Source organism: Amborella trichopoda, chromosome 9, assembly GCF_054954075.1.
Source record: "Amborella trichopoda isolate Santa Cruz 75 chromosome 9, AtrichopodaSantaCruz75HAP2 v2.0, whole genome shotgun sequence".
Taxonomy (NCBI): domain Eukaryota; kingdom Viridiplantae; phylum Streptophyta; class Magnoliopsida; order Amborellales; family Amborellaceae; genus Amborella; species Amborella trichopoda.
Genome location: NC_142344.1, coordinates 21,311,556 through 21,372,760, shown reverse-complemented (window position 1 = coordinate 21,372,760; position 61,205 = coordinate 21,311,556). Strand labels below are relative to the sequence as shown.

General features: G+C 34.7%; 1 protein-coding gene across 43 annotated transcripts; it reads left to right on the top strand.

Moving 5' to 3' along the window:
- The first annotated feature begins 30,969 nt into the window (after window positions 1-30,969).
- On the top strand, window positions 30,970-60,413 carry EMB1687 (ribonuclease P family protein / Rpp14 family protein). 43 transcript variants are annotated; one of them, XR_016040696.1, is made up of 9 exons: window positions 30,970-31,289; window positions 34,988-35,209; window positions 35,488-35,625; window positions 36,360-36,466; window positions 36,946-37,025; window positions 37,209-37,256; window positions 38,014-38,122; window positions 45,864-45,929; window positions 58,722-59,024. XR_016040696.1 is itself a non-coding variant. In XM_088846663.1 (9 exons), the coding sequence occupies exons 2-8, from the start codon at window positions 35,032-35,034 to the stop codon at window positions 46,120-46,122; spliced, it is 681 nt and encodes a 226-aa protein (XP_088702789.1). In that variant the 5' UTR covers window positions 30,970-31,289; window positions 34,988-35,031; the 3' UTR covers window positions 46,123-46,142; window positions 58,722-59,024. The 43 variants fall into 43 exon arrangements, 20 of the variants coding, with proteins under 20 accessions (XP_088702789.1, XP_088702781.1, XP_088702783.1 ...); XR_016040693.1 differs by having other exon boundaries at window positions 45,778-45,929; XR_016040685.1 differs by lacking the exon at window positions 38,014-38,122 and adding an exon at window positions 46,029-46,142 and having other exon boundaries at window positions 37,171-37,256.
- Window positions 60,414-61,205: the final 792 nt, after the last annotated feature.

Sequence of the window (61,205 nt, the reverse complement as noted above, 5' to 3'; positions counted from 1 at the left end):
ATCACCATGGAGGTTTATTTGTTGAATGTGATCTTATAGAATTTCTTCCTCTTCCTTAGTCAAGTATACCTCCATCTTCTTTTTTGGGCATTCAAACAAACGATGTCTTGGTTCGTTGCATCGATAACACATAAACTTTACATTATTTATTTTTTCTTCATTAAATTTTGGTTGACCACTTTCTGAGGGCAAACGTGTTTATAGGTGCTCCCTTGGTATTTCATTTCTACTCGTAAAGCAAGTTGAAAAGCTTCACTTAAAGTCTATGGGCGATGTAGAAAAACCTCATTCCTAATGAAGGCCATTTACATATCGAGCAATCTTTTGTCATTCCGTCTCTTGGAGGTTATTTCGAGCAACTAATCGATAAAACTCCCCGGTATAGTCTTCTACTTTTTTTCATTCTGTTGAAGCTTTTGAAGTTCTTGAAAGAAAATTTGCTCATGATCCGTAGGAAGAAAATTTTCTTTCAATTTCCCTTTCATCTTTTGCCAATTGGAAATTTTTTCTTTCCCACAACGAAGTCGGGATTGTTGAACTTGCTCTCACCAGGCTGCAGCATACCCATAGAGCTTGATAGCAACAAGTTTAACCTTATGTTCCTTTGGCAATTCACTCCGTTCAAAATAATTCTCAATTGCACTTAACCAATCAATAAAATCTTCGATGTGGAGCTTACCATGAAATTCTGGTAGATCGACTTTAATACCAAAGTCTCGTGGTCGCTCTATATGATGCCGATTTGGCCTGCAATCGTCGTTACACTCGAAATCAACACCCTCGATTTGTTGTGGAATTCCTGATGCAAGATTAATGTGATTGCGAGTACCTTCTTCACGAGGAAGGTTATTCTCCAACCGCTGCAACCTCTGATACACCCGTTGCATCCTTTGATTCATCTCACGTACTTCAGTTCAAAAATCTTCTAGGCGTTGCATCTTCTGATTCATCTCTCGATTCATCTAACGTACTTCTGTTTCAAAATCCTCCAAGGCTTTAGTCAAAATTTCTCCCCAACGATCATCCATAGCAAAGCAAGGTTAGCTTGATTCGCTTTTGGTGGCATTGTAAATTCTGGACCTAACTTGCTCTTTGTAGATCTAACTGCTCTGGATCTAACTTGCTCTTATACCAATTGATGCTGCTATGATATCAATTGATGTAGAAAGAAAATAAAAACCAGAAAAATACTAAAAGAAAGGTTGATAGAATATATCATCTCTCAAGGTCTACAAGAGAATCCACCCCAAAAATAATCTCTTCATGAGGCCAAATTTTATTCGCTCATTTACAATGAAGGGAAACGTCCCACTAAAAAAAGAAGACAAGAAGATAAACAGCTGACTTTCCTATTTTACATCGCTCAACCTATTTTCTCTCATCCCTATCTTCTCTTTCTTAAATTCACGTGCCACCCACATTTTACCCATTAGTGAAAAGATAAACCCCATAGATCTAACATTATATTATTTATACTCTTAAACTAACAAACCCAATTGATCAACATCAACTCAAGACAAACTAAACTCACCTAATTATCCCTACGCACCTCCTATTATTAAGTTACATATAAACTAAAAAATTCTTAATAATAATAAAAAAATTATTATTTTTTTCTCTGCATTAGTTTTAGAGAGAGAGACCCATATAAAGTTTATAGTTAGTGTCCACATTCATCTTATAATCATATTTTATCTAATATTGGTTTGCGTTTTGGCTGGAAGTAGACGAAATTGTTTGGCTCTCTCTCTATATCCATATCAAATTGTTAGGCTCTATCTATAACCGGTACTCTCATGCTTAAAGTAATTCATTGTAACATGAGATTCTCTTTTTGAGTTTTCTACAGGCTTGTCCGATGGTAAAATTGGTTGTGCCTTGCTTCCAAGTGCAGTCCACATATTGTCCAACAAAATAATATTATCTTCTATATTTTGAAGAGATTTGTCTTTATGTATTTTTGTATTTCATGCAACACATGTAATCCATAATTTTATTTAGGAGTTTAATGCACTTATTAAAAATTTTACATTTTAAGTTAATAAATTTTAATTGAAAATATTTTTTTTAAAATTTTGATTTCATCATTTCAAAATTTTAAATATAATTTTATGAATTAATATGCATACATTATTATTCATAACCAATTTTTACTATTATTATAAACTTTAGAATGTTAGAAAAATTCAATTTTGCATCTTTTAAATTTTTTAAATAAATCTACATTTCATAGTGTGATGCTTAAAATCTTTCAAGATTCAAGATTAATTTTTATATTTTAACTAGGGACTTTTTAAGTATCAAATTTTTATTTTATGGGTTTTCATGTTGAGCAATGATTTCATGCAACGGTTGTACAACAATATGATGCATCAACCTTCAAAAACCATGTTATAACCCTTTGTTTGGTCCAAAATTTGATATATACACTATTTTCATTCTAATGAACAATCACAAAAAAGCAAAATTTGAAAACACAATTTAAGAAGTAATTTTTTAGCCCAATTAACATAGGCCGTTCATTTTGGTGAGATGCTTAGATCTAGGCCTTAGAAGTTTTTTTCATTTCCAATTTTTTTGAATGACTTTATTATCATTAGATGAGTAATATTAAAAAAGAAAAAAATGATTTTGAGTTTATAAAAGCTAAGATCTTGAAATTCACCAAATGAATGGTCTAGATTCGTTTTTGGAGGGGGACTCATTTAGACCATGTCTAGGGTTCAAATTGAGCGTTTTTTTTTTAGGGGATTGATTATTGAGATGAAGAGTGTGTGTACAAAATTTTGAGTTGTACAAATACCACAAACATGGTTTTCTATAAGTATCGTTGTATTATACTATGACATAACCGTTGTTTGAAATCACTGCCCTTACATGTTTCATTCTTACATGCAACGCACGTGATCCAACTAGTTACTATCAACCTACACGTCATTAAATTGATAAGCTACCTACCTTATGGATAAATAATTATCAAGATAGATATCTAAATCTTTTATAAACAAAAAAGTTATGAAAAAAACCATATACTCACAAATAATGGTTTTAAAAAATGTTATTTAAAAACAAATAGAAATTTTCATTCAATTTTGAGAGCTATTTTTTATTTCAGATGAATTTAATAAAAATATTTTAAAAATAATTACACGAAAATGAAATAGAAACTTTAGGAATACCAATTTATAAACATGAACGTGTCGTGTTTGAGTAAGAATTTGATTTTCAAAACTGCAATGTAAGTAATATCCATTTAATTTTAATGAGTAAGATTTATAAGTTTTCATGGGATTTTGATAGCAATAATGCCCAATTTGTTTAAATAAACACCCATTGTGAACTTTATTAAATTCAAAATTAAAATATCATAATACTATAAATCATAAAAATATTAAAACTAAAAAAATCATTATTTTATGATTGGACTAGTAATTTGATAATATATGTACATAGGATTAACTAAGATTCAAAGTTCACATTTTATTGCTGAGATAATTTTTAACCACTTACCAAAAAATAGAATATTTGTAATCACTTACTCTTTTAATGATAACTTTAAATCTCGGTATGCTCCCATGAAAGTCCTGGGTAAATAATTAAACTTGCAATTCATCCCATTTACGCCTTTTGTAATTAGAGATACTTGTAATTTAAGTTTAATTTATTTATTATATAATATATAATATAATTTATTTATATAGTTCATATTTAATAGTTAATAAATATTTAATGTATAATATTTAAATAAAAGGTGAGGTTTCTATAAGGTTGCAACCTTAAACAATTCTATTATGGCGCAACTCTAAATTTTATTATAACATATAATTTTAGTGTAAACTATTATTAGGATTACCTGAAAATCTAGCTTCATATCTAATTATAAAATTTTAAACTAAAAATTGGTTAAAATAAAGTAGATCTATAAACATATGAAAATCTAGATATTGTGTCGCAGAATGCTTTATTTTTGGGACTCAATTTTTTTTTTTTTTTGTATTTATACATTTCGATGTTGAGATGATCAATTAGAGGGTTTTTCAACATTAAAACAACATTTTTCGATTCGTTAAAGAAATATATCTATATATTCCTAATTATAATATTTAAATAATACATGAATAAATTTATAATATAAATTTATTTCAATACCAAAACAAGTTACAAATTTATTATACAATATTTTATAAACGTGTTAACAAACATGGAAAAAAAAATTTATAATTCTTTTCCTAAAAAGTATATATATATGGATGCTGTCAGCCCACAGGATGACTGCTAACCCACAGGATGACTGTTGCAGGGTCAGCCAAAGGCCCAGATTGAATATGAGCCGATTTGACAGTCACAACCTTATTTCGTATTTGAATTTTTTTTTTCTTTTTAAAAATCCAATTCACTTGATAATATAGGTATATTCTACTTATCAATGCGCATTTAATAAAAATATAAATAAATAATAAAAAAATATAACTTGACCAAAATACCTCTGAAAATTTTTAGGGGTATTTTGGTCAATTTATATTTATCAAATTAATGTTTTAATGTTTTTATTAGATTCTACTACTTTTAAAGAATAGACGCTCAAAATTTTAAGTGATTTAGATTTATATAAAAAAAAAATTCAAATACGAAATGATGTCGTGACCATTGGATTGGGCCCCCATTAAATCTGGGCAGTTGGCTGACACTATAACTGTCAGCCCGTGGGCTGACACGATATTTTCCCTATATATATATATATATATATATATATAACATCGGAAGTAGTATGACAGGATTTTTTAGCAGGTATTAATGGTTTTTTATTCTTTTTCCTATTAATATCAATATCATCTTTAACTATAGACTGTTGGAATTTTATTTCAATATTTCCATCTTGATGTTCTATTATTTGGTTTGGAATATTATTTTTAGGTACTTCCATGGGTTGGTTTGCATGTTGTAATGCCCATGATTGAGGTAGAATAATATCGAACCAAGTAATTGTTTTGGGTACAATTGTATTTGATTTTTCTATATTTGTTTGAAATAATATAGTTTGATCATTTTTATCAGCCTGCATAATATTAGGACAAAGAGTATTCATCACCTTATAATAAATTCTGTATACTATTGCTAAATTTTGAGAACCATGTATCATATTAAATCCATGACTTTTCAAATTTATAGATAATATATCTAATATGTTTGGATCTGTTAAAGAAACAAAAAAATTTAGAAAGCAATTAAAATATATCGGTCCACTACATAGGCTAGATTCTACCATGCCTAGGAGTGAATATAAGAAGTTATTGTGTCTTGTATCTCTTAGGCATACAAGCACTGTGGTGTTTAACCCTAGTCGGGTTAAAGGTTTAATGGCTATTTGGATTAGCCCAATATGCAAATATTTATAATTATTTTCTTTATGTTTTTCAATAATTTTTCTTGATAATAATCGAAAGTCTTCTTGGTTTTGAGTTACAGATAGACTTTCTTCTACTGTTTTTTTAGCATAACCTAATTTGAATTTAAATGATCCTTTGTGATAAATATCTTTTATTGGTACCTTAAGAATATTTCAGTTTTGAATATGATTTTCAATATCATTTATAATAATCTCTTCTTTATTTTTCACTCTTAAAGTTTGAGATTGAGTTGCAGTATTACCTTTAAGATTCCTAATTAAATTTGCCATCTGTAGGTTACAGATAATGACAATCTGAACAATCAAGGGTCCAGCGTGTTCCCCTAAGCGGCTCTTGCTGGCCTTGGCGGGTACTTTGCATAGACTTGTCCTTTCGTCTCTTGTCTTAACCCTCAGACCAACTTTCTTAGATGTAAACTTAATTAGATTTCTACAGTAATATTGTAACTTTTACTCTTAACAGTTTACTGTTGGCTTTGATACCAAAACGCGCCAAGATCTACAGTGATTTTAACCAACTTTTTGAACCAACTTTTTTATAACAAGTAGGCAAAGAGCATACTATTATATTTAATTAATTCTTGTAATATTCGAATATAATTAAGGCAAAATAAGATTATTATAATAAAAGGAATAATAGAAATGTTAATAACAAACCATGATGTGTGTGTGTGATCACCTATTTTAATACTGAAGGCAAGTTTAAACTGCATTAAAATTTCAAACATATATATTACAGATTACAAATCATATAATCTGTTACAAACTATAATCAAACCGACCGAAACAGAATCAAATTGACTGTTAACCAAATAAACAAACACTTATAGCTTACAGATACAATAACTGGAAAATATCTTCAAGTAGTGAGGACAGTATTATGGGAGTTACAGTCACACATTTAAACAAAGAAAACTAAGATAGGAAACTAAGATAAAAGGATAAGAGAGAACTTGGTTGTGATGTATTAAAAATATAGGGAAAACCTGGATAGCATGAGACAGGTTTTGGCTGTGAGGTCAGGACAGTAGTCGTGGTCGAGCAGAGAGAAAGCAGAGAGATGAATGAAGAGAGCGGAGAGAGCAGAGAAGAAAGAACTCCAGACCTGGCTTGAATGAGGAAGGGACCTTCCTTTTATAGGCTAAGGTTGGGATAGCTTAGCGAGGAAGTAAAGGAAATGAGATGACTTGATGTAACCAAAAGGGGGAAGAAGAGACTTAAGACAAAAAGGAAAAGACAAAAGAGACATAAAGTAAAAAGGAAAAGACAAAAGAAAAAGAAAGATGCTTAAAGCGGCATCTTCAACAGTGGTATTTTTGTCGTCTTATGTCGGTGGCTTTGTTGTATGTGTCGGCAGCTATAGTGACGAGCATCTTACGGTGACATGGGAAGCATCCTGGTACAGTATATGTGGTAATATGTATGAGGTGACATGGTACTGTGGAGCATCTTTATGGCCTTTGGCTGAATTCATTGGGGTCTTCTTCTTCTGGGTCTGTTTCTTCTTCTTTTGGGTCTGCTTCTCTAGTGGGAAACATTTATTGCCCAAAGATCTATAGTGATTTTAATCAACTTTTTGAACCAACTTTTTTATAACAAGTAGGCAAAGAGCATACTATTATATTTAATTAATTCTTGTAATATTCGAATAAAATTAAGGAAAAATAAGATTATTATAATAAAAGAAATAATAGAAATGTCAATAACAAACCATGATGTGTGTGTGTGATCACCTATTTTAATACTGAAGACAAGTTTAAACTGCATTAAAATTTCAAACCATATATATTACAGATTACAAATCATATTATCTGTTACAAACTATAATCAAACCGACTGAAACAGAATCAAACTGACTGAAACATAATCAAACTGACTGTTAAGCAAATAAACAAACACTTACAGCTTACAGATACAATAACTGGAAAATAACTTCCAGTTGTGAGGACAGTATGATGGGAGTGTATGGAAGTTACAGTCACACATTTAAACTAAGAAAACTAAGATAGGAAACTGAGATAAAAGGATAAGAGAGAACCTGGTTGTGATGTATTAAAAAGATAAGGAAAACCTGGATAGCATGAGAAAGGTTTTAGCTGTGAGGTCAAGACAATAGTCGGGGTCGAGCGGAGAGAAAGCAGAGAGGTGAATGAAGAGAATGGAGAGAGCAGAGGGAGCAGAGAGAGAGCAGAGAAGGAAGCACTCCGGACCTGGCTTGAATGAGGAAGGGACCTTCCTTGTATAGGCTAAGGTTGGGATAGCTTAGCGAGGAAGCAAAGGAAATGAGATGACTTGATGTGACCAAAAGGGCGAAGAAGAGACTTAAAGCAAAAAGGAAAAGACAAAAGAGACATAAAGTAAAAAGGAAAAGACAAAAGAAAAAGAAAGATGCTTAAAGCGGCATCTTCAACAGTGGTATTTTTGTCGTCTTATGTCGGTGGCTTTGTCGTATGTGTCGGCAGCTACAGTGACGGGCATCTAACAGTGACATGGAAAGCATCCTGGTACAGTATATGTGGTAATATCTATGAGGTGATATGGTACTGTGGAGCATCTTTATGGCCTTTGGCTGAATTCATTGGGGTCTTCTTCTTCTGGGTCTAATTCTTCTTCTTCTGGGTCTGCTTCTTCTAGTGGAAAATATTTATTGTTGTGCAATGGTGAGGATTGTACGGTTTCATCTGATGAAACCGGTTTTCTTCCTGCTTCTGCAAAGATTTCCTTCATTTTTTGTTCTAAGGTTTCTTTAGAAGCTTGTGGGTTTGATTGAAGCATATTTCGTAAATATGTGGGAAAGTCAAGTGAAGTATTGGTTGTATTATGTTCACTTGGACTTGGGTGATATATGGGTTTTTGTGGAGGTATTCTTTTAGAAATGATGGTTGTGGGGTCCATATTAAAGATGTCCCACCATTTAACTGAGATGGTTTTACCTAGTTTGGGAATATAGGTATGGTTGGCTGTATTATTAACAGAGATTGAGTATTCTCATTTCATAATCCATGGGAGTTGGTATAGTGCAACAAAGTATATGTGATTGTCTGTATTATTATCACTATTATTGAATATCACAAATTGTTCCTGCACTTTTTGGAAAGCAGGAGGTAAAATTGTAGTAGTTGATCTCCAAACTAAAAACCAATTTTTAAACCCGTTAGGAAATCGTTCGAAAATAGGTAACCGAAACTGAATATACCAACGATGGGTATTATTTGGATTTGATAATAAAACATTTTATGCCATGCTTCTATGTATTCGGCATATTTATAATACTTGTATGAAAAATCAATATTATGTAATTTCTTCCCTTGAGCAGGATTGCAACCCCACTCATCATAAGAGAGTAATTTCTTAATCTGGATTTTGGAGTATGCAATTACTCTAGTATTTTGTTGGTAGTAATGGACAACAAATATGGATCCTGTTTCCATGAGAATTGCTTCATAATATTCTCTAGTTTTGACTCCATTGGTTGGATTCAAATGGTTTATCAAGTATAATGGAACAAGTTTGATAGGGTCCATATTCGTATGGTGATCATCAATGGTAATGTCCATAAGGTAGGCTCCTTCAATGTATGAAGACCTAGGAAAATTAGGCTTCTGATTTGATTAGGACTGTGCTTGAGAATAAGCGGGAGTAGATGTATTAGCTTCTGGGTAAGTAATTTGGTGAATAGGAGAATTGGAAGGTGAAAGAGTTGCCAAAGGCGGATATTCACCTTCAAATGGTATTATATTCAGTGGGCGTTTCTCATTGCGAGAATTGCTATGAGAACCCATGAGAGTAGGTGGATTGGATAGAGTAGTATTATTTTTATTAGCTGCAAAGAGCTGTAGTGCAAGTGAGAGTGGTGATTCTTCGTCGTTGGCGTCAGTGTTACCCCCTTGCAAAAATTCACGGGTAAGAAAATCAGAAAGATAATTAGAAAACCCGGGAAGATGTTCAATAGTGAAATCAAAGGCGGACAGGATAGCCTGCCAACGGGCAAAGATTTGTTTAGCAACAAGATTTTGAACATCTTTTTGCAGAATATCTTTAGCGGCTTTGCAATCCGTTCGAATAAGAAATTGTTGATTGAGAATATCACTTTGAAATTTCGTAACACAATGGACGATAGCAAGTAATTCTTTTTTAAGCATAGAATAGTTTTGCTGGGTTGGGTTCCAGGCTTTAGAGGTATACCTGAGGAGTTGTTCCTGATTATCAATACGTTGTTTGAGAATACCACCCAAGCCCAATTCGGAGGCATCACATTCTATTATTTTGAAAGCAGTAGGATGGGAAAGAGAACGGCAAACAAGGATTTTTACCTTTTGTTTGATTAGTTGAACTGCTTTAGTATGAATATTTGTCCATGGTAAAGGATGCTTTTTTAATCTATCATGTAAAGGCTTAACGTCTATATCAAGATTAGGATAGAAATCACTAACATAATTTAAACATCCTAAGAACCTTTGAAGTTCTTTCTTATCGAGTATTTGATCAGGGAATTTATCAGCAAATTGTATGGATCGATCTATTGGGATAATGGTACCATGATGAATATTATGTCCGAGAAACCTAATATTGGTTTTAAATAAAGTTATCTTTTTTGTCGATACAACTAATCCAGCATTCTGGACTGCATGAATAAAAGTATTAATATGTTTAATATGCTGATCTATAGATTCAAAAAAGATCAATACATCATCATTATAAACTATCATAAATTGATAATAAGCGTTAAAGACATCATTCATTATTTTCTGAAATTCTGATGGAGCATTTTTTAAGCCAAATGGCATTACATTCCATTCATATTGTCCAAATGGTACATTAAATGTTGTTTTATATTTACCTTGTTCTTGAATTTGTATTTGCCAATATCCAGATTTCATATCAAATTTGGAAAAGATACACGTGTTGGCTACTCTATCTAATAAATCTTTTTTATTAGGGATGGGATATCTAATCCATCTTAATACTTTATTGAGAGGTTTATAATTAATAACTAATCGAGGGACTCCTCTTTCTTTTTCAGCATTTTTTTTTACATAAAAAGCTGCACAACTCCATGGTGATGAGCTTGGTCTTATTAACTTTTTTGTTTAGAGGTCATCAATCTCTTTTCTACACATATCTAATAAAGTAGTATTCATTTGTATTGGTCTCGCTTTTGTAGGTATTTGTGTTTCATCAAATCCTTATTCATATGGTAGACTAATACTGTGCTTTTTCCTTTCCCAAAAAGCATTGGGATGCTCACTACATATAGAGTTTTTTTATTTGTTGTTGAATTAATTGAACCTTTTGTTGGATCAAAGGATCCAATATTTGTTCTTCTATATACTTATATTTAATTTCTTGTTTTAAAGTACAAATAAATTTTTCTTTATTGTGTAATTGACTTTTGACATTATTGATTTCTTTTAATTTTGGTTTATGAATAAAATCAAAGTGTATCGGTACAGTTTGATAATTCGAAGATATTCCTGTTTGATCAATTGATAGGGGATATAGAAGTGTAAGAAATGGAACTCCAAGTATAACTGCTTGGCTTAGTCCTTTGACCATAATAAATGGTGTATTAATACATTGCTTATTATTACAGACAGAAGCATTAGATAATTTATAATTGATAAAGAGTCTACTACCATCTGCAGTATTTAAGATTTGAGTTGTTTTGTCAAAATATTTTGATGGTACTAATCCTTCATTGATGCAATTAAGGTCAGCACCTGAGTCTATTAAGGCTGAGGTTTGAAACTGATAATCTTTTGCGACGATTATAGTGACTTGAACAAACCATTTTTAAATCATAATTTTATCTATCAAATTGACAGAGGGAATTGTTACCAGATGAGGTTTGGCTTCTGAAGTTTCTGGTATATCCTTTGGTAGATCAGGACTATATGTTGTAATAAGCTGATCGAATTCTAGTTCATCTGTATCTTACTCTTGTTGAGATAGATTTTGTAATTCTAAAGTCTTAATTCTATTTTTTAATTGATGTACTTCTTTTTTTACTTCTTTGATTTCTTGTTTAAGTCTGAAATAGAAGGTTCTTTATGGTGAGAAGTATGTTGTTCACTTACTCTTTTCATAATAGAAGCAAAATTGTATTCATCAGGTGTTTTACTAATTGGAGGTGATTTTGCTTTTGTTTTAGTTAGTGTAATAAATTTAGTGATTACAGATCTTTTTTCTTCTGGATCTGTAATAATATCTAATATTAGATTATCTTCTTGAGTAAGCATATGAAGATTATGTGTAGGTATAGGGCAAGTACAATTTGATTCTTTTATTGGAATGGATGATTCTGTGTCTGTAGAAGAATCTGAGTAATTAGATGATTCTGTCCATAATAGGTCATCATCCTGGATATGTTCTATATGTGATTCAATAGAATTTGAAGATATGGAATCATAATTGATTATGCTATATAATTTTGTTTTGATTGAGTCATCTAAATGTAATGATTCTATTTTCTTTTTTAATTTGCATTGGTGTTTATAGTGACCAACTTTTCCACATTTATAACATATTGGAAGTTTCTTTTTATTTTTTGTATTTGGAGAGAATTTGTTTATAAATTTTTGTTTAGACTTTTTATATTATTTATGTATTTTATTAGATTTGGATTTATATTTATCTTTTTTATATTTTTTCTTTTTCTTATATAACTTTTCAGGGTTATTTTTTCTATCTATATGGTATCCAAATTGTTCACAGAAATCACCAAGTTCTTTACGCTTGGTAATTTGCTGTTTATCTAACTGTCTTTTGAGTTTTAGATCAGTACATAAAGCTAATCCTTCAGCATATATTTCTGCTGAAAGTTCTCCAAGTGTATATGTTGAGTATACTATAATTCCATTATGTTTCTTTCTAAGTCTGTCTTTGACTTTTTTTGCAAATAAATATGGTAGACCAGCAATAAATTTTTCTTTTCAGTGGTCTAATTGACAATCTTCTCTTATTAATAGTCTTGAGAAAAATACATCCTTATACCATTTATAATGAGATAATGTAGAACAACGAAGATTAGATAGGAGATCCTCTGATCTTGCTGCCAATAAGGCCGTACTTCCTACAAAATGGAGTGTAATGGTATATATTAAGGTGTTTACTGCATCACTTTCAGTATAAATTATTTCTTGATTTTGCTCATTTATGGCGGTCCATTGTCTTGTATTGGTAAGGATTCTATTTTTGGTCTCATCATCTATATAGAAATCTCACCATCCTCTTAACCAGCCAGTGAATCCATTGACTATTGCTTTAGCAACCTCTTGATCTGGGTTGCCTGCCATTTTGTTTGCAGAAGCAAACATTGTCATATGTCTCTTGACATCTAGTATTTTTAATTCAGATAAACCGTCTATTGTCCAATTAACTATTGATCTTTTTGATTTGTATGGCATCTTCTTCAAGCTGGACATCAACAAGTGTAGGTCTTTTATAATATGGTAAAGCTGTAATTAGTTTCCATGTTTTACCATAGGCTATTCTGTTTATATCAATAGGTGTAGTATCCATAAAAACATTTTCTTGGTTTTGTATGGTGTCTTCTATAATTGGTTCTTCTTCTTGGAGCATCATTGTTTCATGCTCTGGTATTTTGGATTTTCCTTTATCTGAAGATTCTGGTAATGGAACAGGTATATTTGGTATTGGAATACTGAGTTTGGGAAAAGGAAGTCCTTTAATATCTAATTGAGCTAATTTGGCTATTAACTGATCCATTAAGGTTTTATTATTTTCACCAATATGAAATTTATTTTTATTAAATTCTGGAGGTGGTTTGAACAGAACTGCTTTAGGAAGAAAAGGAGTTACTTCTTTAGAAACTAATCTTTCTATACGTTCTGCTTGTTTTCCTAAAGACTGCATATATAAATTAGTATAATTGTTTTGTTCCACAATATGGGGAATAAGTTCTTGTTTTTTACTTATTTCTTTTGGTATGACTTTATATGGTGTAGCAATTATATTATATAGAAATTGTGGTGGTTCTCCTTTACTTGATGGAGTTACTCTTTTAAGTATTACACTTTTTTTCAGGAGGGTGTGTACTAACAGTAGTAGTACCATTCGTGCTAATGTATGTTTTTTCTTCTGAAGTTTGAAGATTATCAAATGGAGGAATGTTTATTTTATATTGAATGCATATTTCTTGTAACCATATAAAAAATCCTTTTGTTTCTCTTTCTTTTTTGAAAAATGTATTGTATTTTTCATGAAATAATTCGATTATCCTAGGTTGGAAGGTTTGAAGATACCATTCCCTAATATTTTGATTTTCTAAAGAAAGATAATCTTTTTTAAGATAATCAATATTAATTTTCTTCTTTTTTCGTTCTAATTTAGCAGCTAAATATGTTGCTATATATGCATCATCATATGTATTATTAGTATTTATTTTTTCTTATATATCATCTTCTATTTGTAATGTAAGTATTTGAAATTCCTCAATGTCTGGTTCAGATGTATATGTAGGAATGACTACAAGATCAGCTGTTCTTTTGACTCCTTGTATTTGGAAGTCTGAAGATGGTATAGATTTTGAAGAAGAAAGAAGTATGATAACATCAGGAGTAGTATGACAGGATTTTCTAGCAGGTATTAATGATTTTTTATTTCTTTTCCTATTAATATCTATATCATCTTTAACTATAGACTATTGGAATTTTATTTCAATATTTCCATCTGGATGTTCTATTATTTGGTTTGGAATATTATTTCTAGGTACTTCAATGGGTTGGTTTGCATGTTGTAATGCCCATGATTGAGGTAGAATAATATCGGACCAAGTAATTGTTTTGGGTACAATTGTATTTGATTTTTCTATGTTTGTTTTAAATAATATAGTTTGATATTTTTTATCAGCCTGCATAATATTAGGACAAAGACTATTCATCACCTTATAATAAATTCTGTATACTATTGCTAAATTCAGAAAACTATGTATCATATTAAATCCATGAGTTTTCAAATTTATAGATAATATATCTAATATGTTTGGGTCTGTTAAAAAAACAGTAGAAGAAAGTCTATCTGTAACTCAAAACCAAGAAGACTTTCAATTATTATCAAGAAAAATTATTGAAAAACATAAAGAAAATAATTATAAATATTTGCATATTGGGCTAATCCAAATAGCCATTAAACCTTTAACCCAACTAGGGTTAAACACCTCAGTGCTTGTATGCCTAAGAGATACAAGACACAATAATTTCTCAGATTCACTCCTAAGCATGGTAAAATCTAGCCTATGTAGTGGACCGATATATTTTAATTATTTTCCAAAATTAGGCTTTTGATTTGATTTGGACTGTGCTTGAGAATAAGCGGGAGTAGATGTATTAGCTTTTGGGTAAGTAATTTGGTGAATAGAAGAATTGGAAGGTGAAAGGGTTGCCAAAAGCGGATATTCACCTTCAAATGGTATTATATTCAGTGGGCGTTTCTCATTACGAGAATTGCTACGAGAACCCGTGAGAGTAGGTGGATTGGATAGAGTAGTATTATTTTTATTAGCTGCAAAGAGCTGTAGTGCAAGTGAGAGTGGTGATTCTTCGTTGTTGGCGTCAGTGTTGCCCCCTGCAAAAATTCACAGGTAAGAAAATCAGGAAGAGAATTAGAAGACCCGGGAAGATGTTCAATAGTGAAAGAGCATACTATTATATTTAATTAGTTCTTGTAATATTCGAATATAATTAAGGCAAAATAAGATTATTATAATAAAAGGAATAATAGAAATGTCAATAACAAACCATGATGTGTGTGTGTGATCACCTATTTTAATACTGAAGACAAGTTTAAACTGCATTAAAATTTCAAACCATATATATTACAGATTACAAATCATATTATCTGTTACAAACTATAACCAAACCGATTGAAACAGAATCAAACTGACTGAAACATAATCAAACTGACTGTTAAGCAAATAAACAAACACTTACAGCTTACGGATACAATAACTGGAAAATAACTTCCAGTTGTGATGATAGTATGATGGGAGTGTATGGAAGTTACAATCACACATTTAAACAAAGAAAACTAAGATAGGAAACTGAGATAAAAGGATAAGAGAGAACCTGGTTGTGATGTATTAAAAAGATAGGGAAAACCTGGATAGCATGAGACATGTTTTGGCTGTGAGGTCAGGACAGTAGTCGTGGTCGAGCAGAGAGATGAATGAAGAGAGCAGAGAGAGCAGAGGGAGCCGAGAGAGAGCAGAGAAGGAAGAACTCCAGACCTGGCTTGAATGAGGAAGGGACCTTCCTTTTATAGGCTAAGGTTGGGATAGCTTAGCGAGGAAGCAAACGAAATGAGATGACTTGATGTGACCAAAAGGGAGAAGAAGAGATTTAAAGCAAAAAGGAAAAGACAAAAGAGACATAAAGTAAAAAGGAAAAGACAAAAGAAAAAGAAAGATGCTTAAAGCGGCAACTTCAACAGTGGTATTTTTGTCGTCTTATATCGGTGGCTTTGTCGTATGTGTCGGCAGCTACAGTGACGGGCATCTTACAATGACATGAAAAGCATCCTGGTACAGTATATGTGGTAATATCTATGAGGTGACATGGTACTGTGGAGCATCTTTATGGCCTTTGGCTGAATTCATTGGTGGGGTCTTCTTCTTCTGGGTCTGTTTCTTCTTCTTCTGGGTCTGTTTTTTTTTCTTCTAGTGGGAAATATTTATTGTTGTGAAATAGTGAGGATTGTACGGTTTCATTTGATGAAACCGGTTTTCTTCCTGCTTCTGCAAAGATTTCCTTCATTTGTTGTTCTAAGATTTCTTTGGAAGCATGTGGGTTTGATTGAAGCATATTTCACTTGGACTTGAGTGATATATGGGTTTTTGTGGAGGTATTCTTTTGAGAATGATAGTTGTGGGGTCCATATTAAAGATGTCCCACCATCTAACTGAGATGGTTTTGCCCAATTTGGGAATATAGGTATGGTCGGCTGTATTATTAACAGAAATTGAGTATTCCCATTTCATAATCCATAGAAGTTGGTATAGTGCAACAAAGTATAGGTGATTGTCTGTATTATTATCACTATTATTGAATCTCACAAATTGTTCACATAAATCACCAAGTTCTTTACGCTTGGTAATTTGCTATTTATCTAACTGTCTTTTGAGTTTAAGATCAATACATAAAGCTAATCCTTCAGCACATATTTCTGCTGAAAGTTCTCCAAGTGTATATGCTGAGTATACTATAATTCCATTATGTTTCTTTCTAAGTCTGTCTTTGACTTTTTCTGCAAATAAATAGAGTAGACCAGCAATAAATTTTTCTTTCCAGTGGTCTAATTAACAATCTTCTCTTATTAATAGTCTTGAGAAAAAGACATCCTTATACCATTTATAATGGGATAATGTAGGACAATGAAGATTAAATAGCAAATCCTCTGATCTTGCTGCCAATAAGGCTGTACTTCCTACAAAAACACTGACGCCAAAGACGAAGAATCACCACTCTCACTTGCACTACAGCTCTTTGCAGCTAAAAAAAATAATACTACTCTATCCAATCCACCTACTCTCATGGGTTCTCGTAGCAATTCTCGCAATGAGAAACGCCCACTGAATATAATACCATTTGAAGGTGAATATCCGCCTTTGGCAACCCTTTCACCTTCCAATTCTTCTATTCACCAAATTACTTACCTAGAAGCTAATACATCTATTCCCGCTTATTCTCAAGCACAGTCCAAATCAAATCAGAAGCCTAATTTTCCTAGGTCTTCATACATTGAAAGAGCCTACCTTATGGACATTACCATTGATGATCACCATACGAATATGGACCCTATCAAACTTGCTCCATTATACTTGATAAACCATTTGAATCCAACCAATGGAGTCAAAACTAGAGAATATTATGAAGCAATTCTCATGGAAACAGGATCCATATCTGTTGTCCATTACTACCAACAAAATACTAGAGTTATTGCATACTCCAAAGTCAAGATTAAGAAATTACTCTCTTATGATGAGTGGGGTTGCAATCCTGCTCAAGGGAAGAAATTACATAATCCTGATTTTTCATACAAGTATTATAAATATGCCGAATACATAGAAGCATGGCATAAAATGTTTTATTATCAAAATCCAAACAATACCCATAGTTGGTATATTCAGTTTCGGTTACCTATTTTCGAACGATTCCCTAACTGGTTTAAAAATTGGTTTTTAGTTTGGGGATCAACTACTGCAATTTTACCTCCTGCTTTCCAAAAAGTGCAGGAACAATTTGTGAGATTCAATAATAGTGATAATAATACAGACAATCACCTATACTTTGTTGCACTATACCAACTCCCATGGATTATGAAATGGGAATACTCAATCTCTGTTAATAATACAGCCGACCATACCTATATTCTCAGACTAGGCAAAACCATCTCAGTTAAATGGTGGGACATCTTTAATATGGACCCCACAACCATCATTCCCAAAAGAATACCTCCACAAAAACCCATATATCACCCAAGTCCAAGTGAACACAATATAGCCAATATTTCATTTGACTTTCCCACATATTTACGAAATATGCTTCAATCAAACCCACAAGCTTCCAAAGAAACCTTAGAACAACAAATGAAGAAAATCTTTGCAGAAGCAGGAAGAAAACCGGTTTCATCAGATGAAACCGTACAATCCTCACCATTGCACAACAATAAATATTTCCCACTAGAAGAAGCAGACCCTAAAGAAGAAGAAACAGACCCAGTAGAAGAAGACCTCAATGAATTCAGCCAAAGGCCATAAAGATGCTCCACAGTACCATGTCACCTCATATATATTACCACATATACTGTACCAGGATGCTTTCCATGTCACTGTAAGATGCCCGTCATTGTAGCTGCCGACACATACGACAAAGCCACCGACATAAGACGACAAAAATACCACTGTTGAAGATGCCGCTTTAAGCATCTTTCTTTTTCTTTTGTCTTTTCCTTTTTACTTTATGTCTCTTTTGTCTTTTCCTTTTTGCTTTAAGTCTCTTCTTCCCCCTTTTGGTCACATCAAGTCATCTCATTTCCTTTGCTTCCTCGCTTAGCTATCCCAACCTTAGCCTATAAAAGGAAGGTCCCTTCCTCATTCAAGCCAGGTCTGGAGTTCTTCCTTCTTTGCTCTCTCTCTGCTCCCTCTACTCTCTCCGCTTTCTTCATTCATCTCTCTGCTTTCTCTCTGCTCGACCACGACTACTGTCCTGACCTCACAGCCAAAACCTGTCTCATGCTATCCAGGTTTTCCCTATCTTTTTAATACATCACAACCAGGTTCTCTTATTCTTTTATCTCAGTTTCCTATCTTAGTTTTCTTTGTTTAAATGTGTGACTGTAACTTCCATACACTCCCATCATACTGTCCTCACAACTGGAAGTTATTTTCTAGTTATTGTATCTGTAAGCTGTAAGTGTTTGTTTATTTGCTTAACAATCAGTTTTATTATGTTTCAGTCAGTTTGATTATGTTTCAGTCAGTTTGATTCTGTTTCAGTCGGTTTGATTATAGTTTGTAACAGATAATATGATTTGTAGTCTGTAATATATATGGTTTGAAATTTTAATGCAGTTTAAACTTGTCTTCAGTATTAAAATAGGTGATCACAGACACACATCATGGGTTGTTATTGACATTTCTATTATTCCTTTTGTTATAATAACCTTATTTTGCCTTAATTATATTCGAATATTACATGAATTAATTAAATATAATAGTATGTTCTTTGCCTACTTGTTATAAAAAAGTTGGTTCAAAAAGTTGGTTAAAATCACTGTAGATCTTGGCGCGTTTTGGTATCAGAGCCAACAGTAAATTGTTAAGAGTAAAAGTTACAATATTACTGTAGAAACCTAATTAAGTTTACATTTAAGAAAGTTGGTCCGAGAGTTAAGACAAGAGACGATAGGACAAGTCTAGGCAAGGTACCCGCCAAGGCCAGCAAGAGCCGCTTAGGGGAACACGTTGGACCCTTGATCGTCCAAATTGTCATTATCCGCAACCTACAGATGGCAAATTTAATTAGGAATCTTAAAGGTAATACTGCAACTCAATTCAAACTTTAAGAATGAAAAATAAAGAAGAGATTATTATAAATGATATTGAAAATCATATTCAAAACTGGAATATTCTTAAGGTACCAATAAAAGATATTTATCACAAAGGATCATTTAAATTCAAATTAGGTTATGCTATAAAAACAGTAGAAGAAAGTCTATCTGTAACTCAAAACCAAGAAGGCTTTCAATTATTATCAAGAAAAATTATTGAAAAACATAAAGAAAATAATTATAAATATTTGCATATTGGGCTAATCCAAATAGCCATTAAACCTTTAACCCGACTAGGGTTAAACGCCTCAGTGCTTGTATGCCTAAGGGATACAAGACACAATAACTTCTCAGATTCACTCCTAGGCATGGTAGAATCTAGCCTATGTAGTGGACCGATATATTTTAATTGCTTTGCAAATTTTTCTTTGTCTCTAACACACCCAAACATATTAGATATTTTATCTATAAATTTGAAAAGTCATAGATTTAATATGATACATGGTTCTCAGAATTTAGCAATAGTATACAGAATTTATTATAAGGTGATGAATACTCTTTGTCCTAATATTATGCAGGCTGATAAAAATGATCAAACTATATTATTTCAAACAAACATAGAAAAATCAAATACAATTGTACTCAAAACAATTACTTGGTCTGATATTATTCTAACTCAATCATGGGCATTACAACATGCAAATCAACCCATGGAAGTACTTAGAAATAATATTCCAAACCAAATAATAGAACATCTAGATGGAAATATTGAAATAAAATTCCAACAGTCTATAGCTAAAGATGATATAGATATTAATAGGAAAAGAAATAGAAAACCATTAATACCTGCTAGAAATCCTGTCATACTACTCCCGATGTTATCATACTTCCTTCGTCTTCAACATCTATACCATCTTCAGACTTCCAAATACAAGGAGTCAAAAGAGCAGCTGATCATGTAGTCATTCCTACATATACATCTGAACCAGACATTAAGGAATTTCAAATACGTACATTACAAATAGAAGATGATATAGAATAAGAAATAAATACTAATAATACATATGATGATGCATATATAGCAACATATTTAGCTGCTAACTTAGAACGAAAAAAGAAGAAAATTAATATTGATTATCTTAAAAAAGATTATCTTTCTTTAGAAAATCAAAATATTAGGGAATGGTATCTTCAAACCTTCCAACCTAGGATAATCAAATTATTTCATAAAAAATACAATAAATTTCTCAAAAAAGAAAGAGAAACAAAAGGATTTTTTATATGGTTACAAGAAATATGCATTCAATATAAAATAAACATTCCTCCATTTGATAATCTTCAAACCTTAGAAGAAAAAACATACATTAGCACGGATGGTACTACTACTGGTAGTACACACTCTTCTGAAAAAAGTATAATACTCAAAGGAGTAACTCCATCAAGTAAAGGAGAACCACCACAATCTCTATATGATATAATTGTCACACCATATAAAGTCCTACCAAAAGAAATAAGTAAAAAACAAGAACTTATTCTCCATATTGTGGAACAAAACAATTATACTAATTTATATATGCAATCTTTAGGAAAACAAGCAGAACGTATAGAAAGATTAGTTTCTAAGGAAGTAACTCCTTCTCTTCCTAAAGCAGTTCTGTTCAAACCACCTCCAGAACTTAATAAAAATAAATTTCATATTGGTGAAAATAATAAAACCTGAATGGATCAGTTAATAACCAAATTAGCTCAATTAGATATTAAAAGAATTCCTTCTCCCAAACTCAGTATTCCAATACCAAATATATCTGTTCCATTACCAAAATCTTCAAATAAAGGAAAATCCAAAATATCAGAGCATGAAACAATGATGCTCCAAGAAGAAGAACCAATTATAGAAGACACCATACAAAACCAAGAAAATGCTTTTATGGATACTACACCTATTGATATAAACAGAATAGCTTATGGTAAAACATGGAAACCAATTACAGCTTTACCATATTATAAAAGACCTACACCTGTTGATGTCCAGCTTGAAGAAGATGCCATACAACAAGTTATTTCCTATTCAGGAAGATCAATAGTTAATTGGACAAAAGACGGTTTATCTGAATTAAAAATACTAGATGTCATGAGACATATGACAATGTTTGCTTCTGTAAACAAAATGGCAGGCAACCCAGACCAAGAGGTTGCCAAAGCAATAGTCAATGGATTCACTGGCTGGTTAAGAGGATGGTGGGATTTCTATGTAGATGATGAGACCAAAACTAGAATCCTTACCAATACAAGACAATGGACCGCCATAAATGAGCAAAATCAAGAAATAATTTATACTGAAAGTGATGCAGTAAACACCTTAATATATACCATTACACTCCATTTTGTAGGAAGTACGGCCTTATTGGTAGCAAGATCAGAGGATCTGCTATCTAATCTTCGTTGTCCTATATTATCTCATTATAAATGATATAAGGATGTCTTTTTCTCAAGACTATTAATAAGAGAAGATTGTCAATTAGACCACTAGAAAGAAAAATTTATTGCTGGCCTACCCTATTTATTTGCGAAAAAAGTCAAAGACAGACTTAGAAAGAAACATAATGGAATTATAGTATACTCAGCATATACACTTGGAGAACTTTCAGCAGAAATGTGTGCTGAAGGATTAGCTTTATGTACTGATCTTAAACTCAAAAGACTGTTAGATAAATAACAAATTACCAAGCGTAAAGAACTTGGTGATTTCTGTGAACAATTTGGATACTATATAGATAGAAAAAATAACCCTGAAAAGTTATATAAGTAAAAGAAAAAATATAAAAAAGACAAATATAAATCCAAATCTAATAAAATACATAAACAATATAAAAAGTCTAAACAAAAATTTATAAACAAATTCTCTTCAAATACAAAAAATAAAAAGAAACTTCCAGTATGTTATAAATGTGGAAAAGTTGGTCATTATAAACACCAATGCAAATTAAAAAGGAAAATAGAATCATTACATTTAGATGACTCAATCAAAACAAAATTATATAACATAATCAATTATGATTCCATATCTTCATATTCTACTGAATCACATATAGAACATATCCAGAATGATGACCTATTATGGACAGAATCATCTAATTACTCAGATTCTTCTACAGACACAGAATCATCCAATCCAATAAAAGAATCAAATTGTACTTGCCCTATACTTACACATAATCTTCATATGCTTACTCAAGAAGATAATCTAATATTAGATATTATTACAGATCCAGAAGAAAAAAGATCTGTAATCACTAAATTTATTACACTAACTAAAACAAAAGCAAAAACACCTCCAATTAATAAAGCACCTGATGAATACAATTTTTCTTCTATTATGAAAAGAGTAAGTGAACAACATACTTCTCACCATAAAGAACCTTCTATTTCAGACTTAAAACAAGAAATCAAAGAAGTCAAAAAAGAAGTACATCAATTAAAAAATAAAATTAAGACTTTAGAAGTACAAAATCTATCTCAACAAGAGTCAGATACAGATGAACTAGAACTCGATCAGCTTATTACAACATATAGTCCTGATCCACCAGAAGATATACCAGAAACTTCAGAAGCCAAACCTCATCTGGTAACAATTCCCTCTGTCAATTTGATAGATAAAATTATGATTCAAAAATGGTTTGTTCAAGTCACTATAATCGTCGCAAAAGATTATCAGTTTCAAACCTCAGCCCTAATAGATTCAGGTGCTGACCTTAATTGCATCAATGAAGGATTAGTACCATCACAATATTTTGACAAAACAACTCAAATCTTAAATACTGCAGATGCTAGTAGACTCTTTATCAATTATAAATTATCTAATGCTTCTGTCTGTAATAATAACTAATGTATTAATACACCATTTATTATGGTCAAAGGACTAAGCCAAGTAGTTATACCTGGAGTCTCATTTCTTATACTTCTATATCCCTTATCAATTGATCAAACAGGAATATCTTCGAATTATCAAAATGTACTGATACACTTTGATTTTATTCATAAACCAAAATTAAAAGAAATCAATAATGTCAAAAGTCAATTACACAATAAAGAAAAATTTATTTGTACTTTAAAACAAGAAATTAAATATAAGTATATAGAAGAACAAATACAAGATCCTTTGATCCAACAAAAGGTTCAATTAATTCAACAACAAATAAAAAACTCTATATGTAGTGAGCATCTCTATGCTTTTTGGCAAAGGAAAAAGTACAGTATTAGTCTACCATATGAATAAGGATTTGATGAAACACAAATACCTACAAAAGCGAGACCAATACAAATGAATACTACTTTATTAGATATGTGTAGAAAAGAGATTGATGACCTCCAAACAAAAAAGTTAATAAGACCAAGCTCATCACCATGGAGTTGTGCAGCTTTTTATGTCAATAAAAATGCTGAAAAAGAAAGAGGAGTCCCTCGATTAGTTATTAATTATAAACCTCTCAATAAAGTATTAAGATAGATTAGATATCCCATCCCCAATAAAAAAGATTTATTAGATAGAGTAGCCAATGCTTGTATCTTTTCCAAATTTGATATGAAATCTGGATATTGGTAAATACAAATTCAAGAACAAGATAAATATAAAACAGCATTTAATGTACCATTTGGACAATATGAATGGAATGTAATGCCATTTGGCTTAAAAAATGCTCCATCAGAATTTCAGAAAATAATGAATGATGTCTTTAACGCTTATTATCAATTTATGATAGTTTATATTGATGATGTCATGATCTTTTCCGAATCTATAAATCAACATATTAAACATATTAATACTTTTATTCATGCAGTCCAGAATGCTGGATTAGTATTATCGACAAAAAAGATAACTTTATTTAAAACCAATATTAGGTTTCTCGAACATAATATTCATCATGGCACCATTATCCCGATATATCGATCCATACAATTTGCTGATAAATTCCCTGATCAAATACTCGATAAGAAAGAACTTCAAAGGTTCTTAGGATGTTTAAATTATGTTAGTGATTTCTATCCTAATCTTGCTATAGACGCTAAGCCTTTACATGATAGATTAATAAAGAATCGTTTACCATGGACAAATATTCATACTAAAGCAGTTCAACTAATCAAACAAAAGGTAAAAACCCTTGTTTGCCTTTCTCTTCCCCATCCTACTGCTTTCAAAATAATAGAATGTGATGCCTCCGAATTGGGCTTGGGTGGTATTCTCAAACAACGTATTGATAATCAGGAACAATTCCTCAAGTATACCTCTAAAGCCTGGAACCCAACCCAGCAAAACTATTTTATGGTTAAAAAAGAATTACTTGCCATCGTCCATTGTGTTACGAAATTTCAAAGTGATATTCTCAGTCAACAATTTCTTATTCGAACGGATTGCAAAGCCGCTAAAGATATTCTACAAAAAGATGTTCAAAATCTTGTTGCTAAACAAATCTTTGCCCGTTGGCACGCTATCCTGTCCGCCTTTGATTTCACTATTGAACATCTTCCCGAGTCTTCTAATTCTCTTCCTGATTTTCTTACCCGTGAATTTTTGCAGGGGGAGCAACACTGACGCCAACGACGAAGAATCACCACTCTCACTTGCACTACAGCTCTTTGCAGCTAATAAAAATAATACTACTCTATCCAATCTATCTACTCTCATGGGTTCTCGTAGCAATTCTCGCAATGAGAAACGCCCACTGAATATAATACCATTTGAAGGTGAATATCCGCCTTTGGCAACCCTTTCACCTTCCAATTCTCCTATTCACCAAATTACTTACCTAAAAGCTAATACATCTACTCCAGCTTATGCTCAAGCACAGTCCAAATCAAATCAGAAGCCTAATTTTCCTAGGTCTTCATACATTGAAAGAGCCTACCTTATGGACATTACCATTGATGATCACCATACGAATATGGACCCTATCAAACTTGCTCCATTATACTTGATAAACCATTTGAATCCAACCAATGGAGTCAAAACTAGAGAATATTATGAAGCAATTCTCATGGAAACAAGATCCATATGTGTTGTCCATTACTACCAACAAAATACTAGAGTAATTGCATACTCCAAAATCCAGATTAAGAAATTACTCTCTTATGATGAGTGGGGTTGCAATCCTGCTCAAGGGAAGAAATTACATAATCCTGATTTTTCATACAAGTATTATAAATATGCCGAATACATAGAAGCATGGCATAAAATGTTTTATTATCAAAATCCAAACAATACCCATAGTTGGAATATTCAGTTTCGGTTACCTATTTTCGAACGATTCCCTAACTGGTTTAAAAATTGGTTTTTAGTTTGGGGATCAACTACTGCAACTTTACCTCCTGCTTTCCAAAAAGTGCAAGAACAATTTGTGAGATTCAATAATAGTGATAATAATACAGACAATCACTTATACTTTGTTGCACTATACCAACGCCCATGGATTATGAAATGGGAATACTCAATCTCTGTTAATAATACAGCCGACCATACCTATATTCCTAGACTGGGCAAAACCATCTCAATTAAGTGGTGGGACATCTTTAATATGGACCCCACATCCATCATTCCCAAAAGAATACTTCTACAAAAACCCATATATCACCCAAGTCCAAGTGAACATAATACAGCCAATACTTCATTTGACTTTCCCACATACCATATATATATATATATATATATATATATATATATATATATATATATATATATATATATATATATATATATATATATATATATATATATATATATATATATATATATATATATATATGAGCAATTGGCTGACACTATAACTATCAGCTCGTGGGCTAACATGAAATTTTCCCTATATATATATATATATATATATATATATATATATAAAGATACTACAAAACGCCTATATGCGAAAATGGATAGCGATTTCGCTTACTCTCATCACCATCCAAACTTCATCGCTCGGTCGCAGCTGTTTGATAGTGTTTTAATTTTCATTTTTGTTTTATTAATCGGAATGATCTAAAATTTGGAGCGTGTGTACATCTTAGTGGGGATATACTTAATAAAAGTATAAGAAAATAAATCGTAAAATATAAATTGACAAAAATAGCCCCATAAGTTTTATTCATGTGCATCTCACTAAGGGGCGCACACACTTACAAATTTTTAGATCATTATGATATGTAAAAAAATATTAAAATTCAAACACTATCAGCCATCTGTGACAGTGTTATAAGCTTTGAACAGTGATAAAGCCATAGGTGAAGTACTGTAGAACTTCACCTATACGTGTTTTGTGGTGTTTTCCTATATATATATATATAGGGAAAAGAAGTTGTGCACCCAGGTGCGCACTTCTAGAGTAAACGCCTACAACCTATATTGAATTTGGGCTGATTTGACGATAACAGATGTTCGATAGTGTTTGATTTTTTTATTATTTTTTTCTACAAATCCAAATCACTTGAAAGCTGGGCCGGTGTTCTTAAAAAATAGGCGAAGTTACAAAAAATATCCATTTTTTTACATTAAATAAATTGATCAAAATACCCCTGGAAACTTTTTGGGGGGTATTTTGGTCAATTTTTTCTAGAATTATTGTTCTTATATTTTTATTAAGGGTACCTTGATGAGAAGAACACACGCTTAAAATTTCGAGTGATCTGGATTTGTAAAAAAAAAAAAAAATTGAAATACTACCAGATATCCGTGAGCGTTAGATCGGCCACATATTCAATCTGGCCATTCGCGTATGGGCGTACAACAATGACTCTCATATATATATATATATATATTCTTATGATGATTGGGGATGTAATCCTCTTCAAGGGAAAATTGATGAATCCAGATTTCCAATATAAATATTATAAATATGCTGAATACATAGAAGCTTGGCACAAGGTATTCTCCTACCAGAATCCAAATAATACTCATTCTTGGTACTTGCAATTTAAACTCCCTATTACTGAAAGATTCCCAAATTGGTTCCGCCATTGGTTTTTATTATGGGGATCACAGACCCAGAAATTACTCGATGCTTTCCAAGCCTTTCAAACTAGATTTGCACAACATAATACTTGTACCGACCTAGATGATTTTCAAACTTGTTTTTACATTTAAAATTCATGAATATACGCATACTTCGTGGATTGTATTTGATATCTCCTGGCTTTCTGCTTTAATTATTATAGTAGCTTTTCTTTATTATGTTACAATTCTGCAACAATTAATAGCTTATAACTCTGTAATCTTTACATATTTAAGGTAAGGAATCTTTATTTATATGGTAAATACTTAGGGTAGATCTTGCGGCGAAAATGATATCAAAGCCAACCCGCACCACCACAGTATTGCATAAAGCTTTCAATATTCCTCCACAACCAAGATTCCCCTTGTTCCCTACTTTCCATAATAGACAAAATTGATAGTCACGACAAGGCACAGTAAAGATTCCCCTTTCCTTATGTTTACGGATAAACGACACGACAAGGCACAGTAAAGATTCCCATTTTCCTATTTTTTACTGATATGACTAATTTGAAGTCACATCAAGCCACAGTAAATATTCCCTCGTCATACGTGTCCCTTCCTCATAGCTCGCCGCTGGCACGTACAACCTCCACCGACACACGAAAGATGCTCTATCGCCATCACCAATGCACGGCCACATCTGTAGCCACCCACGCGTCCTTCTTCATGACCCCACACGATGATACGACTTCATCCTTATCCCTTCCTAGCCACACAAGGTTCCTTCGCAGGAAAGGCATCCTTCTCAGCCACACAAGGTTCCTTCGCAGGAAAGACATCCTTCCCAGCCACACAAGGTTCCTTCGCAGTGAAGGCATCCAGCCTCCTACTTTGCCTATAAATACTTCCTCCCTTCTCCAAGAAGAGGCAGACTTCATCAAGGACATCACAGAAGCAGCATCAGAAGTTCTCCAAAGCTCTCATACTCTCTCTCTCTCATATTTTCTTTTCCTCATCTTCCTTCTTGATATCCTCATCTCTTCTTCTGTAGACAGTAGGTTAGTTTTGATTCAGTCATTTCGATTCAGTCATCTGTACATCGTTAAAAATCGGTAACTCTATATATATATATATATGACCCTCCCCCACCCATGTATGTGGACCCTAAAGGATCACCATGTAGGACCCCAAAGGATTACCATTAAAGTTGGCACGAATCTCAAGAAAAGTTATCAAATGGGTATGGGATTTGACTTTTCTATATATCCGTGCTAAATTTAATGGTGATCCTTTAGGGTCCTACACACATGGGTGGGGGAGGGTCCTATAAGATCATTTCTCATATATATATATATATATATATATATATATATATATATATATATATATATATATATATATATATATATATATATATATATATATATGCAATGATTTTATGCAACGGTTGTATCATAGTATAATGCAACGACACATCTAGAAAACCATGTTTGTGGTATTTGTATGGCCCTAATTTTTTGCACACACACCCTCTTTATCACAATAATCAATCCTGAAAAAAAAAAAGTTCAATTTGAATCTTAGATATGGTCAAAATGAGTCCCCTCAAAAAACGAATCTAGACCATTCATTTGGTGAATTTCAAAATCTTAGCCTTTATAAACTCAAAATTATTTTTTTCTTTTTTCACATTGTTTATCTAATGGTAATAAAGCCATCCAAAAAAATTGGAAATGAAAAAATCCTTCCAAGACCTAGATCTAAGCATCTCACAAAAATGAATGGCTTATGTTAATTGGGTTAAAAAAATACTTTCTAGGTTGTATTTTAAATTTGTTTTTTTTTTCTTTGTGATTGTTCATTAAAATGAAAAGAGTGTATATTTAAAATTTTAGATCAATCAAATGGCCATGGTTTTTGAAGGTTGTTGCATCATATTACTACACAACCATTGCATGAAATTATTGTGCGCGTGCGCGCACACACACACACACACACACACACACACATATATATATATATATATATATATATATATATATATATATATATATATATATATATATATATATATATATATATATAGAGAGAGAGAGTGAGAGAGAGAGAGAGAGAGAGAGAGAGAGAGAGAGAGAGAGAGAGAGAGAGAGGAAGATACTACAAAATGCCTATAGGCTAAATTTTTTTTCTTATTTTCTCATCAAAAAAATAAAAACATAATACTTTTGTTAAAAATAAAATAAAAGGTAATACAATAAGTATCATATTTTTCTTTTAGCAAAAAGAATAAGAGGTAATACAACAACTATTTCTTGTTTTTTCTTATTTTTCTCATCAAAATAATAAAAAATAATACAACAAGTATTTCTAGTCAAAATTAAAAGTAAAAGGTAATACAACAAGTATCATATTTTTCTTGTCAAAAAAAAAGAGAAGGTAATACAACAAATATTTTTTGTCAAAAAATAAATAAAAAGTAATACAACAAGTATCATGCTTTTCAAGCATGCATTTAAGTTACGATTATTATAAGCTTAAATTAGATATGTAAAGATAATACAATATAAGCTTGGAGCATGTTAGCTCTTTTTCTCTCTTTCATCTATGAATGCTTATCGTTATATTTTTTTTTTTTACCTAAGAATAAATAGTCTAATTATATTTTTTATTTTTATAACATGGTGGTATTTAATATAAATTTAGAAATATTAATTTAAAGATAAGGTTCATGGCCATTTGAAATTTCTCTCTACTAATAATATCTTCAACTAACTTTATTCTAGAAATCTAAAAAATTAGATTTTTGAAATATTAAAGTGTTATTTCGAAAATTGGTACGGATTCTAATAATTTATACATTGATAACAAAATCTTTTATTTTATTTATTAATTTATTTGCATTATAAATTATGTAATATACTATTTGTTCTAACAGTTGTCCATAATATATTTTAAATTAGATGATATTATAAGATATTTTGGATTTTTTATAATTTGTATGGTAAAAAAATTACAAAATATAAACCAACAATTTCAATTTAAGTATATAATATTATAGTTAGTTGGGTTGTAATAATTTTAGGTTACATAGTTACTTAGGTTATAATAATTTGGGGTTATGTTTTTATCGATTTAATCTATTCTTTATTGTAGTCTATGTATGATTATATACTTCATCCATAATAATTCTATTGTTTTTTTTGTGTGAAATAAATTTAATGGTTAACATAAGTTCATACCGAAAAAGAGCATCTTAATATTCGCATATTGATAAAAAAAATGAAAGTTAATAATGTAGGACCCAATTTCTTATTGGATTTCTAAAAAACGACATTTATAGGAATTTTAATAATTTTTCTATTTTTTTTTTAAATTTAATCCGATCGATCGATTTTCGATCAAAATCGCCGATTTATTGATCTGGATGAGTTTTTGAGATGTCCGATTCGAATATGAATCTATTTTTTAAATAAAAAATAATAATTCTAATAAGAAAACATTTAGACCATTACTTTCCTTTGCTTTTACGCCGTGTTTGACAATAGGAAGTGAGTTTTGGTTTGGAAGTTAATAACTTCTCAACTTTCGTGATCGATAAAAACATGGGAACCCTAAATAAAAACTCTAGTTTAATGCCATCTTCTTGCAACCTTTGGTAAAAAAAGTTCAAAATTGGGAGTTCGTAACATCCCCTCCTTCGGTAACCCTAGCCTCTTTTCTCTTCTTCGCCGGTAAGCTCCCACCCCGCTGAGCAACCCTCTCTTCGCAGCTTCCCATCTTCGCCGCTGAGAAATGCAGACAGCTTCCAATCTTCGCCGCTGAGAAATCCAGACATACAAAGTAAACCCCATTAAATACCCACGCTCCTTTCTCTCTCTAAATTACTCTTTCTCTCTCATGGTTTCCATTTGCCCACACCGCTTGTGCTAGAAGAAGCTTGCTCCAGTGACTAGGGTTTTTTTATGTTTCTCTCTAAAATTACTCTCTCTCTCTCTTTCTCTTTTTTTGCTTGCTCTGTTTTTGTTTTTTGTTTTATCCCTCTGCCTTACTTTTTTCCCTAGAAATTCTGGTTTCTCAATTGTGTTTTTTTGATGGATTTCTGCACTTTCCGTGCACGTTCTGCAGTATAGAGTGCTAACCTGGAATTTTGTCTTTGGCATTTGAGGGCTCTTGAGGTTTTATGCCCTTTGGTGGCAAAGTGGTTGCTTTCCTGCTTTGTTAATTTGTTAGTTTTATGTAAGTTAATCACCTTGCTTCTCATGTTGCTTTGAAATTTTTGGTTATAGTTCATTGCATGTTTTTGAACTAATTTGATTGTTTCACTGTGTAATTTTCCTTGCCAGGCCGCATTTTCTTCCAATACTTGGATTTTTTGTTTGTTTTGTTAACACTCTTTTTTTTACCAATTCCTTGGTTCGCTTCAAATTGGGCTAAAAAATGGGTGAGAAAATACGTTCATGGAAGGAGAACCTAGCTCCTTTCAATTTTTATTCTTAATTTTGATGAAACTGCTGAATTAATAAAGAAAAGGGTTTTTTATATTTGGATTCCTTCTGTGTATCTTTATACTAAATCATTTCAGGGTTTATTTTCTGAAATTTAACTCCAATTATCATTTAAACAGATGGTTTGTACTCAAGAAAGTCAGAAATGTAATTTCTTCAACAATGATATGGCCCGATTGATTCAGGGGAATTTGTTCCAAAACATGGCTACTATATGACGGTTTTGGCCTGCCTATAACTAAAACAAAGCAAAACAAGTGAATATCCATTTTAAAGCTTATTTAGACTAATCACATTCATATCTATCTAGTTCCATGACATTGGAATTGAATTTTTTTCAGTGGAATCTTGTCTGTGAAAAGCTCATTTTCACATAAGAAAGGCTGTAGTCATCGCATGCATCTCGGTGGCCAAAAATTGATGCCCTGAAGCCTTTTTCTTTATCACCTAACTTTTTGTTTTGATGCATATAGGTCACTTAGACCATCTAATTTGTGGTATCTTTTTGGATTTTAGATTTTCTGAGGTTCTTTTCCTACATTTCATACTTCATAGGGTTTGATAGTAAAATTATATTATTATTGTTCCATTACATTCTTGCATTTGTTATTTTTTTTTTTCATGTTAAACCTATTTATTGTTATCTGCAGCTTACAATATAAGTCATTATGTATATGTAACAGTATGATCTTCGATTTGGAGCCCATGTATGTGTAACAGTATGATCTTCGATTTGAAATTTGGAGCCCATGTATATGTAACAGTATGATCTTTGATTCTTTCTCCATTTTCTTGAGATGGTGTGTACCTTCTTCATGTTGGAAGAATGGTACTTGTGGTTGAATTCTGTATTGGGGTGTTGGTTTTTATATTGTTCACGTGTATGCTGATTTTTGTGCAATTGCACGCATGATGAACTGGTCAATTGCACTACTTTCACTTTTGCACATGCACTTACCATGTTGCATATCTAATAATTATATTATCACTATTTTGTGTACAAATTGAGGCCAAACTTACAGAAGTGGCACAAGAACTGGGTAGAGGAATTCATATATTCACAAACTTGGCTTCTATACCATTTGATGGGACCTTGGCTTCTATACCATTTCTTTTGGTGTGGACTATAGGCCGGTTTGGAAACCAAATTGCATTTTTATCATGTGGTGTTAGTGGTGGACATATGACAAATGTAACTCTTGCCAATGGGATGAAAACCAGTCTTTTCTCTATTCCAATACAGATACCCAGTTCTTCTTTAACTTTTCAGGAGGTTATTAAACACAGAAACCAGGAACTTCCTAATTTCCCAAGAGGTTATCAAATACAGAAACCAGGAACTTCTTAACTTCTGAGGAGGTTATCAAACACAGAAACCAAGAACTTCTTAAGTTCACAGTTCTTCAAGAATTTCTAATTTACAGTTCATGAACTTGCTTCCAGTTATCACAGATTTACATTTTTTGGACTGCACATGTACTCATACGATCCAGCCCACATGAAACAATTTTCCATCATAAAAAAGCTAATCTCTTTTAGGACTGTATCGTTAGCTTAAAAGCACCGGGTGCCTTTCTCAGTTTCCCTCTCCGCTGCCCTCCTCTACGCCCAAACTAGCTTCTGCTACTCTTAATTTTTCCTCGCCTTTTTTGTGCCACGATAAATTAACAAAACTTTCTCTCCACTTTCTTCAAATTTAACTGTTAGTCTCTCTCTTTCTCTTCTCATCTTCCTCTGGTTTCTTCTGTGTAGCTTTTTAAACTGTCGTTTATTTTGTTGCTTTGATAATTGGGCTAGGGTTTCCTTCTCCTTGATCATGTTTTTCGTTAAAATGGGAAAAAGAAAACTCTCTTCCTCTCTTATGCTTTGTCTCTTTTTGCGCTATTCGACTCAATGGGCTTTGTGTAACACTTTTCTATTTGAATTGTTTTCTCTTTCGTTTCCTTTTTTGGTTTTACACAGTGACTATCTTCTCTGCCATATTCAATGAGTTCTCTCTCTCTAATCAGTTTCTCTTTTGGAGAAATTGCTTCGTTTTGAATTACCTGCAAGTTTTTTTTTCCTCCTACTGGGGTTTATTAGCTGCGCATCTATGTGTTGGAGTTGATGTTTAATGCCTATGCAGATATACGTGGCTTCATGAAAAATGCTAGTGTTTGTATATTTTTATTTATTTAGTTATTTATTTATGGGATGGAGATTCTAGGAACAGTTTTAGGCTGATAGCTAGATTAAACCATTTGATAGTCAGCATTCAACGATAGGTGCACACATACATGTCCTTAAAACTTTAGACCAATCGGATTTATAAAAAATTAGAAATCACACAATGCCCATACACATAACAGATATGATACGTGAAGACTCTATCTTCGATGACCTATACTCTTCATTAGGCTGGGCAGATCACAATCCCTTTTCTCTTATTTATTTATTATTTCATTATCAAAGACTTACTTTTACATTTTCCTAGGAATGTAGGATGTTACATGTGTTTCTCTGATAATTCTTGGAGTAGTTGATATCCTGAAGGATTTAAGAACCATGGTGTGTTGTCCCCCTGATATACATTATGTAACTCATTTTACATTTATCTTTCCTAATAAGTAATGTTTCTGATAAGAAAGACCCATTTTATGTAAGTCTTTTGCAGTTAGTTTTGGATTCATTGTCTTTATTGATGTTTATATGGAAGCCGGTGGAAAACTGGTTATTTCTTCTTTCCTATATGTACTACTAACTAGCAATAAAGTAGTTCTTTCATCCATTCCATTTTAGCCATCCTTCTTGCCACTTCTATTTATTATTGTAACTTATAATTGAATTGCTGGGAAGAAATTGACTTCACATGAACTTGGTGCATGATTGCTTGAACTTGATATGATTCACATGGTTTTACATGCATGGATTGATCTTTTCTATTATGGGAATTCCTCTGATTTGTGATAAGATATTTATTTTGTGATTGCTATGTCGAGTTCATCAAATTGTCAATATATATATCTGATTTGCTTGTTGAGTGTTGATTCCTAGCAATCTGATTGCGACCAAGAAATTCTGAGACGACCAAAGTAGGAATGGTGCTCTTCAAAAATAGGTATCTCGTGATGGAAGTTTTTCTTGATCCAAACCGAGAACTAGCTGGTGATGAAACTATTATTCTTACTCAGTTTAATGTGTCGAAAGCTATCAAGGACAGCATTCACTTAAATTTTGGTGAGTGCGGCTTAGCTGCAGCAATTGGTTCTTTCCAGGGTAAGAAATGCTCAGTTGCTATTTTTATTAAATAAGAAGTTTCTGTTTTATAGAAAATGCCTCTTTTTTATGCTAAATCCTAGTTCAAACCATTTAGATACCACTAGGACCATGTTTTACTTTTTGGTTTTGAAGGATAAAACATTTGGCCCCATAATCTCTTGGGTTGTTATTGATTTCTTTATTTCTTTATTGATAACAAAGTTTCATACATGCAACTAATGGTACAATACATTGGAAGCGCAATAACAGTGTTCTGTTTGTATTTTGTTGGGTAGTTAAATATGTAAATCCTATTACCAAGGTGTGCATCATCCGAGTCGCACGGCAGGATTACCAGAAGATTTGGTGTGCCATCACCATGGTCAGGAATATTGGAAATTGTCCAGTAATTTTCAACTTGCTAAACTTGAGTGGTATGTCCCTTTTATTGAGTGAATTCTAGAGGCTAGATATATATTCTCCTATTATGATGTGTCTAAATATTTATATAATCTATTATATGGTCCTTGGCTCCACTCTTTGATTTTCAATTGGATGGTCTGCTCTTGATGCCACAATTTCTTTGGATATTTATATTACAAATAGAATGACACTTGCTCCTGCTCATAACTTTCAACCAGATGCACAGTTACACTTTAGGCTAGAGGAAAGTGGGTCTAGGTTCTTTCGTTTCTTTCTTATCCACTCCATTTTATCCTTAAAAATAGTTGGATTTTTCTGAAAAAAAATTGGTTCTCTATGTTTTCATTTCTTAAAATGCAATTCCTTTACTTTTAGCTTTTTGTGATGTTACTTTCCAAAATATACAAATGCTACTCTTTTTCTTGAAATAGATCTATATTTCATTTTTTCAAAATATACATATACTCACAATTTGTTATGGATTCTACAGTCTTATGTTGGTCTTTGAGGCTTCTTTTGTGGGAAGAAAGGATTCATTGATCACTTTGAAGTATCTATTTTTTTTTTTTGGCACCATATCCTGTATTTTTCATTTAAGATTTCAAAAAACTGGAGTCAGATTCTTAATGGTTTAATTTCTCTTCCTCTGTATAAGCTTTCATAGAAGATTCAGTAGTTTAGGTATGATAAGTAGTTAAGCGAGATATTGGAAACCCGTCCTAGTGATTCATTTGGTATGAAACAGGTTGTATCAGGGCCTGCAAAAGGGAGGCCTTAAAGTGTGATGAAGCAAAGTTTGAACTTTACAAGCTTACTATTGGAGACAATCTCTCCCCTCAGGTTCTTCAGCAGGTGCAAAATTGTTTCGAGAAAATAAAAGTTCTTGAGCTTTGAGAATGGAATTCCAATTCAGTCTATTCAACATTAATTATTGATCCAAAAGAACCAGCATGTTTAAGCTGTTTGTACCCAAGGAGTTGGGATTTGAGTGAAGATTACCTATCTCACACTTCCAAACTATGTGTCCGCTATCATGATTGGGAATTTGTTTTTGGTTCCTTTGTGGAAAAATGCAGAAACTAAATGAAATCGAATTTTGGTTCATTGAGGATGTAATGCAATAGTATTGTGTTTGGCAATTCAGTTTATTGGATTACTTGTCAATTTGTTTCTTCGTACATGGACAACGTGACTGTTTCCTTGCGTTTCTGTCAGAGGGGCTAGACGTCATCCTTTAGCTGATTGAGAGAGAGAGAGAGAGAGAGAGAGAGAGAGAGAGAGAGTGTCTAGGAGGTTGGTGATTGATTTTGAGGGCATGTTTGTTTGCGCAGAAGTGTGAGCAGCGCCCGCGCTTTCAGCCACATCCTATATGTTTCATGGGAAAATGCCCTGCCCTTCTGCGACTTTCCATGTTATAACCCTAACTTTCTGCCTTTTTTAACTTTCTTCCCAATCTCTCTCTCTCTCTCCTCTCTCTCCCTCTCTCCTCTCACTCTCTCAGTTTCCCCTATTTTTTGGCCGTGTTACTCTGTCCCTCTCTCTTTCTCATTTTGCAGGGAAGATTTCCCCCATTTCTCTCTCTCTCATTTTGCAGGGAAGAACCACAATAATCTCTCTATCTCTCTGGAACCGTGGATCTCTGGTATGACATTCCTCTCCCTTGGTTGAGTATAGTAATTTGTTTTTGTCATTTTAAAATTTTACAGACATATTGAGTAATGAAGCTTTATAGAGTTATTCTATGTTAGCTGTAAAACTATTTCATGATTTTGTTGATGAAATGCTTCTCTTTGTGGCTTTTTTTTGGGTCTTTTCCATTGTGAATGGGTTTTGTTGCAGTCTGATAGAAATTGATGTCTTTAAACAATATCTGAAAGTATCAATATAGAGAATTTTGGCTCTCCCAAGCTTTGCTAATTAACTACTTATTCATATCTTTTTATGAGGTTTTTGGTGCACTTTGATGATGAAAAAATGTACCTTTTAAGCTATAAAAAAAGCAACTTACATCATTGAACTTCTAAAATATTAGGTTTAGAGAAACCTTATTTTATCACAAGCAAAAGTTGGTCAAATGATTTTTAATATTTTTTTCTTTAGTTTTTGTCATGGCGATTTGGGTTTGAAGCTCGAGAACAAGAGCTGATGTCTTTATGTGGTCTTTAAAAGGACTTTTAACATACGTTTTTTAAATCAAATGCTTCTTTTGCTTTATGTCTGTTTTTTCTATTGCAATGTTCTTGGTTTTCAGGTTTCATGGGTTCTAATATCTTTATGCACGCAGTAGGACTGTATTGTCACGATTAGTTTTTTTTCCCTCTCTCTCTTATTCTCTCTTGTTTTCCTGTGTTTTCTCATTTTTTGGATTTTCTCCATCTCTTTTGTCTTGATTATTATAGGTTTTTTTGGTTGCTTGATTATGAAAAGTGATGTGTTTAAGAATCTCTGAAGGTGCCATCTACAAGCCGATTAGCTTCTTTTTTCCATGTTATTGGCCATGATGATGAGGTACTTGTTAGCATTTGAAGTTCATATTTTGAATCAACTTCTAACGATACTATATACACGATCTTGAAGATAAGTACGAGATTGAAGATAAGTACCAGAGAATTCAGATTGTGTGTCCATGTCGAAATGGCTTAGACTTGGTGTTATTACATATATGTAAGAACTAAGAATTTCCAAGGAACCCTGGCATTATCATGCACTTCTGGTGATTCATTGCTTCGTTTTTCTTTTACTGGGGTTTTAGTGATGAGGTTTTATACAGTTCGATGGAACCTCATACATTAACTAAATCTCTGACTAACTGATTATGGTAGTAAATGATCTTAAAGATGAGAATGGAGACCTTGAGTGTTGGGGCATTCGTGGCCATTAGCTCTGGTTCATCTATTGTACCCTGGAAAAATTCTTATAGGAGCATCATGCTTTATTCAAAATTATGATTTGCAGTGGAATTTTGTTTTCTATGTGATTCTGAGTGGATTATGACATGTCATGTACAATGTTCCAAAAAATGCCTAGTGGTGTCTAGGCGGCCGGGGTGCCCAGTGCCCAGGTGGAAGAACAAGTGTGGGAGGTGTCTGAAAAGCTTCTTTTAGGTCCAAATTGTGAGTAAAAAATACATATTGAGGCATTTTTATTCCATTTTTTATGTTCAATCAATCCAAACTCTAAAGACAAACTAAAGTATTTTGACATTTGGACGATTAGTTAATTACACAATGTAATCCAATATTCAAATTCAGTACTAGCCTACTAGTAGATTAGACTACTAGTGCCGAGTACTAACACAATGACAAGGAAAATATAATAATCATTTAGTCACAAATTCACAAGCCACAATTCACAAATCATAAATTATAATCCAATTAATCCATACTCCATAGTCCAAAGCCCAACCCAAACACCATATATCATACTTCTTATTAGCTCATACACATGATAACAAACACATAGTCCATAGTCCATACACTCCTTACGATTACCATGATTACCATCTCAGTTTATAGTCCATACTTCATACTCCATACCATTAATACACCCTGTTAGCCTGGTTAGATCGGAACCAGCCATTGGCCGGTTCCGGTTTCGACCGGTTTTGGTGAACCATCTAGGTATTTTTAAAAAAATTATATAAATCCCAAAGAATAAGGGATTTTGTTTGTAATACATTTTTTAATGTTTTCCATCATTTTGGCAAAGATTGGAATTTTTTGGCCATTAATACTTATTTAAATATTTTTACATTTTCCCATCTTTTTTGAAAATTTTCAAAAATACCCCTAGGCGCAAATCGATTCTTTAAAATCGATTTTTTTTTTTTTATTAATTTTCAACTCCATTTGGATGTGCTTTGTTTAACCATGCTTTAAATATACTTTTCATATTTTATTAGATTTCTTTGTATTTTTTTTTAACACTTTTTTGACTGCTCGGGACTTGCCTGGTTAGGCCAGTTGAACTGACCGGTTTACTGGTTAGGCCGGTTGATCCACTTCCGGCCCCATGTCTGGTTATCCGTTCTATTTAAATTTCTCTTACATTGCTCCACACACACAAGAAAAGGAAAAAAAAAAAAAAAATATATATATATATATATATATATATATATATATATATATATAGACTTGAAGACTTAAAGAGTCTTTAGTCATCATTAGGAAAAGTAGGGCCAGCTGTATCATATGCATTGGAGTCTAGCCCATTATCGTCATAATCATCTCCCTCTTCAACACAACACTCATCCTCTTCTGTTTCGTCGGAATCTACCTCCTATTCCTCTTCTTCCTCTGCCCCCCTCTTCCTCTGTGAAGATGATTTAGTGGCCCTAGGAGGGTCGATTGCTGTACCTGAGGCCTCCATAATCATATCCCACATCAACCCCTCATGTCCCTTAACCTCATCATTTTCAACCAACCACTCCATGGTATTTTCCATGTCTTTCGTTCTAAGGGGGTCTCTTTTTTCTTGGTTACAAATCTTTCCTGATTCTTGAACTTCACATAACTAAATCATTTAGCTTCTTTGAGTCAAGCATGTTTCTTTTCTTTGTACGAACCTATATGAAAAATTGAAACCACATACAATAAAAAGAAAATAATTAATATTACAATTTACATTATAATGAGTAATTACTAATGCTAATTAGTAAACTGTAAACTAATAATTTTTAATTGTTTAAAACTTAAGTAGCATAGTAAGTTAGTAACTAACATACCATCTCAAAGGCACTTCTATTTCGCTCACAACCAGACAAGTTAATGCTTAGGCGCAAGATCCAAATGACCATCGTTTGCATGTCTGGAGCACTACAACCATGCCATCAATGGGCTGCAAATTAAGTGTGTTGAAGATTTATCTATAGTTAACCATGAATTGATTATGAATTATGATTATATATGAAATAGACAAATAAAACAACAAACATGAAACTTGACAAGTATATTATTGCCTGGATCAACTTCGATCCTCTGCCTTATCGCCATTGCACTCCTAAAAGATCTCAATGCGCACTTGTAATTTATCAGTTCATCAGCGTATAATGTCTCGGATTTCGTGATTAGAGTTTAGCATAACCAGTCAATAATTAAATCGTCACAATTGTGTTATTTGTCTGTATATCCCTATATCATAAAAGAAAAAAAAAGCTGGGTCAAAAAAATAACCAGCTGCATGCAATGGTTGGTGTTACCGCCTATCCTACTTCTCCCTAATAATCTTCCAAACAGCCTCATAGAGGCTCTCATCATTATCCAAATTTTTAGTTATCACACTTGCAACTTTCCATTGTTTCATATATGAAGCCCATGGAGGGCTTGTCATTGTCACCCATGTGCAAGACTTTGACTCCAGAAAAACAACCTCAAGAGCGCCCTTCACCCCTTGCCAGAAAAACTTAGATAGGATAATATCTCGTGCTTTCTTCCCTTTTTGATCCCTGGCCCACTGGCATGCTCTCCAATCATCAGAAGTCAGCATTTGCCTCAACTGGATTCTCCTCGTATATATGCTAGACACAGGAACCAGGTAGCAAATCTCGTGACCCCCGGCCTCACCATCTCCTTCTTTGTAAACATGCGCATCATGTTGCGGGTGAGGGTGTGGCTATAGATGAAGGTTGTAACTGACTTAGCCTTTCTAGCTGTACCTGCAATCTCACTTATCATTTTGAATATGTTGTTGTTGGGAGTGATGATGAAACTCAGTTGTCATTTTGAATTCATCAGATGTGATGTTATACTCTGAGTCTTGTTGGTTTATTAGTTCATCTATTTTGAGTTTTGTTGCCAATTTGATTTTTTATTTTTTTGGTTTATGTGTTGACTTTGTGCTGCTAGTGTCTAACGTTGATGTAGATTACTCATTATGGATTATGGCATATTGGCATTGATGAGTAATGAAATGCAACTTTTGTATGAATTTGGGGTGACTTTCAACCTTATAAAGTTTTGGCATTTCAAATTCAAGTTTTAATCTAATTCATGCGCAAATTTTGAAATTCCAGAACACAATAACACACAAAAGGCCTGAAAACTGACTTTATAACATATTTATATACCCATAGACACACACACACACACACACACACACACACACATATATATATATATATATATCATCATCATCATCATCATCAACATCAACATCAACAACAACAACAACAACAACAACAACAAAGCCTTTTCCCAATTAATTGGGGTCAGCTTCATTTCTCAATATACCTGTGTTTCTTTACCATACGTTGCATATGGGGAACGTCCTAGCAAAAGCAGATATCGTATATTTCAGATTCATAAGAAGTTTTGGCAAAGTTTTACGTTAGCTGCCTACTTAACACAAACCCCCCTTTACCCGGGTTTGAGATGTGTTAAGAGAAAGTTTAAGGTCCTCACATTTCTTATATATATATATATATATATATATATATGAAAGATACTACAAAACGCCTATAGGCAAAAATGAACAGTGATTTCGCCTACCCTAATCATCGTCCAAAGTTCATCGCACAGTCACGACTGTCGGGTAGTGTTTCATTTTTCATTTTTTTTTACAAATCGGAATGACCTAAAATTTGGAGGTATTAGCTTCAGAGGTATTTTGGTCAATTTGTTTTTCGTGAATTATTTTTTTTACATTTTTAGTAGGTGCGTCTCACTAAGATGTACACAGGCTCCAAATTTCATATCATTTTGATTTGTAAAAAAAAAATATGAAAAATGAAACTCTATCGGACAATCATGACTGTGCGATGAATTTTGGATAGTGATGAGGGTAGGTGAAATCGCTGTTCGTTTTCGCTTATAGGCGTCGAGAAGACTTTTCCATTTTCCATATATATATATATATATATATATATATATATATATATATCTATATGGAAAAAGCTGGGATTAGCCCACTAGCTCATATGAACATATGAGCCCAACGATTTAGATTGAATCTGAGCCAATCTGATGGTCACGACCTCATTTCGTGTTTGAATTTTAATTTTTTTTCTACAAATTCGAATCACTTGAAATTTTAGGCGTGTGTTCTTCTCATCAAGGCGCACCTAATAAAAATATAAAAAAATGACCAAAATACCCCCAAAACTTTTTGGGGGTATTTTGATCAATTTATTTCATGTAAAATATTTTTTTAATATTTTTCGACAATTAAGCTATTTTTGATGAACACATTCCTAAAATTTCAAGTGATTTGGATTTGCAGAAAAAAAAATTTAAAATTTAAACACTGTCGAACATTCATGATCGTCAAATCGGCTCAGATTAAATCTGGGCCGTTTGGCTCATATGTTCATATGAGCTAGTGGGCTAATCCCAGCTTTTTTCTATATATATATAGATATATATATATTTATATATAAGGAAAACTGAGGTTAGCCCACTAGTTCACAATTACATATGAGCGCAACAATCTGGGCCAATCTGACGGTTACGACCTCATTTTGTATTTGAATTTTAATGTTTTTTCTACAAATAAAAGTCAGTTGAAATTTTAGATGTCCATTCATCTCATTAAGGCACACCTAATAAAAATAATTCGTAGAAAATAAATTGACCAAAGTACCCCTAAAAAGTTTTGGGGGTATTTTGGTTCATTTATATTTTGGAAATTCTTTTTTTTGATATGTTTATTAGATTATCTTATTGTTAAAGAATACACGTTCAAAATTTCAAGTGATTTGGATTACATGCTCAAATAATATATATATATATATATATATTTATGTATGTATATATATATATATATATATGTGTGTGCGTGTGTGTGTGTATGTGTGTGTACGTGTGTGCATGTGCATGTGCATGTGTGTGTATGTATATGTATGTATGGATGCATTATTCTCATGACTAAAAATCCTTTATATTCAAAACTATAGAACCCCCAAACCCAACTTTCTAGGCATATTTGGGGCGGGGGGTTTGCACTCTTAGAAAGTTGACTCAAGTGGGATATCCATAATTTTCCCTTATATTTTCATAACTCTGTCTCCAGTTGAGATGATCAATTTGAAGGTTTTCTAGTGTCGCAACAATTTTTTTGGTGGGTTTTTGAGGCGCACGTTAATTCTATAGTATAAGGTTGACACCTTATACAAACTTTGTCCTATATGTTGGGGACCTAGGCAGATAGATAGAATCCTTTCCCTCTGCTAAGGGAGAGCAAGGAACAAAAGAAAATCTTGTTTTTGAACCCGGGTATGCAGGTACTATGCGTCCTCTCACTACCAACCAGGGACATCATCTGGTTGGGTCTTGTCGATATCAACACTGAGAAAGAACAACCAAACGGAAGCATCAACTACCTATGGCTCTTGGCCAAGACAACGTCCTAGGCGAAGGGGAGATCGGAGCAAGAGGTGATACCTAGATGACGCCTGTCCTGGGCTGCAGTAAGTATATTGAGAGGTCGTTCCGCCCCTTGTCCCCGAGGATGCGTAATATATTCTCATACAATGTTGCTCCAATTTGATCTAGCTGGCGAGCGATCCTAGTTCACGACAGAGAACAAGATAGCAAGCGAGCGTACCTTTGTTCGCTTCTTATCCACCAAGCATGGAAGTTTAAGGAGAACTGTAGATCAGTTATACCTTATAAAGTCAGCAAACAGCGGTTCTACTATTTTATTTAGGGTAGGGTCTTCCCCCCTTTAACTCTTCTAACATCGAGCTAAGTGACTTCATAACCGCATAGTAAAATGAAGGCTTTGCACCTTTGCTTTAAAGCTCACACCTTACTTTCTAAGTGCTCCGCACCCTTGCTTGGTAGTCTCAGTCTGCAATTGAAGGCTTTGCACCTTTGCGTAGTCATTCTAATAAAAAAGAGAATGGCCCTGCACCTTTGCTTCATTCCGCTTTGCTCACTTTCTCAGTCTAAGTCTTGAACCTTAGCGCTGATCGTTGGTTTTCTCAGTCGCGGCATTGTTAATTTCATTTCGCAGTTTTTGGGATCCATCAACTGCCCTAGGAACATCTTTGAGGGTCTAAACCCCCTTAATTTATGTTTGGGCCGCCTAGTTCTTAGTTCTTTGGCCACCTGCCTAGGTAGCTATGACCCCTGGCCGTGTAGGCACTCGCATCCTCTTTTTTTTATTATTTTAGAAAAAAACATTGAGGGCTGCATGGGAGGCATGTGGAACCCACTTCATTGGGTGCCATTTGGGGCCCACGGGTGGCATTGCCCCCCCCACTGATAGTTGGTTTTCTCAGTCGCGGCATTGTTAATTTCATTTCGCAGTTTTTGGGATCCATCAACTGCCCTAGGAACATCTTTGAGGGTCTAAACCCCCTTAATTTATGTTTGGGCCGCTTAGTTCTTAGTTCTTTGGCCACCTGCCTAGATAGCTATGACCCCTGGCCATGTAGGCACTCGCGTCCTCTTTTTTTTATTATTTTAGAAAAAAACATTGAGGGCTGCATGGGAGGCATGTGGAACCCACTTCATTGGGTGCCATTTGGGGCCCACGGGTGGCATTGCCCCCCCCTTCCCCCCCCCCACCTTCTTGGATTGATTCTTGTCCTCTTAAAGCTTCTATAAGTTGTGAGGTGGCGAACAAACTTTATTGGGTTTTGGGAATCCTAGGAAGGCAATTCTAAAAGAGAGGTTTTGGTTAGTCAGTGTAAGATCTATTTGGATTGGGACTCCTAGGTTATATGGATTTCAAGGAGGGCGCATTCCCAATTGTATTGGAAGATTGTTAGGAAGGTTCCTACTAGGGACAATGGTGTGATTCCAAGCCTTAGATCATGATGACTGATCTGGGGTTGATGGTTAAGATTTAATCTCTCATTCCTTTGGTTTCCCACTCATATTAGAAGACAAATAACCCTGATTTGACCTGTTCCATTTTTTTTCCCGCAAAAAGACATACCCTCTCCTCTTGTTAATTCAATTCAACTTATTTTTTTTTAATTCAAAGGCTTAAAAGAGGTGTGCATAGTGGCCAAGAGGGCTAGGGCTAAAAAGAGAACCCTGGGGGGGGGGTGGGGGGGAGAGAGAGAGAGAGAGGGTGGCATGTGATTGACTGTGTTTTATGGTGCTGAAATTTTAAACAGATTTGTGAGACAAAAACCTTGTTCTTTTCTATTCGACAATATGTTGTTCTGCAATTTTTCTTCTCAGAAAACTTTAAAGGGATATTTGTATTCAAACTAGGTGCACCATCGGTCTAGGGAGACAATAAGGGGTGTAAGAAAGTCCTAGGGGTAACCTTAGGTGGTGTAACCAATTTGCTGTCTCAGCTCGCAGGTTGAAGCTGTCATCAGGCCCCTGGTTCTTCATGTGGCAGCAACATTCCCTGGTGCAAGGTATGCCTATCTTGTTTGGTTTTGGGTCTACATTATATATGCAAAATTTTGCGGAAAGCTCATTCATATTTTAGTTGATGTAGCCTTTTTTACTGCAAGGTGGTCTTCCTGGAATTCTGCTGTAAATTACCGAAAATTTTGGAACATCATACAGTGTATTGCCCACACCTTAGCACGCATATTAAGACTATGAATCCAAGTCTACATAGCAAGGTCTTGGCTGTTCCATTTACAAATATGTAGATGAACAAAATTTAGCTCACATGCTCACATCATGATGAAGTTTTTCTTTTTCTATATCTTGATGGAGATTCATTTGATTAACAAGAAAATGATCATCCATGTACTTCAGTTCTTTCTTTTTGTTTCTTTCATTCAGTACGTAATGCAATTCTAATGAGGAACTCTAGGATAATTGGCTTATTTATTTAACCTTCCTAAGGATCACAAAATTTGTTGAAAGTCAAATCTCATTCTGCACCTAATATGTGTACACTTGGTCCGTGTCTTGGCCATATACCTTTGACTCCTTGCCTAGGCCATCCATTGAATGTCCCATGGCCCAGTGAATAATATATTGTGGTTGGATCACTAGATTGGCATGCGATTCTCTGCAAGTCACCTTGCATTGCATTTATCATGATTTGTATAGTCTGTAGATGGATATAGGTTTTTAAATAGCAAGTATCAGCCTATGAAATGATTAGCATTTACCTGGTTGCCTTTGGGACTATTCAAGTATCTGGTCCATGCATCTATAGAGGGTAACTTCTTCATTGACTTTTTCCATTTATCAACACAGATAAAGTACCATATGTTCAGCATCATTCTTTACCTCCAGGGATATATTAAAAGATGGAACAGACTTTTGTTTGGTTCATTTTTTTTTCTTTAAAATAGAAAAATGTTTGTTCATGTATCTTAGTTGTTTGCTCTCTATTGTCATTTACCTCCTCCTATATGCATACCAAACTAATCCTAATTTGGGACATACTGAATTCTTAATGTTATCAATTGAATTTCAAATTAAGTAGGTTTGGGTGCTTCCCCAATTAAATCTTAATTGAATAGGATCATATTTGTTTTTATTTTTTAGTGTCATCAAATTGAATCTAATTTTGAATGGGGAGTTTCCATTGTTCTGAATTTATGGTAGACTTTATTTTTTTATTATATGAAAGGGTCATTATCTATTTTATTTTAAGGGAAAATTATGTAAATATCCGTTATATAGTTTGTTATTACGAAAATACATGAAACTTTTCGTTATTACACAGATGTCTGCTTTTTCAACTTCATAACACTTTTTTTTTTAAAAAAAGACGAAACTACCCATTTTTTGTTTTTCAAAAACGATTTGTTTTTAATTTTCGGTTTTTAAATATCAATATTATGTATGCCCAAATATATAAACTTGGGGTTGAATTGGCTTTTTGGGTATCATGCATGCTTCTACACTTTCACATCAAGGGTTCAAGTTCCCCCATATGCAATCTAATTTTTTTAATAAAAAATGGACTTTTTTATTTTATTAAAAAGCAAAAAAAAAAAAAACCCCTCATTATGGAATGGTTGTGGCTTTTCGGTGACCATGCAAGGGTTCAAGTCCCGCAATACGCAATCTAATTTTTTTCAATAAAAAATGGATTTTTTTTATATTAAAAAGCAAAAAACGAAGCCCCATCATCCATATGCAATCTAAGTTTTCAATAAAAAAACGGATGTTTTTTATTTTATTAAAATAAAAAAAAAAAGCCCCATTATGGAATGGGTAGGATTTGATACCAAAACCTCTTGAAGAAAACCATATGCCTTTTACCAATACACTATTCCTTTGGGTAATAGTGATAGAAATGGGTATCGTATTATATATATACTTTAATTTTTTATTGTTTCTTTTTTTAACATGCCGAGTTACAAGCTATAAAATTTGGTTCTTCAAAAATAAAAATTGAAAAAATTTCGATTTTTCAAAAACCGAAAATGGGCAATTTCGACTTTTTTTTTTCAAAATGTGTTATGAAGTTGAAAAAACGGACATCTAGGCAATAATAGAAAGTTTCAAGTATTTTTGTAATAATGGGAAATATAACGGATATTTACATAATTTTCCCTTATTTTAATGTTATCATGATGATTCCAATTTTGAATGGTACAAGGGCTTGGATTAAGACGATAACAACTGGGTTTCATAGCACTGTCTCAAGTTCCATTCCTATGTAACCTTGTAAAAAAAAAAAAAAAACCATAAAAATGCCTTTTTTCAGAATTAAAAAATAATCCCTATTGTTGTTTTTTTTTGCTTGGGTACTTTTTTTTTTCTTCTTCAGTTTTTAGTTTTTCCCAAAATATCCCTAGTCATGTACTTGAAGTACAGAACTGCATGTGAAACTTCTTCTTTGAATCAATCCAGCACTTCAAGTACTGGCAAACTTTTGGCCAGAAATTGGTCTGACACTTGGATGACCGGACCACTTTCCTTTTGGCCAGGCCGGACCACTTCAAGTCTTCAAAACAAAAAAGAAAAGAAAAGATTGATTGAACAAAAAAAGAGAGGTGTGGGGTTTACATTGCCCAATCCCCACCCTTCACCTCTCTCTCTCTCTCTCTCTCACTCACACACACACACACGTGCACGCATGCACGCACACACAAAAGCCCTTACCCTTCACCTCTATCTCTCTTGCTATCTCACATTCTATCTCTTCTAAACACCACCCCACTTCATTTCTTTTTTTTATTTTGATTGAGTCTGTCTATCAATTGAAGTACCTAATTGAAAAGAAGATTATCTGACAGTCCAAGTGCTGGCTTGACTTCTGGTGGAAAACTTGTCAAAGGTCTGTCTAGCAATTGGAGTGCGGACTCGACACTTTTATGGAGAAGTCAGTTCAGTACATCGAGTGCTGGCCTGATTTCTCAAAGGAAAAAGCTCCAAATGTTGTCTGGTACTTGTAGTACAATTTTTCAAAAAAATAAAAGAATTGACAAAAAAGGGACCTTTCAGGGTTTCTTCCCAATATATAGCTGTCATGTGTACATTCCGTGCAAAAGTTCCTTGACGATTTAGCCTTTGCTTTCACAGGTCTTACTTCCGCAACAGGAAATCCCGAAGCTGTCCTAACCTATAGACCATCTATGGGTATCTCTCCAACCTCGACTGGGGATGTCCCTTTGAAAACCCTCTACGTAGTGCCATATTGCCTAGAGGAAAGGATTTTGGACATGACTAGGGCCATAGATTGCCCAACCCTAGATCAATCAACCAATACACACACTCCCAATTGAAGTATACAATCCACAATAATTTTTATTACATGCTCTTATAGGCTTTAAAGGCCACAAACCCCAAGAAAATAATTCATAGTTTGGGATAATAGGGACACACTTATTTTTTTATGTCATCAAACTAGATCCCAAATTAGTTTGTTTTGATTCCATTCCAAATTAATTCTCATTTTATCTATGACTCATACCATAAATGTGAGTCATGTGGCATCTAAAATGTTTTTTTGCGTGAATCTCTTCGAACCTTTCTAGATCTCAACAGATAAATAGAGTTGTCACCATCCTCAAATAGTGGGATGCTGGTCCGAAGGCTTGAAGATCAACAAAGACTAATTGCATTAGCAATAGCTGAGATGCAAGAAACGAATTATGAACCTTTTTGCTTCAAATTTATTCTTTGGCATTGTATTACCTTCAAGAAAAGAGAACTGAATGACATGATGTTCAATTTCACCTATGCAAAGAAGTTATCTTTGATTTTGTATTTTATGAATATGAAGGATGTGTTACATCTATGGATGTTATTACCTCTTGTTATATCTAAATGATTGAATAGAAACATATTTATTTTGGAGCTATACATGTTTGCGTCCCAAATTATTTTCTAATTTGGGAAGAAACATTAAAAAACTGAATCCCAAATTAAATTTTGATTGATTTATGACTCATATTCAATAAATGCTAGTCTTGTGGAAGCTGGATTTGCTATGAATATATTTGGACCTTTTAAGACTGCAACACCTAGAGTACCACCACCCTCAAGCAAACGAAATGTTGGTCTAAAGGCTGGAGGATCAATGAAGACTAATTGTATTAGTAATGGCTGAGCTGCGAGAATGTAAAAAGCATGCCATAATGAACTTTTTAGATTTGAGTTTATTCTTTTGCATGGTATTTGCTTTACTTCTGTTTGTGATAAAAGGGAATCAAATGGTATTATGTTCAGTCTTAACCAACAAAATTTTATCTTGTATCTTGTGTAAATATCATGTTGCTTGGGATGTATATAAATGATGTGGTACATTTATGGATGTGTCAATCCTATGCTGCTTCTGCTAAGATATATGGTCTTCTGTACTGCTTCCATAAAAATTTAGTATGTATGCTCTTTATCTAACTATTTACGACAGAATATATAGGAATGAAAGCTCAAAAAGTCAAAAGAGAAAATTCTTGTGGTCATTCCCTTAGGACGACTGCAATAGAACTTATGTTACATCAGGTCAAATGTGGTTAACCTACTGGAACTTATAGTACATCCGGCAACCAAACCCAGGGGTTAAACAAAGATGGTTCGAAGGAGATAACAAAGCAGATGAGATGTATGTTTTAGCAATGCATTTGATAAGGACATGCTAAAATATAGTCTTTGGGGCTTTTTTCTTTTTTTTTTTTGATAAAGTTAACCATTTCATTAAATAAGAAGATAGTATGTACAAGTGTTGGGAGCATCCCGTACAAAAATTGGGAGTTATCGGAGCCTTGAAGGGGCTAGGTAATCCCTATACAGAAAAAACAGGAAAACAGACAAGCGGCTACTGTGACAACAACAAATTGATGCAGCCAACCAGTCAAAGGGTTTATAAAATGCCCGTTTTTACAACGTAAATATAAGAGGTGAGCAAAAATTGGAGAAAAACCCTGCAGCAAACTTCACGGTGGTCCAAAACTGTTTGTAAGATCAGGAGGCGGAGATAGGCCACTTTCTTGGATGTTGGTTCTGTCATTGTCCATGAGATCTGCGAACTCGTTCGATGTCTTGAAAATATGCCTCCATGAGACGCTGATATCCCGGTAAATGAATTCAATCTCATCAAAGATCGAAGCTATGTACCAAGGGGTTATAGACTTTCTAGATGCCCAAAAGATAATATTGTAAGCATCCCCTTCAACTATCAAGTGGGATCCGTTAAAGAGCTTGAGCCCCAACAAGAGTGCCATTGCTTCAGCACGTTGTGAGTTTGTGTGGCCTAGGGGTTTGGCAAACGTAAGTAAAATATTCCTCTCATGATCTCTGAAGACTCCACCAGCACCGGATGAGCCTGGATTGCCCCTTGACCAACCGTCAAAATTAAGTTTGATAGTTCCCCTCAGGGTGGTTGTCAATTATTGGGTTTTTGAGTTTTCAGCGGCTGGTGAAATAGGATATTATCCCAATGGCTTAGAAAAAAGTTTGTCGGTATCCCAGCGAAGACTTTATGATTGGTTGCCCAGAAGGTTACCAAGGCCGTAACCTTATGGAGAAGTGCTTGCCATTGTTGATAGTACCTGGAATATCCTAGTATTCCTTTCTGTCCAAATAACCCATGTAAGCGCAACAGGTGTAGCCTTCCAAATAAATTTTCTGGCGTTGGGCCATGGCTTGGCGAAATCTGTGGATAACAGGGATAGGACAGTAGGTGCGGTAACCCATTGTATGCCAAAAAGTAGTAAAAGCCGGCTCCAAAGGTATCGCGCTTGCTCGTAGTGAATGAACAGATGAGCGTTAGATTCCTCCTCATTTTGGCACATAACGCATCTGTTGAGAATATGGATTTCCCTCTTCTGTAGTTGATCTACAGTTAAAGCTCTATGTGATCTAGCTATCTAGTTGAAAGTCTGGACCTTTGGGGGTGCGATGTCCAGACTTTAGAAAGGATCGAGCGGAGGTTGAAGGGCAGAGTGGGAGATTGAGTGAGTTTCCTATAAAAGGAGGCCATTGTAAAAAGATCAGAGGGGGAGAGAGTCCACACCAAAGCGTCCCACTGATAGGACTGTAGTTGGTGTGCAAAGCTGCTGAAAGTTGAATGAAAGAGAGGGATTCATCATCTGAGAGGTTTCTCCTGAAAGATGGATTCCAAACTCTTCGCCCTCCTACAGGAACCACTTCGTCAGCCACTGTAGACTCTATGTGTGAGGCGATGGAGTAAAGGGAGGGGAAGAGATCCCTTAGGGGGATATGACCAAACCACATGTCAGACCAGAATTTTACTCTCGATCCTTCTCTGGTGTGGAATCTGACATAATTATTGAAAATAGGAAGGGAGTGGGCAATCAAGTTCCACACACCTGAACTTCAACTTCGATGTCTCACATGTGGCACCCAAGTAGTAGCCAGGATCTTGTATTTGTAACGAATGACTTGAGCCCACAATGCGTCTGACTGTGTAGCTAGGCGCCACCACCACTTGCCTAGGAGGGTGAGATTGTGTTTGCTCAAAATTTTAATCCCGAGTCCACCTTGTGATTTTGGTAAGCAAACTTTATCCCATGAAATGAGATGGAACCTTGACTGTTCAGCTTGGCCAGACAATAAGAAGTTCTTGGAGAGTTGTTCCAAGCCTTTGGTCACCGAGGAAGGCATATGAAATTAAGACAAGGTAGAAAAGAATGTTTGCTAAGGTAGCATTGATCAGCGTTTAAGGACCTACCATTGAAATGAATCTTCCTTTCCAACCTGATAAGCGTCTGTCTACCTTATCTATCACCTTGGACCATTGGCGCTTTTTTGGTTTTCCTATACCTAAGGGAAGACCGAGATAGGTGGATGGCAGGTCCTCGACTTGGCATTCCCAACCTGGGATCAGGGATCTAATGCAATCAGTTGTGATGGCCACCCCCATCATTTTAGATTCGTCCTTGTTGATCTTGAACTCTGTGGCTTCCTAGAAACATCTAAGGAAAATCCTCAGATTATCGACTTCTTGGGGGGTAGCATCAAGAAAGACGAGTGTGTTGTTTGCGTACTGTAGATGGGACACAACAGGTCCCTGAGTGGAGCTTTTGAAACCAGATAGGAGGCCTTCTTGGTAGAGACGGGATAGGGATCTGCTGAAAACTTCAGCCACACGATTGTGAAGAGGAAGGTAGAAAGAGGGTCCCCTTGATGTAGTCGCCTTGAGGAAGGGAAGTAGCCTCTAAGGGATCCATTGATGATGATAGAAAAATATGGAGTAGCAGCATCCATTTTCTCCAAGTGTTTTCGAAATCCATCCTCGCAAAGTTTGGTCGATTATGGACCAATCAACATGGTCATAGGCTTTCTCTAGTCTATCTTAAAAATCAGACCAGGCTTTTTTATGACGTGTCTGGAGTGTATACACTCGTGTGCTACGAGAGCACCATCGAGAATTTGCCTATCTATGATGAAGCCAGTTTGAGAAGGCGAAATGATAAACGAAGGACCTGTTGAAGCCTAGTGGCCAACACCTTTGATAGGATTTTGTAGGAAGAGTTGATAAGGCTAATGGGTCGGAAATCTTTGAGTTCCTCAGCCCCTTCCACTTTGGGGACAAGGGCGATGAAAGTTGCATTAATAGCTTTATGCAAGATGCCCCTAAGGTGGAATTCATCAAAGAAAAAGAGGAAATCAAGACGGAAAGTGTCCAAAAAAATCTTGAAGGGCGCAATAGGAAACCCATCAAGGCTTGGGGCCTTATCTTTGGCCAAGGTGTTAATGGCCCCTACAATTTCAGCTTCCGAGAAAGGTCTCCCGAGCCACGTTCTCCAATGGTTCGATATAGTGAGAAAATCGAGGGAAGTCATTCTGGGCCTATGGACCGAAGAGGCTGCATAGAGGGACTGGAAGTATTCTAGGATGGCTGCCTCAATTTCCTTGGGATGGGTAAGAGAACAGTTGTCTTTTTTGAAGATAGAGATGGTGTTATCCCTTCTACGGCAGTTTGCTACTCGATGGAAGAATCCCGTGTTAAGGTTCCCTGCTTTGAACCATTTCACATGAGATCTCTGGAACTAGAACAGTTCTTCTTTCTTAATGTTCGCAAAGTAATCCAATCATGCAGAGGATCTAAAGGTAGCTTCTTGGTTAGAAAGAGGCATGGTTTCCTCTAAGCGATCTAGAGATTGGATAATGTGAAGGAGGGAAGCTTTATTTTGGGAGTAGTTCCCTAGAATGGACTTGCTCCAGTTTTTCAAGGCTGCTTTGAGGAGTTGAATTTTAGTTTGTAGCCTGTATCCTGCTCTTCCCGAGACCAGTGTGGACATAGAGTTCCACCAGAGAGGAATCAACATTAAGAGGGAGTCCTCTTGAAGCTATGTCAGTTCGAACCTAAACTGCTTTGGGCCTCTGTGTACAACAACTGTTTCTAGGAGAATGGGGCAGTGGTCAGAAGTAGGTTTGGGAAGAGAGAGGGCATGAGAACCAGGGAACACCTGCTCCCATTCGATAGAGAGCAGGAATTTGTCAAGCTTGGACAAGGTGGGTTGAAGAGAGTGGCTGAACCACGTGAACCGATTTCCTTGAAGTGGGATGTCAATTAGTTCATTGCGGGATATGAAGTCAGAGAAGGCATTCATACCCCTAGAGTGGGTTTGGGCAGAGTTCCTTTCGTGTGACCATTATTATGGTGTTAAAGTCCCCCCCCCCCAAAGTACCAGCAGGGGTGTCGTAGGGAAGCAATTTGATCCAATTCAGCCCAAAACTTGGGTCTTTCTGCGTCAAAATTAGGACCGTAGATAGCCGTGAATTTCCAATGGAGCCCATCAGAGGTACGAGAAAGTAGGATAGTAACCGAGAAGTCTCCTGAGTGAGAGGAGACCAGAGTATTATCTGAAGGGTCCCAGACTAGATAACCCAGATGCCGCCTGCGGCCCTGTTAGCAGGCCGTGATACCCATTGGCTAGGTCTGCGTCCTCAGACTTGGCAAATAAGAGGGAGGGTAGGCTCAGGAAGTTTGGTTTCAAAGAGGGCCAGGATGGTGGGTAAGAACTTTGCAGTCATATCCTTGATTGCGCTTCTTTTGCGTGACTGGCGCAATCCTCTGATATTCCACGAAAGGAGCTTCATGGGTCCGGGTGGAATTCAGGGGTAGCTTCCTGGGTAGAGGTCAACCTGGCTGACCGTCTCGGGAGCATTGAAGTGTGAGCCAACTGAGTTGGCGGCCACATGTAGAAGAGAGGAAAAGAGGTTCAGAAGTTCCCACTGTGCCTTGAGTGCACCTTCATGCGGCTTTGAGCATCAGCCTCTAAGAAGAGGTGAGCTGGTCCCTTAGGTTCGTCATGTTCGAAGACCATGACTTCATAAATCTCCTTCATCTTATCAAGGTCTCTGTCTTGATCTTCCCTTTTAGCCTCGTCATTGGTGTTCATTTCTACAGGGTGGGAACTAGATTCAGCTTCAGGCGTGATAGCTTGAACAGGGAGGGGGAAGGTGTTGTCAGGATGTGACTCCGGGAAGGAAGAGGATGCTGGGGTAGAGGAAACATGGGGCACATAAATGAGAGGTGCATGCTCCTGGTGAAGGGGAGGAGGAGCAAAGGCAGTGAAGAGGGCAAGTTATAGGGAGGGGAGGAAGAGGAGAGAGTGGGGAGGGAGGAAGAGGAAATAGTGGGGAGGGGTAAAGGTTCCTGAGGTGGAAGGGGTGAAGGATCCTCGAAGGGTACTCGTAAGAAGGAAGGGATGAGAAACTCGAAGGTGGAAGAAAAGTGAGGCAAGAGGAGGTGCCAAAGGAAGACTGAGAAGGAAGGTAGGCAAGGTAGTGGTGAACGTGCATGGAAGAGTAGTCTGCTGACAGGTAATGGTAAGGGGGGGATAGCGGAGATGCATCATTCTAACATGGCAGACACGAACAAGGTGGAGGGCGTAGGGGAGGTGAGGGGACAACAGACCTGTGACTACATTGGGGTTTGGAGGGGAGAGGGCAGTAGAGTGAACCGCGGCTAAACCAAAGGGGAGCAGGTTCCTGTCCATGACCTTGTAGGGTGTCGAAGCAACTGAGGTAAAGGGGAAGGGAAAGAACAAAAGAGAGGTGATAACATAAGAGGGAAGGAGCATAGGAACGGTGGCAAACTCAAGCGGGAGAAACGGCGATGGGAGCAAGGGGTGCAAGAGAAGAGGGAGTAGGTAGAGGGGTGCAGGAGGGAGTAGGTAGCAGAGAGAAGGGAGCAGGGACAAGGTCGGAGGAGGCAAGCGAGGGGGCACGAAAGGAATGGGAGGGGTTGGGGTCGATGTAAGGGGGGGTACACTCGTCGACCGACGACGCAGGGATGGAGAGGGCGGGGGGGATAGGTAGGATTGAAGGTTGAGATGGTGGTGTACACGGCACAGGTGTTGACCCCACAAGTTGCAACTGGGGACACGTAACGGTTGGAGATGCGGGGGGCAAACGTGGCAAGGGGCTCGAGGGCGGCAATGTTAAGGGAGGTATGATGGGGGTTAAAGAGAGAGAGGAAGATAGTGGGCTAGAGAAAGGAGGATGGCCCGAAGGGGAGCCCGAGGGGGAGTCCGAGGGGAGAGGGATAGTGGGGTGGGGCTGAGGCCCAAATTTAGGTTGAACAAGGCGAAGCCCAAGCCTAGAAGTTCCAGCAGCACACTTGTCGGGCCGGGAATACAAGTTGATTGAGGAGAGGGGAAGGGTTGGTGGACGGGCGTCTTTGGTCTTGTCAAGCAAGTGACAGTTGGCACCAGGGGCTTGCCAGCAAAGAGGTCGAAGTCTAGAGCCAGCCGGAGAAGCTCTAACAGTTTGCTGGGAAGATCTATTCCGTTTGACCAAAGTCCACTGAGAGTGTTCTTTACTGTGCTCCCGAGAACGGAAAGGGCGATGAAAGAAGTCGGGAGAAGGCGGAGATGCTGGAAACCAAGAAAAGGAGGTCGGAAAAAAACGATCTTAAATCTTCAACCAAACTTTGGAAGGGATTTGGTAAGTCCAGCACTTCCAATATATTATCTTATGTAATATATTATTTCTTCTTATAGTTGTAAATAAGACTTTTTAAATTAGTTGATATTATAAGATATTTTAGATTTGTTCTTATTTATATAGTAAAATAGTTACAAAATATAAAATAAAAATGTAAATCTCAGTATAATATTCTAGTTTGTTAGGTTGTGATAATTTTGGATGAATAAAGCGAATTAATAAATATTTGTTACTTTCTTCCATTATGACGCAGTTCAAGAGCAATGGAGTTTGGTCTAGCTTGAACTGTCAAGTGTAGTGATGCTACTTCATATCCAAATAATGTAGAAGCATCCCGAATTATTTTTATATTAGATTGGCCATGGTAATGTAGAATGAGCCTAGAGCTTTGTCAAATGAACTTATTGGAAACAAAGAAAAAGTGTATCATGTGAAACTTACTGAGATATATTCAAATTGGTGGCAATCAATTTCGGATATTTGTCAAATAGTCAACCTTATTTTACTAATTTGATTTGGAAAGCGTTAACGACCAGTTCCAACATATCAACTTCACTTAGATGAACTTGAATTGATGTCATTTGATCCCAGTGATATTGGTTGTGATTCCAGAGGATGATATTGGTTGTGATGGCAGAGAATGATTTTACTGACTTCGAGCTGCATCTTGCACTTTTTTGTTTTTGTTTTCTTTGTGCAACACTGTTTTACTGACATTAAGCTGCTTCTATAACTCTTGAAACCTTTTCAGTGGAACAAGAATATGTCCCTAAACTTCTGGGAAACACCTGTAAACCCTTGGGAACAACTTGATTGTACAGTTCTAAAAATCATTGAAAATTGTGATTTAAGTATGTTATTGAAGTAGCGAAAATTTGGCATTTCCAACTTTGTGGTGAACTCTGAATTTGAGATCAGAATTGTTCATTGAGCTGCATCCTTACTAGCCATATTCTTTTCTAGGATAGACTCTCAGTCCTGATTACAATGATTCCCAAGCATTTCCCATCACGTGTGTTGTGTTGGGACTGATAGAGGCATATTATGCATTGTAAGAAAATATGGTTTCTCTTGTGGTCATAGAATATACCTAGCTAACCAATTTCATATGATTGATCTTAGAACTGTGTGATCTTCCTGCCAATTCACAAGCTAATTGAGTCCATGTGCTTATTGGGGACATCACTTTTTGGTTTGCGCTATGTATTATGTTAACTGTTTGTGGACGACTAAATAAAAAAATTAATGGGTGCAGCATTATTTGGCTTAGTAATTTTTTTGGAGAAAAAAATTTGCTGTGGCATTGAAATCTAGATTATGTTGTTGTTCCATGGCTTGGAGTAGGGACTGTTGCCTGTTGAAGTTGGTGGGTATTTGAGGCACAACAATATTCATGTGATTAAGCCATATCATAGGGCTTGCTTCATCGTGAAGTGGACTGTGTACTTATTGTGATAGATGTGTAGGGTTATGATCATTCTCCATTAGTTATTGTGATAGATGCATAGGGTTATGATGATTCTCCATTAAATATTTGTATTGATTGTTTTGATTTCATCTATGTTAATGTGTATTTATGCTGGAGATTTGAATCTTGGAGGCGGTGATGAAATATATTGGATTTTTGATGGGCCATTGTGTTTGTAGTTTTCTTTTTGACTGGTATCAATATTTATGCTTTTGAATAATTTGCTTACCTTTTCTCTGTAGATTTTTATAACAGGTTATTAGTAATATTTGTTTCAATTTTTTGTTTCTTTTTTATATTCCTCTACTTCCTGAATCTCAGTATTTGTTAAGAAGAGTCGCTTCTCTGAGATTGTTTGATAGATTCACTTTTCATATTTTGTGTTTGTTGATTATTACAGGCTGGCACCTTTGTAGCAATTGTGAATTTCTTGTGCTACACCTGTACATATTCATCAAAGATGCAGATTTTTTCTGCGTTTGTGGCAACAAAGGATTTTGTAATGCATGTTTTACAACAATAATGTTGATTGAAAAAAATCAGGCTAATACGGTGTTGTCCCTGGCTTAAGATGATTATGTTAGCATTTCTTTTTCTAAAGTAGTGATATTGAGTGGAGTACAATAGTGATTGTTCTTCGAGTGTATATAGAACTAAATTCATTTTTTGTTTAATTTTTTTATCACATGGGTGAATGATTCAATGTGTTTTTCTTTACTTGATTCAAACTTGTTACTTGTTCTTTCTCCTCATTTAGTGCTAACATAGTTTATACATGCCAACAATGAGTTTTCAATTGTGAATGATGTTCAAAATTTTGGATTTGGGAGTCTAGGCGGGTGCTAGTATGCCTGCAAATCTAGGCAGCGCAAACAGGGATCAAGAGAGACCCACTAGGTTGTTTTAGGGGCTTGAAGTTGGATCCCAAAACCTCCCAAATCAACGGATTGATATATATATATATATATATATATATATATATACATACACACATCGTACAGACGATCCCAACCACAAGGAGATTCCAACTGTCCACGGTTCTATGGACCTGAGCCAGCTCCCGCTCCTGGGAACGCACTTGCACCTGACAACAATGATTGGTGACCTCTAGTCTAGGCATCAAGCATTAGGAATTGTAGGAAGAATTCTTAACTATCTACATCCATCTGAATTGAGAAAGCATCAACTTATGAGTTCTTCATATTTTGTCTCTGAGTCCGAATGTGCTTAGTATGTATTATCGATTATGTTGCGGACATTCTTAGCAATTGTTCATGTGATGTTCAAATATTTTTGGCATTCTAGCTGGCATGAGAATGCTTGGCATGGTTAGCGTGGAATGTAACCCTGGATTATGGACTGTGCTTCTGCTGTTGTCAATCATGATTCTTGCTCGTTGGAATGAGTTTGATTATTCTTAGAGCTTTTGTCCTGCTATTGATCGTCTTGTGTCCCTGCAATTGATCATCTTTGAATATTAGTGTGCTCGTTCTCATGTTTGTTCAATTATCTTGTGTCTTTAGTCCTTCGTATTGTGTTTTTTGTATTTTTTGGGTTCTTTTTTTAGTGTTAATTGAAAATGATACTCTCTGTTCTCCTTCAGATCTAACCTTCTTATCACTAATTCCATAGGAAAATCGTTCTTCAAGAAATTTGTGTTATTTTGATTAATCAATGCTTTTTCCATAAAAAGTTGTATGCCAATTGGAAGTATTAGAGCAAGCCTCCATCCAAATGGAGACCAAGTAAAGGATTAAAGTAACCATGGTAGTTGATATGCCGGATGAAGGGTTTTATCTATCAATAGAAATTACAGAGCATGTTGTGGCCAATTTTTTTATAAATAATCAAGAAAATCCCAACATGACTTTGAAATTTCAATGCCCCATCTCCACAACTCTCGAACCAAGCAAGCATATATCAGAATCCATGCCATGTTTCTTTCTTTTTCAGGTGCCATCTATCTCAAAGTACCATCCAGGAAACAAAGAAAATCACCAGAAATTCTGTTACCGACATTAATTTTCTTGGAGTGAAAATGATTATCTCAAGAGAGAACACTAGGGAGATTTTCTAGTGCGAGGAGGGGACTGAAATACCCTATTTATTATTTAATAGGAAACATATGTCATTTTTAAGTCCCTATAGCTTTTAATGTAAGATTTATCAGTCAATAAAATAGGCGTGGAGGATGAAACTTGGATTTTGGTGGTCATGAGGGTCTATATGGCCCTTAATTACAGTAAAGGGAGTATGTGATGCAATCTGAGCCACCGCAATGGCGTAATTGGATTTTACTTTTTTATTTATTTTTGAACTCTAGGACTTGGATGAGATTATCTTATTTGGATGGGTTTAATTATTAATGTAGGTGTTGAAAGGGAATTTGATTTAATTATTAGATAGGATAGCTAGTTTCTCGTTTCTTTTGGATTTACTTGATCTTTTCTTTAGTAGTTGGGATGAATTTGATTTTGTTTAGAGATGCTTTCTTTGTAGGACATAGAGATTAACGTGATTTAAGAGAGAGAGGATGTCACTTGTATTTGATTTTAAAGGGAAGGTATAGTTTCAAAAAGTGCTAGGCAAGTCCTCGGTGGCTTGGGGGTGTCAAGGCCAATTAGTGCTTAGGTGGGCTCCTAGAATTTGGGCTGTCCAGTTGACTTCAAAAAAGATTTTACAGTTATATATGAAATAAAATATAATAATTACATATTTAGGGCACATAAGGATTGAAATTATACTACACATTAGCACACATTTTATAAGTATAGCCAAAAGTTAGTCAATAATCCATATCCAATTAAAACTTAAAATTTACCATTTATAGTGCAATCAAAGTTCAAAGTTCAATAATTATTCAACATTCATCATAAAAAAAATT

Coding starts and splice junctions, on each gene's coding strand:
- EMB1687 (XM_020668519.2), top strand. CDS start 35,032: ATGGTGCTCTTCAAAAATAGGTATCTCGTGATGGAAGTTTTTCTTGAT. Junction 35,626..36,359: donor CAACTTGCTAAACTTGAGTG/GTATGTCCCTTT, acceptor GGTATGAAACAG/GTTGTATCAGGGCCTGCAAA. Junction 37,026..37,170: donor GCCCTTCTGCGACTTTCCAT/GTTATAACCCTA, acceptor CTCATTTTGCAG/GGAAGATTTCCCCCATTTCT.